The sequence below is a fragment of the Nerophis ophidion genome, linkage group LG03 (genome assembly GCF_033978795.1).
Source record: "Nerophis ophidion isolate RoL-2023_Sa linkage group LG03, RoL_Noph_v1.0, whole genome shotgun sequence".
Lineage (NCBI taxonomy): Eukaryota > Metazoa > Chordata > Actinopteri > Syngnathiformes > Syngnathidae > Nerophis > Nerophis ophidion.
The window spans coordinates 41,066,674-41,138,762 of record NC_084613.1 but is presented as its reverse complement, the minus strand read 5'-3'; the positions used below and the strand labels follow the sequence as shown (position 1 = coordinate 41,138,762).

Below are 72,089 nucleotides of genomic sequence, written 5' to 3'. Positions count from 1 at the left end.
CCCATCTCATGCTGCCTGTCCGCCAGCTGCTGTCTCGCAAGATCCGCATCAAACTTGGCCTCGGCTTGCAGCTGGTCAAAAGAATCCTGCAGAGTCCGATGCTGCTCCAGGAGCTGCTCCCACTCCAACCTGCCACCAAAACATTGCTAACTTCATACCTACCGCACAGCAGGGGTATTCGACTCAAATTCCAATATTTCCATTCAAAGAAAAGTTGGAGGTGGTAAGGTCAGAATGGACAGGCTGGATTTAAGGGTATGTTTAAAAACTGAAATAGCAAAAATAAATAGAAATTAAAACAAAAACAATGAAATAGATTCTAAAATAGACAAAAAAAAGCCTGAATTTCACCCAGGGAATCAATAAAGTATCCATCTATCTGAAAGATCATTAATTAGCAGTTCTTGTACAGTGAATAAATATGTCAGAAGTAAGGTGGATTGTTCCTGTTGGGCTCTAACATTTCTTATTAGCGAGGTGACAAAGGCGAACGAATAGTTATTTAAACTGTCCTTCTAGGTCAGGGGTCGGCAACCCGCGGCTCAGCCGCATACTTGGAGTTCAGTTTCAAGTGAATTCATTTGGCGGAAATTATTTTACTTTGTTTAAAAGTGGTGTTACACAATACAACAGCCTTTGAACATAATGAACCACCTGGTTTCATGCATCCAGAGGGAAGAATGTATATTAATGAGTCTGTCCAGTATTCTCTTTGCTCTCTCTTGACAGTGCTATGTCTATCAATAGATGTATGTTGTCTTTCTGTCCTCTCTTTTATCTTTTTTCTCACATTTGTCACTTTCTCTATGTGTATATCACTTGTTTTTCTGTGTCACTCTTTTCTTTTGATTACAATTACACGAGATGGTTAACTCACCGAATTTCCTGATCCGAGCAACCAGTACCGTAAAGGCTACAATAACTGCCGGTCAAAATAGAAGGGCCCCATTAAAATACTTAAATTATTTATTGACTATATGTCCAGCAATCTACCAGTTTGTGAGTCCTGCAATGCTGCAATGGCCAATGCAGCCACACCTACTGAACTTTGTCGAGCTGGAGCTGTGCGGTCATCAGACTGGAGGAGAGTTGACTTGTTTCCCTCTGCTGCTCACATTGCTTGTCACCCAGCTCTTTTTTCACCATGGCCAGCTCCTTGTCAGATGACTGCAATACCAGACGTAGATCATGGATCTCACTTCTCAGGACTGAATGTGGAAGAAAACATTTTCTTTTTACCACGTCAAATAAGTACGCACAGTGGTAAAATAACATTGAAGCGACGGAAATGGCACCTTCTGCAGCTTCCTGTTCAGACTGAAGGTTCTGTTCCAGATTGTTGATTGTTTCCTGCAATTTGAGCTGCTCTTTGTTCTTGTTAGTGCGCTCAGTTGAAAATTGCTGAAGCAGGTTAAAAATAAAACATTCATCTAATTTCATAAACTTGTTTAATAGTGTTAGAAAACATGAAGAAATAACTCACTTCATCCTTTTGGCCAGATTCCTGAGACATTATAAAGATCTGCTCTTCTAGTTTGGCTATTTGCTGCATCAGCCTGCTGTTCTTTAGCTCCTCCTCTCCTAACTGGGACCGCACATGACTCATTTGCTCCTGAGGAGAAAACCGATACAGTACATTTGATCGTACAGTGGACTACATTACTTATTTGAGAGAATAACTCTGACCTGGACTTGACGCAGCTCTTCAGTCAGCGCCATCTCAGCCATGTCTGAAGGGGGCGACTCGGCCCAAATGTCATCTGTGTTATCGTCAGTGCTGGTTAAGTGCTCTGGGCTCGACAGAGGCACGAGACGAGAACGCAAGTTGTATGCTTTGGTGGGAGTGGAGAGAATCTTAATATTTAAAAGGAAGGAGAGTTATAAGAAAATGCAGTAACGTAAGACACAAACTGACAAATACATAAAAAAATTAAATTATGACCTACAAAGCATCTCCAGGCGATGAGACATCATATAATTTGCATATTGGTTGATAATGCATATATATATATATATATATATATATATATATATATATATATATATATACACACACACACACACACACACACACACATACATACAAACACACGATGGTCTAGTTTGACTTTAGCACTGTGATGCTACCACATCGATGAAAAATTACGCGCCAACTGTCGCCAAGGAAGCTGATTTTAAGCAAAAGTTAAACGCATGCTAACGCATTTAGTCAATACACAAACACAAAATAATATATTTAACCACTTTTTTAATGTTTTAGGGGAAGCTAAACTTTTCGTGCAGTCTTTAGCAATCACCACTGCTGTGTGTCTGGTATCACATGTTACAAGAATGTCGCGGGTAAGAGAAGTCGGCAGGTCAGATCCATGACTTCAGGACAAGGATTGGCTCTCAGGGCTGGGTAGGTCTGGCTGGAGTGCAAAGCGGTACTGTGCACGTCCCACCGTTGGAAAGCCGCTGCACCATTGTCCAACCCGCCAGCCGCCATAGCAAAGGTGCGGTTGCGCCTCGTCTTAGCTTTTACGGTTGACCAAAGTTTTTCAGTGGCTACATTTTCTGCGCATCACCAGTCAGTAGTGCTTAAATAATATAGGTTATATATCCATTCATACAATACATTACTTTAAATTTGACAATAATAAAAAATAATCCAAATTTTTAAAAGGTGTGGTGGCCTTAATTTAGCATGGTGCCGCGCCACGATCAGATCGTAGGGGAAACCCTGATGATCAGAACATTACCTTCAGAGTTTCCACATGAATTCTGTTCAATTCAGAGACTTCTTGTTTTTTGTAGGCATTGGTGGCTTCCAGAATGTTCTCCAAATGCTTGTTGGATTTGTCAAGGTATCTTTTGTCAGACTCCAATTGAGACAATTGCTTCCTGAAAACAAAATATCTTCTTAATCTTTGCAGAACATTTTACATAACAGACATTTGTTAGTGAGCGTGGTTACAAAAACAATTTTTAACACTCGTCCTAATTTCCCAGGGAATAATTGTAAATTTTAATGCACAAGCCAGGTGGCTAGCAAAGTATCTAATATTTCCTTACATACATTTGTTTTTATAACACTCCATGCTTACTTGGTGATGTCCTTGTACTCTTCAAACGCCTGTAGAGCTGCTGTGAGATCAGACTGTTTTTGCAGCAGCTGAACTTTCAGCTTCTCCATTGCGGACGCAGTAAGAGCATCTGCAGCCACAGAGGTCAAGGCACCCACTGGAGCTATAATGCAAAATGAGACTTCTAACATTGCTAGGATTATCAATTTATCTGGTCACTCATCCCTTTTTTTTGGTACTTTTTCTGTTCTGGGTCATGTGGCAAGCTGGAGCCTATCCTATCTTAATGTGGACGCAAGGTAGTGTACATTGTAATGTGGACTGGTAGCAAGTAAAACACTTTTTCACCAAGGGACAAATAAAAATAAAAACATTTCCTGATGAATTCAAAAGCCCAAATCATTTTATAAAAAAAGGATAAAATAATCCCAATGTACAAACAGCACTAATTAAGCTACAAAACAGCATGCATCTCAGCTTTGTATGATTAGCGATATAGTGTTTTATTACCTCTGCCATGTATTCGCTCGGGTTTGCCTGTCTGTATAGCATAGCTCAAAACATTTTTGGGCAGACTAGGATTAAATTGACAGGAAATATCAGAAAAGGCATAAGGAACAAGTTGTTAGGTATTGAATTAAGGACTTTTTTAAAGGATTATTTACAATTGTTTGTGATCCTAAATCTGTTTTCGAGGTCTTTTAGCTGGGTTATTAACAAAATATGTGGTTTTTCTCTTGCTTTTTTCTTCAATAAATAAGAAATAATAAGCCCTCTCAAATCAGCTAACGGCTCTTAGGCCACATTATGGACACTCCTGCAATAAACAGCTATGCGTACCGTACAAATCTTACTACCTGTGACACGCTCTGTTTCAATAGTCCTCTGGAAATCTTCTTCAAGCTCAGTAGCCACTTGTGCTTCAACTGCTTCAGAGTTTGCCACTGACACAATGGCACGAAGTTGACAATTCTCCTCTCTGAGGCTGTAGTTCTCTGCTGCATAGCGAGTCATCTTTGGGTGATTGTCAACCTTAATATAAAAAAATTAAAAACAACGCATTAAAAATGGATGTGAAATATTGAGTATGAATGGCATAAATAAAATGTTCACCTGGTCTTGTAAAATAATGATCTCTTCCTTTAGCTTGTCAATAAAAGCCTGTGACTCCTCGTCGGTTAGTGAAGCACATCCTGCCTTTAGTTTCTTTTCAAGGCGACTGATATGATCCTCACGGAACTTGACAATCAGACGACTCGAGTGAATGAACTTGTCTTTTTGGGCCCAGGCCTCCTCTAGCTGAGACAGCTTTTTAAGCAGCACCTGGACACATCAACGCAAGTACTGTACTTCTGAACAAATACCACTTCCTGCCTGGTTCATGTAGGACAGGCCCAAATGTAATTAGTTGTATTAGAAAAGTTGCAAGGATTTAAATGGACATACAGGATAGTACCATTTTCATTCCAGAGATGAAGGACAAATAGCAGTAAATCAAAAACATCAAATGAAAGGATCTATTAGGGCTAAATGATTATGACAAAAATATTGATCACCATTATTTTGATTAATATTGTTAATAACAATTAATTATTTGACAACTTGAGGATTTATTATACCAACAAAACTCATGTAAACATAGTTGAGAAAAATCTGGACATAAATCAGTAAAGAATAAATCACAACAAGTAAAGTTATTTGGTGTGTAGTTTTTTCCAGCACTTAAGTGTTGTCCAGGTCTGAAATAAACTAAATCTCCCAGTGTGTTCTGCACAGCTCGGGGCGCCAAGATACAGGCGTGAAACACCGTAAGCAGGAAGTGAAGTGTGGTCATAATTGATGAGAGGAATTGTTTATTTGGACATTTCCTGAAAAATGTAATCATAATGTATCTATAACTCTTTGAGCTATCAAACTGACAAACAAACCCTGGTGAAAACATAACCTATTTGGCTGAGGTAAGAAAATCTGCGTTCCGCAAAGATTTAATTAAGTATTTATGTATTTACAAGTTAGATGGTAAGTAGGGCTGGGCGATATATCCATATACTCGATATATCGCGGGTTTGTCTCTGTGCGATATGGAAAATGACTATATTGTGATATTCGAGTATACGTTCTCACGCTGTTGCTTTCAGCTGCTGGCATTACACTACAGGCTCTTCCTACTATTTTTTGTCTCTCCTTCTCACAGACAGCAAGGGCTGTCATACGTCACATACTGTCACCTCATACACCCTCGCAGAGCAGAGAGGTAGCAGCATGGGTAACGTTAGCTGTGAGGCTAGCGCTGCCGTGCGAGTGGTAATACGAGAGAAAGGAGGTGCAAGTCTGGTAACAACTGAAGGAAGAATTAATTCCTAAGAAAAACAGCAGGGGGTACATCGTCTGGCGGTGGTTTGGCATAAAGTGGGAATATGTGGAATAGACAACCGTAATTTGTCAAGTGTGGTGCTAAAGCGTTGCTACAAAAAGTAGCATTACTGCTAATATGTAGCATCATTTGAAAAGTCACCTGCTAGAGCAGGGGCGCTCACACTTTTTCTGCAGGCGAGCTACTTTTCAATTGACCAAGTCGAGGAGATCTACCTCATTCCTATTTATAATTTATATTTATTTATTTATGAAAGAGACATTTTTGTTAACAAGTTAATGGTGTTAAATGATAATACAAGCATGTTTAACACATAGATTCCTTTCTTTCATGAAGACAAGAATATAAGTTGGTGTATTTGATTCTGATGACTTGCATTGATTGGAATTAGACAGTGGTGCTGATAACGTCCGCATTTTCAAATGGAGGGAAAAAAAAAGTCCTCCTTTCTGTCCAATACCACATGAAAGTGGTTGGATTTGGCATCTCATTTTTCCAACTTGCATACTCGTTTTTAAACACTTTGTTATGAGAGTAGCATATGTGAGTGGCCCTTTAATGTCTGGCAGCAGGTGAGTGACGTCAGTGACTGTGCGGGTGGGCAAGCAAGTGAGAAAGCGGTCGCTGAGGGCGGGGGAGAAATACATTGGCATCAAACTCCGTAGCTTGCTAGCTTGTGCACGCTAGCTTTCTGAGACTCTTATTTTGTTAGCACAGGCAGGATGAAACAGGTCTTTTATGGTGAAGACAGGAACTGTGCTGTCGGTCTTTAGAGTTTTGACAGTAGGTACGGAGTCTCTAGAAATAAAATGTGTTTCTCTGCGTCCGCCCTGTTAGTGATTTTTTTCTTAAATATGAGCTTGCAGCAGCCAGCGTCATCTCACAAGATCCCCGGGTGCCGAGAATGTCAAACAACTGACGAAAGTGAAGTCTTGGTATGATTGATGATTGCTCATTTTTATGTTTATTTTTTAATGCCTGGCTTGAGATCGACTGACACACCCTCCGAGATCGACCAGTCGATCGCGATCGACGTAATGGGCACCCCTGTGCTAGAGAATGAAGAGTTACTCCGCATGTCAATATCTCCTTTTGGTGCCACACCACCAAACTCATGCACAAAAAAATGCACTTTATTTGTTTTAAACTATTGTAGTGGCGTTCTGTAAAAAAAAAAGTGCACTTTAATTTAGTGTTGTTTTGATATGTCGTCTTAGTGACATCATGCACAAAAGTGCACTAATAGCTTGTTTTAAAATGTCTCTGACAATCTTGCACTTTCTGTTTTGGAAATGACATGAATGTGGGTGCCACTGCTTAATTACTGTTTAATAAATACAGTTTTGGTCAATTGACTTAGTTGTGATTTCCTTCTCTGCGTGAAAGTTTAAAATGAGCATATATTAGTGCAGTAAGAACAAGAATATTTTAATGTAGACGTATAGAATTATCATACTGGTGTGATTATATGTATCAAGTGTTAATTCAAGGCTAAGGCAAAATATCAAGATATATATAGTGTATCGCGATATAGCCTAAAAATATCAAGATATTTCAAAAAGGCCATATCGCCCAGCCCTAGTGCCACTGCTAAATAACTGTTTAATAAATACAGTTTTGGTCAATTAACTTAGTTGTGATTTCCCTCTCTGTATGAATGTTTAAAATGAGCATATATTAATGCAGTATGAACAAGAATGTTTTAATGCAGACACAAAATCATCATACTGGTGTGATTATATACATCAAGTGTTAATTCAGGGCTAAGACAAAATATCGAGATGTATATTGTGTATCGTGACATGGCCTAAAAATATTGAGATATTAAAAAAAGGCCATATCGCCAAGCTCTAATTGGAAGTTAACTTTTCTGAGAAACAACACATTCCAGACTGATTTAATATGTCAACTTTGGAGGACACTGCTTGTCCGAAAGTAAAAGTTAAGACATTCAAGTGAACATTATCGTTTTACACTGGATGTTTACATTGTCACCTAAAACAAACGTAACTAAGTCTTTAATATATGCTTAAAACAGTGGACGTCACTAAACAATTTCTTGCACTTAAAAATACATATTTTTAAGTAATAAATATGATTAGAGCATTATGTTTGTGTTCAATTTTAGAGAGTGTTTATCCAAAACATTCCTTCCACTTCAATGTACACACCAACATTTTTAACTTTTTTTTTTTCACAAACACCGCAACAATATCATACAGTGGACATAATACTGTGATAATATAGTTCGGTGAGATTTGATACAGTAACATCCCTAGTATCTAGAGGGGTCTTAATATTAGGGATCGACCGATTATCTGCATTGGTATTTAGAATATTCACGTATAGTGATGTCATCCTTCTTACCATATATACACAAATTATACTAATATTGAAGAATTAAAAAAAAATGGTGCTCCTTTCTGCTCAGACTGCCATCAATGTACTTTTCATGTTCGGATAAATTTTAGAGAAAATGCATATCAGCTGCAAATCTCAGTTATCAGCCTCCATCCATCTTCTTCCACTTATCAGAGGTCGGGTCGCGGGGGCAGCAGCCTAAGCATGGAAGCCCAGACTTCCCTCTCCTCAGCCACTTCGTCTAGCTCCTCCTGGGGGATCCCGAGAGGTTCCCAGGCCAGCCAGGAGACATAGTCTTCCCAACGTGTCCTGGGTCTTCCCCGTGGCCTCCTACCGGTTGGACGTGCCCTAAACACCTCCCTGGGGAGGCGTTCGGGTGGCATCCTGACCAGATGCCCGAACCATCTCATCAAGCTCCTCTTGATGTGGGAGAGCAGCGGCTTTACTTTGAGGTCCTCCCGGATGACAGCGCTTCTCACCCTATCTCTAAGGGAGAGCCCCGCCGCCCGGCGGAGGAAACTAATTTCGGCTGCTTGTACCCGTGATCTTATCCTATCGGTCATGACCCAAAGCTCATGACCATAGGTGAGGATGGGAACGTAGATGAACCGGTAAATTGAGAGCTTTGCCTTCCGGCTCAGCTCCTTCCTCACCGCAACGGATCGGTACGACGTCCGCATTACTGAAAACGCCGCACCGATCCACTTGTCGATCTCAGGATCCAATCTTCCCCCACTCGTGAACAAGACTCCTAGGTACTTGAACTCCTCCACTTGGGGCAGGGTCTCCTCCCCAACCCAGACATGGCACTCCACCCTTTTCCAGGAGAGAACCATCGACTCGGACTTCGAGGTGCTGATTCTCATTTCGGTCGCTTCACACTCGGCTGTGAACCAATCCAGTGAGAGCTGAAGATCCCGGCCAGATGAAGCCATCAGGACCACATCATCTGCAAAAAGCAAAGACCTGATCCCACGGCCACTAAACCGAAACCCCTCAACGCCTTGACTGCGCCTACATATTCTGTCCATAAAAGTTATGAACGGAATCGGTGACAAAGGGCAGCCTTGGCGGAGTCCAACCCTCACTGGAAACGTGTCCGACTTACAATGCGGACCAAGCTCTGACACTGATCGTACAGGGAGCGGACCGCCACAAAAAGACAGTCCGATGCCCCATACTCTTTGAGCACTCCCCACAGGACTTCCAGAGGGACACGGTCGAATGCCTTCTCCAAGTCCACAAAGCACATGTAGACTGGTTGGGCAAACTCCCATGCACCCTCAAGAACACTGCTGAGAGTATAAACCTGGTCTACAGTTCCACGACCAGGACGAAAACCACACTGTTCCTCCTGAATCCGAGGTTCGACTATCCGGCGTAGCCTCCTCTCTAGTACACCTGAATAAACCTTACCGGGAAGGCTGAGGAGTGTGATCCCACAATAGTTGGAAAACACCCTCCGGTCCACCTTCTTAAAGAGAGGTACCACCACCCTGGTCTGCCAATCAAGAGGTACCGCCCCCGATGTCCACGCGATGCTGCAGAGTCTTGTCAACCAAGACATCTCCACAGCATCCAGAGCCTTAAGGAACTCCGGGCGGGTCTCATCCACCTCTGGGGCCTTGCCACCAAGGAGCTTTTTAACCACCTCGGCAACCTCAGCCCCAGAAATAGGAGAGCCCACCACAGATTCCCCAGGCACTGCTTCCTCATAGGAAGACGTGTTGGTGGGATTGAGGAGGTCTTCATAGTATTCCTTCCACCTATCCACAACATCCGCAGTTGAGGTCAGCAGAACACCATCCGCACCATACACGGTGTTGACAGTGTACTGCTACCCCTTCCTGAGGTGGCGGATGGTGGTCCAGAATCACTTCGAAGCTGTCCGGAAGTCGTTTTCCATGGCTTCCCCGAACTCCTCCCATGTCCGAGTTTTTGCCTCCGCGACCGCTGAAGCTGCACACGGCTTGGCACGTCGGTACCTGTCCACTGCCTCCGGAGTCCTGTGAGCTAAAAGAACCCGATAGGACTCCTTCTTCAGTTTGACGGCATCCCTCACCGCTGGTGTCCAGCAACGGGTTCTAGGATTACCGCCCCGATAGGCACCAACTACCTTGCGGCTACAGCTCCAATCGGCCGCCTCGACAATAGAGGTGCGGAACATGGTCCACTCGGACTCAATGTCCAGCACCTTCCTCGTGACATGTTCAAAGTTCTTCTGGAGGTGGGAATTGAAACTCTCTCTGACAGGAGACTCTGCCAAACATTCCCAGCAGACCCTCACTCTTCACCCGAGTGTCCAAAACATGAGGCTGCAAATCCGATGACACAACTACAAAGTCGATCAAGGAACTGCGGCCTAGAGTGTCCTGGTGCCAAGTGCACATATGGACACCCTTATGTTTGAACATGGTGTTTGTTATGGACAAACTGTGACGAGCACAAAAGTCCAATAACAAAACACCACTCGGGTTCAGATCCGGGCGGCCATTCTTCCCAATCACGCCTCTCCAGGTTTCATTGTCTTTGCCAACATGAGCGTTGAAGTCTCCCAGTCGGACAAGGGAATCACCCAGGGGAGCACTCTCCAGTACTCCCTCGAGTGTACCCAAAAAGGATGGGTACTCTGAACCGTTGTTTGGTGCGTAAGCACAAACAACAGTTAGGATCCATCCCCCTACCTGAAGGCGGAGGGAGGCTACCCTTTCGTCCACTGGGTTGAACTCCAACGTGCAGGCTTGGAGCCACCCCAGCCCGTCGCCTCTCACTGCCGGCAACGCCAGAGTGGAAGAGAGTCCAGTCCCTCTCGAGAGAACTGGTTCCAGAGCCCTTGCTATGCGTCAAAGTGAGTCCGACTATATCCAGCCGGAATTTCTCTGATTCGCGCACTAGCTCAGGCTCCTTCTCCCCCAGTGAGGTGACGTTCCACGTCCCAAGAGCTAGCTTCTGTAGCCGAGGATCGGACCGCCAAGTGCCCTGCCTTCGGCTTCCGCCCAGCTCACGTTGCACCCGGCTTCTATGGCCCCTGCTATGGGTGGTCAGCCCATTGGAGGGGTGACCCATGTTGCCTCTTCGGGCTGTGCCCGGCCGGGCCCCATGGGGACAGGCCCGCCCACCAGGCGCTCGCCATCGTGCCCCACCTACGGGCCTGGCTCCAGTGAGTGGCCCCAGTGACCCGCGTCCAGGCGAGGGAAATCTGAGTCCTTTATTTGTGTTCATCATAGAGGTCTTCGAGCTGCTCTTTGTCTGGTCCCTCACCTAGGACCAGTTTGCCTTGGGAGACTCTACCAGGGGAAATAAAGCCCCGGGACAACATAGCTCCTAGGATCATTGGGACACGCAAACTCCTCTACCACGGTAAGGTGACAGCTCAGAGAGGAGAGTTATCAGCCTCATTGACTACTAATAATTGGTATCAGTATTGGCCCTGAAAAAAATATATATATATCCATCGACCTCTCGTAACTATAGAAACAAAGTTTCTTCATTTAATAACTCTGAGTCCTCCTGCTCCAATTTGTTATTATAATCCTTACTATAATATGGCAGGCTTAACAAACCAACTACAACAAATCAAAAAAAAAAAAAAAGATGTCCCATACCTTCTTCTCCTCTTCACGTTTCTTCCACAAACGAACAGCGGCTATAAACTTAACTTTATACGATGCAACGTGTTCAATATCTATGCATGGTTCTGGTGAGAGAAAAATATATAGAAAAACATCTGATTTAGTGAATTGCAGTTAGTGTTTGATGTGAGTATTACTGGATATTGGGAGACCTGGTCCTCCTGGTGCTACATCGCTCCCATTATGCAGTGGCTGAGATGAGAGAGCCTGTGCAAGCTGCTCCTTCAGCTTCTTCAACTCAGCCTGTAGCTGCCTCACATTTCCCTGTGTGTCTTCATTGACAATAGCCTGCAAGCAATAACAGAAACAGAACATTCATAATCTGCTCTGTTGAAATAAGATGTAGTGTTTAGTTACCTTGTTCTTGATCAGCTTTGCTCTCTGGGCAAACTGCAGGGTAGACAATGTTTCCCCAAAGCATTTTGATCCAGGATGAACGTTAGCAATGATGCAAGTCTTTGCATTTCCTCCCAGAGAATCCTAAAATGGTTTTAAAGTAATGTCATTACATATTTTGCTTAATCGGATCTAAAAGAGGCTGAAATGTATTCAGCCTCTGTAACCACTGACCCGTAACAGGAATGTGAGTTTAGAGTCTCTATAGCAAATGTGGCGATTCTTCCCATTAGATACATCCACTAAAGCCATTATCACTTGTCCAAGGCACATAAGTGAGCGGTTGATACTACTGGCTTCCTGAAATGAAGACAAGTGCAGACAGCAGCTTTGTACAATCTCACACACACACAAAAACTTAGGAAGCCAATGATCGAGAACCTTTACCTTGAGTCTGGAGCCGTCGGTGTGTGTGTCTTTCTGCCTCTCTGAGCCGGCCAGGTCCACCAGGTTAAGTTGAGAAGTCCTGATATTCACCACTTCATTAATGGAATCCTTGGACTCCAAAATCATGGTGAACACAGCGTGAGACCTCGAAGACTCGCGGTTCATGGAGGTGGAGGCCACTCTGCGATTACGCCAACCACGAGACAACACCTGAACATGTCAAAAGTTGCAGAAGAAATAATTAAGAAAGCATGTTACATTTATGAGCAAAGAGAGAACAGCACCAAGTCAATTTCCATGTGTGTAAACATACTTGGGCAATAAAAATGATTCTGATAACATTGGTAATGCCAACCTGGTAAGCTTCTGCAGCAGAGTTGACATACTTCTCCAATGCCCCCTCCACAAACACCCCCTTCTTGATGTTTTCTCTGACAAACAGGCTAGCAGAGGCTGTGTCCAATAGGTCAAATACTTGTTCATTGTAAATCTCAATGAATGAACATTTACACAGAAAACTTTTGGACTGAGACTGAGAAGGGAAAAAAAACTTAATAGTTTAAACAACTTCTTCATATCACTTGCATAATGATTAACTACCAACCCTTTCTGCTTCTCGGTTGATGAGAAAGAACAGGTACTCAAAACTACGAGGAATAACACCCCGCAGTTCATCTGTAAAGTTCTCCAACTCTGAAGGTCCTGAAAGTGGAAGAAAACATTTCCATTATTGAATGATACCAATTGTACACCAAGGGCCTGATTTACAAAATGTTTGCTTGTACTAAAAACATGTGCAAACTTGATGGCATAAAAAAGCTGATCTACTAAACATGCGCAAAGTGGACTGTGTCTCCTAAGTGAGCAGAATAATGCGTGAAATCCATTTTGCATCTCTGCCTTATCATTATGCAAAATATATGCTGATCATTAAAACGCCCACAATAGTTTAAGAATATGCAAATATATAAAAAAAGCACGAGCAATGTGCTTTATGAACATTGATCATAGTTTTTTTGTTTTTTTATTTATTCACCACGTTTGTAAGGTAGCGCAAACTGAAACTTTTCCACACGGCTGTGAGAGAGGAGTGCTCGCGCAGCAAAGACATGATGGACAGGAGAGAATCCTCCGTCTTATGTGTACATTTCTAAATATTTGTACAGTCAGAAATAATAAATATTAGAAACCTTGTGTATTCAGCACCATCCTTTTATAACTTCAAAGCTGCAAGATGACTTACGGGCTGATTGAAACAAATTCAATTGATGTGTTTTGGTGTCCTCTAATATCTTTCAATGATGATAATGCTTTCTATATAGAATATATATTACTAACATATATCCTATATGATAAAAAAAACTTCTTGAAGTATGCATTTTCATGTCTTGAACACAGTACTGTAGCTTCCCTTCCGTGCAGTATAAAACAAGGAAAGAAAAAAAAAAAGTAGTGTTAATGTGATGCACTGCACGACTGCTTCTAAAATGCCCATACAAAGTGGTAAATGTCTCTTGACTGTTTGAAAACATAGCAAATCACCAAGGCATGAAAAAATTAATGTGCAGTAAATGAGAGTATTTTCATGGTGCAGCGATGTATTTTACATGCAAATCCTCATTTAAATAAGGTGATCTGGACCACTTTTCAAATGCACACACAGTTTGACTAGATTGCACGCAACACGCTCACTAATAGTATGCGCTATTTTATAGATTTTTTCTTTCTTTTCATAGTTTATTTCGAACATGAGCACATTTACAACACAATACATCACACAGTTTAATATCACCTTACATTGCATCATGTCCGAAAAGGAGTTGGAAGAAGCAAAGCTTATTTAATCCTATCCTTTTCCCACGTCAGAGCGCCCACAAATATATACATTCATCTACTGACTCTCCTTACAGCAAAATAGCAGAATGAAATCCGTGAATCAGTAATACAACAGTTCTGTAACATCTAATTAATCAAGTCAGTCATTACCAACATACTGAGATGAAGAATATCTTATTTTCAATAAGGTTGAAAGTGTTTCTCATAATTCTTCTTCTTTGTACTTTGTGAGCACTATTAATTTGAACATCCTCTTAAAGTGGATCATATTCGTACAATGTTTAATTTCTTTACTTAATCCATTCCATAATTTAATTCCACATACTGATATGCCAAAGGTTTTAAGTGTTGTATGTGCATACAAATGTTTTAAATTAGATTTTCCTCTAAGGTTATATTTCTCCTCGTTAGTTGAGAAGAATTGTTGTGCATTCTTTGGTAGCAGGTTATAATTTGCTTTGTACATCATTTTAGCTATTTGCAATTTTATCAAATCATCGAGCTTTAATATTTTTGACTCAATAAATAGAGGCTTTGTATGTTCTCTATATCCAACATTATGTGATATTCTAATTGATCTTTTTGTAACAAAGTTAACGAATGTAGCACACATTTAAATGGTAAATGGGTAATACTTGTATAGCGCTTTTCTACCTTCAAGGTACTCAAAGCATTTGTAGTTGTTTCCCCATATTTCTGCAAAATAACTCAGATATGGTAACACTAGCAAGCAGTGGAGAATATAAAGTTACATTTGGCCCAGGACGTATTTTGCTTTATTCATTATTGAAATGTTTTTTGCCACCTTATGTTGTATGTTTTGTATATGAGATTTCCAGTTCATTTTATCATCTATTAATACTCCCAAAAATGTGGTTTCTTTTACCCTTTCAATATCTACTCCGTCTATTTCTATTCATGTCTGATGGTCTTTTCTACTGTTACCAAATAGCATTATTTTAGTTTTACTGAGATTCAAAGATAGTCTCTTTTTATCAAACCATTTATTTTAATTTGTTCATTTCTTCTGTTATTATTTGTATTATCTTCTGTGTGTTCTCTCCTGAACAGAAAGCAGTTGTGTCGTCTGCAAATAAAACTAACTTCAAGTCCTTTGTAACTTTAAAAATGTCGTTTATATAAAGATTGAACAATCTTGGTCCCAGTATTGATCCCTGGGGTACACTACAAGATATATCCATGAATACTGCGGCTGCACATTTTTTACCGTCTATTGCATTGGTAATTTCCTCTGTTATTTTCATTAATGCTATTGATGTTGAGATATTTGCTCTAAATCCAAATTGGTTCTCCAAAAGCGTCCCACTTTTGTTGATAAATTTATCTTATCTGCAATTGAATAGTTTTTCCATGAGTTTGGAGAATTGTGGAAGTAATGAAACTGGTCTGTAGTTAGTGAACTGGTGTGTCTCCATTCTTGTGAATTGGTAAAACTTTTGCAATTTTCATTTTGTCAGGGAATTTGCCGGTTAGAAATGATACATTACTGATATATGTAAGAGATTCTGAAATATCTTCTATAACCTTTTTTATCGTTACCATATCTTTTCTATGACAGTCGGTTGAGGTCTTAGATTTACAATTGTTTAAAATTTTGATTACTTCTTCTTTTGTCACCTTCTTAAGAAACATGGAATTGGGATTTCTGTCTATGAGCTCACTCAAGTTCTCAACTGACCCATTATCTGCATTTGGAATTCTTTGTTCCAGATTTTTACCGATATTAACAAAGTAATCATTAAAACGTTCAACCATTTGGTTCATACTGTCATTTTTGTATTCCCATCTAGAAAGTACTGGGAGTAATCTTTCTTAGCACCATTTTTGATGATGCTATTTCGGATGCCCCATGTTGCTCTCATGTTGTTTCTATTCCTGTTTAATAATTGACTGTAGTATTCCCTTCTAGATGTTGGTAGTATACCAATTAATTTGTTTTTATATTTCTTATACTTATTTTCTGCATCTATGGACCTCTGTGTTATAGATTAGGTATTTAGTTCTTAGTAAATCAGGCCCTATATTTAAACTGAATTCTCACCTAGCATGGTGAATGTTTTCCCTGAGCCTGTTTGGCCACTGCAAAAGAAATATAACAATTAATTGCTAACAAATACCCATACAATTGTATTGTGTCATATTGAAAAGTAAGTCAACTCACTAGGCAAAAATGGTACCGTTGTATCCATTCATGCACGACTCTACAATACTCTTGGCCACACTGGAGAATACAGAGTCCTGTCGGATAACGACACAAGGTACACATCACATAACGCCTCTCATGAATGTGTGGCAATACCGTACACGATAAATGAACAAAACTTCCTCCAAACCTGTGACGTGTCCATGTCAGCGACATGATCATAGGTGAAAGTTCGCGGCTCGGGTTTTGAGAGGAGATGTATGGTGTTCGGTAAGATGACTTTGAGACACAGACGCTGATCTCCATCTGTGGTCAGTCCAGTGCCCCGAGTCAGAGGTCGTACCCGAATAAAAACTTTTATTGAATCACTGTCACTGCTGCAAGACCAAAATATAACAGACAAATAAAAGAAGAGGCAGATGAGAAAAGCAAATGATGTCTATTGTGAAGATGTAGCTGACTTCTATACAGTGGGAAATGTGGCTAATTGTTGTTGAGATTTTGGTTTACCAACCTGCCAGCAGACTGTTTGGAATCGCTCACTCCTAAAAAAGTATAAGGTTGAAATAAAATAAAAAAAAGTTATATTCACGTACATATTTTGTAGTTTACCAAAAATAGAAGTGACAACTCGCTGCACTCGCGGCTTTTAACACAGTCAAGTCGCGGACTCACCGTGTAACTCTTAGGCATTGTGGCGGTTACATATTACATATTAGACATGAACACTTTGTATATTACCTTTTGCACTACAATTCATTGTTGACCCCAAAAATAATCGTTGTTATATAGAAAAGTGAAAATGTTTCATTGTTTTTCCGCCGAAAATGAGGGAAAGTTTGTTTACAACCAAATTTGGCGGGTTGATTAACTGCACTTCCTGCTCCGCCTCATCCTCTTCTTCGTATTCTTCTATGCTTAGTGGCAGCTTGTACCTATACTGCCATCATCTGGGCTGTGTTTCAATTCGGCGGCTGCATCCTTTGCGGCTTTTTTATATATATATATATATATATATATATATATATATATATATATATATATATATATATATATATATAATAAACAAAATGCAAAGCCGTAGGCTTATTCAGATTCATCAAACAACTTAAATTTGGAACACAGCATCATCGTTTTCACAGCTTTTTTGTTGTTAGAGGTAGAGAGCGTTTTAATGTAAAGTTCCAGATCTTTTTTAAAGGCACAAAAGATAGGACGGGTATTAAGAAACTTACATTTATGAATATAAAACTTAGCCAATAAAATAATGAGGTTGCAAAGGTAGAATTCCTTTTCAAATTTTTGTTCATACAGTGTAAAACCAAAAATCACATCTTTAAAGTAAAGCACAAATTTGTCATAAATATTGTCTAGGATGAAGCGACAGATGCCCTGCCACAGTGATCGGGTGTTTTCACAAGTCCAAAACAACTCTTAGGCATTGTGGCGTTAGGGTAGGGTTTCCCTGCTTAGGCTGTTGCCCCCGCGACCCGACCTCGGATAAGCGGAATAAGATGGATGGATGGATGGCAAAACAAGTGGTTGACAGTCTCCTTTGCGGCTCTGCAGTGCGCTTTTGTGGGGGGCTGACGTCATCGCGGTGCGCGAGAATTGTCCCATTTCAAAAAAGTTCCATGTGTCCGTTTCTCCCATAAGCAGAAGGGTTACATTCGTGTATACTTCGCGTCCTTTCATTTAACGAATTTATTTGCGCGCTCAACTCTGAAAAATATTTTCAACAAGGAGACGCCATGCTGGGCGAAAAAAGCCTCCTTAAAATGTAAGTATAGTTGTATTTATTCATTTAAAACAGCTAAAGGCAGACATGTCAAGTGATATACATTTGTGTCAAAATACAAAACCTCGACTATAATGTTGAGCGACCTCCGTGCTCCGACCCTCTCTTTACCCCGAGGGAGAGACATATAATTTGATTGATTGATTGATACTTTTATTAGTAGATTGCACAATACAGTACATATTCCGTACAATTGACCACTAAATGGTAACACCCGAATAAGTTTTTCAACTTGTTTAAGTCGGGGTCCACGTTAATCAATTCGGCACAACACCGGCCATTGCAGACAGCTTCGTGCCTGGAGCTTTTTTCAACGTTTGAAAGTAAAGCCCAACATCTTCTAATTTACTTTTTTAAACTGCAATAATTTAATTGTGTTCTATTAATGGGGGGCCAGGAAATGAAAGTACTATAAACATGTGCATCAATAAACCAATATTGATTATAGCTGTTTTTTGTATACATTTGCATGTTATTTGAAAATGTTCACTTCTATCAATGATTATTGTGATCTTGTGTTTAACCTTTCTGCTTATTTTCCGTGCAGAATAATCAAGGAGGACTTGGGCAACAACAGAGCAAAAACAAATGACACAAACACGTTTATACCAGTTTGGATGATCATTTAAAAACTAATAACAACCTATATAAATTAATAAACCCGTGTACTGAAACTGTGGTTGTGATTCATTTTCTCTGCATTCATTGTAAATAATTATATGATAATAGTAATATTATACTATTCCAATGTTTGATGTTACTGACTAATGCAAGCACACGCAAGCAATGTGACACGATTAGAAAAGGACATCAATTGTGAATCGAATATTAGTAAAGTAACTGCTTAATAAGAGATTGTGGTATGGATAGACCGTGAGGACACTTTCTGTGACAGATTCTGGATTGTCTGCATGTTTTTAAAGGTACATATCTGATTATGTCCCACTCCCAAAAGCATTTGCAAGCATACAAATCATTAATAATTAGGAATAACAGCTTTAGAACGCTTGTCAACACGTGACACATCTCCATGATCCGGGAAATCGGACTTGGGTGGTGCAGGGAACTCCATACAGCCACTTCCCCTGGAATAAGGTGAAGGACCAGGAGAATATAAAAAAATGATTGGACATTCTTCTCTTCAATTCGTCATTAGTAAACTTCGGGCGACTGAGCAGCAAATACGTGACGTAAATGTAAGGGCGGGGACAACTGACATAACCAGAGAGTGAAGGCTCGGAGTCGACTGTCCCAATTATCACTCCAGCCGCTGCTGGTGCTGGAGGACTCTCGCCATGCTGGACACACACTTTGTCGACCGCATGGGCTGGGTCTTTGGAAGTATGCAGCCCCCGAATTGAGACACAGCTCTGGAGTCTACTTCTTCTTCTTCTTTGTTGTTTTACGGCGGTTGAGTACATTGCAGGCCTACACCCTCCGGATGTGAATGATCTTTTACTAATATCTTATAATCTAAATGTGTACGCCAATGTACATTATTTCAAAAATAAATAACAATTATTATTATACATACGTAACATATGTATATTTTCTGTTTCCAGAAATTTGACACAAACATATAGGTATATTAAAAAACACCTGCAACATAATGCTCCTTTTTTCCCCAAATTTAGCGTCATTCTCCAAACGACTTGCTTTTCACCTCTTGACCACTTGACACACTAATGCTCTTTATTCAAGATTGTTATATCGCCTTCTTGCCCTCTTCGGTTAGGGATTTTTGTCGTATATGCTAAAAGGTGATGCCTTTTACATCCAAATATCAGCTTCACTTTTCACCACAATTGCTGTTTTCGCAGCCTAATATGCTTAGCTTGATATGTACAGTTGATCACTACAACCATGAATTTTACAAAGTTTTCTTTTTAGAACAATTACCAAATCCTCCTGGATTATTCATGCAATTTTTAACTGCCTCTGCATGATATTTTGTCCCATGCTTACAAACCCCGTTTCCATACGAGTTGGGAAATCGTGTTGGAAACGGAATACAATGATTTGCAAATCCTTTTCAACCCATATTCAATTGAATGCACTACAAAGAGAAGACATTTGATGTTCAAACTCATAAACTTTATTATTTTTTTGCAAATAATAATTAACTTAACATTTCATGGCTGCAACACATGCCAAAGTAGTTGGCAAAGGGCATGTTCACCACTGTGTTACATCACCTTTTCTCTTAACAACACTCAATAAACGTTTTAGAACTGAGGAAACTAATTGTTGAAGCTTTGAAAGTGGAATTCTTACCCATTCTTGTTTTATGTAGCGCTTCAGTCGTTCAACAGTCCGGGGTTTTCACTGTCGTATTTTGCACTTCATAATGCGCCACACATTTTAGATGGGAGACAGGTCTGGACTGCAGGCGGGCCAGGAAAGTACCCGCACTCTTTTTTTACGAAGCCACGCTGTTGTAACACATGCTGAATGTGGCTTGGCATTGTCTTGCTGAAAATAAGCAGGGGCGTCCATGAAAAAGACGGCGCTTAGATGGCAGCATATGTTGTTCCAAAACCTGTATGTACCTTTCAGGTACATTCACAGATGTGTAAGTTACCCATGCCTTGGGCACTAATGCACCCCCATACCATCACAGATGCTGGCTTTTAAACTTTGCGTTGATAACAGTCTGGATGTTTTGCTTCGCCTTTGGTCCGGATGACACGATGTCGAATATTTCCAAATCAATTTGAAATGTGGACTCGTCAGACCACAGAACACTTTTCCACTTTGCATCAGTCCATCTTAGATGATCTCGGGCCCAGAGAAGCCGGCGGTGTTTCTGGATGTTGTTGATAAATGGCGTTCGCTTTGCATAGTAGAGCTTTCACTTGCACTTACAGACGTAGCGACGAACTGTATTTAGTGACAGCGGTTTTCTGAAGTGTTCCTGAGCCCATGTGGTGATATCCTTTAGAGATTGATGCCGGTTTTTGATACAGTGCCGTCTGAGGGATCGAAGGTCACGGTCATTCAATGTTGGTTTCCAGCCATGCCGCTTACGTGGAGTGATTTCTCACGATTCTCTGAACCTTTTGATGATATTATGAACCAACTGTAGATGTTGAAATCCATAAATTTATTGTAATTGCACTTTGAGAAACGTTGTTCTTAAACCGTTTGACTATTTGCTCACGCAGTTGTGGACAAAGGCATGTACTTCGCCCCATCCTTTCTTGTGAAAGAATGAGCATTTTTTGGGAAGCTGTTTTTATACCCAATCATGGCACCCACCTGTTCCCAATTAGCCTGCACACCTGTGGGATTTTCCAAATAAGTTTTTGATGAGCATTCCTCAACTGTATCAGTATTTATTGCCACCTTTCCCAACTTCTTTGTCATGTGTTACTGGCATCAAATTCTAAAGTTAATCATTGTTTGCAAAAAAAAAAAAAATATCATATTGAACATCAAATATGTTGTCTTTGTAGCATATTCAACTGAATATAGGTTGAAAATTATTTTCAAATCATTGTATTCCATTTATATTTACATGTAACACAATTTCCCAACTCATATGGAAACAGGGTTTGTAGTTAAAACAGGCACTGAGTGAGCACAATATGTCCATCATGTCCTCATGTGTAATGTTTAATATTTTTTTCAATTTTTTGGGGGGCTACAATGTGCAATAATGTTATATGTATGTGTGTGTATATATATTCATATGCATACAGATATGCATCTGTTTGGATATATATACATATACATAGATACATCTGTCATCTCTATCTTTTTTTTTACTATTTATACTACCATATTGTATATGCACCTTAGGGAGATCTGCTCCAATTTCGTTGTTCTTTGAACCTGTTCATTGCAATAATGACAATAAAAACTCCATTCTAGTTCTGTATATCAGCTGCTTTTTTTCTTGCCTCACAGTCTCTGTGTCGTCCGCCACAATGTACACACTTTTCCTGTAACCCTGCTACACACTTGCCATATCATGGCCTTCCCCTGCATCTTCCACAAATGTTTTTCCCCTTGCAATAAGCCGCTGTTTGTCCATACTTCTGGCATTTGGTATACTGCAAGGGGGGTCGTACAAAAAAATGTGTATTTACTTCATACTTCATGTAGCCTATATACCGGTATGCAAATTTAGGAATAATAATTCCACTTGTATTGACACTTTTTCGCCTCCTCTCCATGCTTTTAATCTCCTAATGTTGAATACTTTCCCCCCTTTAATTTTGTCCTTCATTTTGTCCAAATCCTCACTCAATGAAATACCATATATTACTCCTTTTGTTTGGCCCTGCGATGAGGTGACGACTTGTCCAGGGTGTACCCCGCCTTCCGCCCGATTGTAGCTGAGATAGGCGCCAGCGCCCCCCGCGACCCCGAAAGGGAATAAGCGGTAGAAAATGGATGGATGGATGGATACTCCTTTTGTTGGACTCCTAGCCTACCTTTCTCTCCTCTGCAACTTATTTTTCCAAATACTTTTAAGTTTAAATGCCTTTTCTTTTGGCCCCTCTCTCTTACACACTATCATTAGTTCCAATCGTAATGTCCATTTTCCCAGCAGGCACAAGACATTAAAACAACATTTAGAACTTGTTGAATTAGGTCCTGAGGTTGAGCAATTTCAACAGAATGTTGAAACTACATGCTTTTTGACAATGTTTAATCAATGTTGTGTTCTGACGTTGATTTGACCATTTAATTTTGGTCATTTCCCAAACAATATTCTGCAACACAAATTGAACATTGGGACAACATGCTTTTTGACGACAGTTATTCAAAGTCATTTTGTGACGTTGATTTGACATTTGAAATTTGGTCATTTCCCAACATACAGTTAAAGTTCAAAGTAAAAGTATCAAATTATTGTCACACACACTTGGTGTGGTGAAATTTGTTCTCTGCATTTGACCCATCTCCTAGCTTGTTCACCCCCTGAGGGGTGAGGGGAGCAGTAGCAATGGCTGTGCCCAGGACATTTTTTTGGGTGATTTAACCCCCAATTCCAACCCTTGATGCTGAGTATCAAGCAGGGAGGAATTGGGTCCCATTTTTATATTCTTTCATATGACTTGGACAGGGTTTGAACTCACAACCTACCAATCTCAGGGTAGACACTCTAACCACTAGGCCACTCAGTAGGGACTATGTTTAGACATCAATGTTGTCTCAATTTACAAATACAACCATTTTGCAAAACCTTTTACAAATCAGTTTAAAAGGCATGTATGTATAATTAACATTGCATTGATTTCTTGCGCCTGCTGGGTGCCCTCTTTATGTCGCCTATGTTTTTACAGAGGATCCAAGTAATTGCACTTGGTCCTACTTTTTAATAACCTACACTTCCTTGAATTTTAGTATTACTTTGAATTCCTTCTCCCCACCGGTCTTCTTTTGCAAAACTATCTCTTTCCGACTGCTACTTAATGAGGTACTCCAAAACCTATTCCTGCAAAATTGTTCTTCATCAAAGTTACCGCTTTGCTTTGTATACTTTTCCTCGACTGAACAATCCCACTCAAAATTCCCTGACTCTGTCCATAAAATGTGCGCTTCTAGGGATTACCTTTTCGCACAAGGAACTCTGATATCAAAGAAAGAAACAATAATGTAATACAACATTATGTGTGTTTGTAAATAGATAAATACAAATCATACACAGTAGCTGTAAGATTAAACAAAAGTTTACATTTGAGTTACTTCTCAAATATAATTTCACAGTGATTACTGAATGATTAGTGAATTTTTTGGTCATTGAATTTCTTTTCATGAATGGGACTCCAACACCCCTAGCTGCAACCACAAAAAGGGACTAGCGGTCGAAATGGATGGATGGATGGATGGATGGATGGATTTTAAAAACACAAAACGATTGGTCTTTTTGAATTTCATTTTGAATTACTCCTGGAAAAAACTTTTTTTTCATGTCAAAAGGCAGTAATAACATTTAAATAAATAATGTTTTTAATTTCATTATCCATCCATCCATCCATTTACTACCGCTTATTCCCTTTGGGGTCGCGGGGGGCGCTGGTGCCTATCTCAGCTACAATCGGGCGGAACGCGGGTACAAGTCACTACCTCATCGCAGGGCCAACACAGATAGGCAGACAACATTCACAATCACATTCACACACTAGGGCCAATTTAGTGTTGCCAATCAACCTATCCCCAGGTGCATGTATTTTGAAGTGGGAGGAAGCCGGAGTACACGGAGGGAACCCACGCATTCACGGGGAGGACATGCAAATTCCACACAGAAAGATCCGGAGCCCGGGATTGAACCCAGGACTACTCAGGACCTCCGTATTGTGAGGCAGACGCACTAGCCCCTCCTCCACCGTGCTGCCCTAATTTCGTTATATATTTAATAAATCATGTCTAAAAAAAAATATTCAAGCCAGTCCATAGACTTAATTGTCCTTTAAAAAAGTAGCAACTTCCGGTTCCGGTGTTGGAAATTATAAGTTTTTGGACGGTTTTTTCGTTTCTGCTGACTGTTTTTTGTTGTATGAAATATAAAATACCAATAAAACCGATTTTCTTTAGGTAATTATTATTTTTGGACCTAAAAAGAACGCTGTATTTTTCAATTAAAATGTTTTTGTTTAAAAATGAAATTCAGATAAACTTATCGTTTTCGTTCTTAAATTCCCATTCATAAAACAAAAATTAAATGACCAAAACATACAATGACCCGAAATGATCTTGAATGACGTCTTGTTATGACTTAGGTCCTCAATGCGCAGTCGTCAAAGTGTCATTTCCGGTCGTCACGCAATTGGCTACTTCGAATTTCGAAGAATGTTATTGGTGCGTTACAAGGTATTTAAAATACAAACGGTCTTCTTCAAACAGGAGGGCAGGTTTTTTTTTTTTCCCCCGAAGTCATTCAATGTATCAACGCTGGAGTTGTATGTGACGAAAAGAAGATTCTATCCAGTCAGCTTTTTCGGTTAATTTGAGGTACGTGGTGCAAATTTGTATACTACTTCAATTTAATAACACGTTTGTGAGCTGTTTTGTTATCAACCAGTTGACGTTAGCCACCTTTATTTGGGAATGTTAATTAAAGTCTGGAAATGTAACTGAACGAAAACATTGGAATGATTGGAGATGCTAACTTTAATATGAAACGTCATCGTTAACACGGTTAACGTGAGCATCTCTAAGTTAGCTGTTTGAAGTTCGAAACTATTTTTTATGAACAATGTAATGCAGTGATATGAATAGCGATGACAGATTTACACATTAACCATGTTTTCTTACATGACAAAGACGAATATTTCGCTCACTAATTGATGTAGCACTGACGTAATTTGGCGTTATGTTTTGTATAAAAAATTTGACGGGCTTCAACTCGTGAGACAATCACGTGACCTGCTGTTCCCTGGGTTAATGCATAATAAATTTGGCCACAATGGCGCTGTACTACAAATTACAGTATTATAGTTGCTGCATTTATGTAAAATGATCGTTGACAAAATGGTAATTGTATTTCCAGAAGTTTTTTTTCACAATTTTTCCATTTAGGGTTATTTCAAGCCTTTTGTCAATAATTAGTCCTATATAGTGACATTACATGCTTCCAGTCTGCTTGCAGTGAATCGATTCACTGCAAGCAGACTCCTGTTGCAAACTTTGTAATCAGTTAGGAAACTGTCTTATCATCTAGGTGCAGCTTAATATTTTTCCAGTGACCCCTTCCCCTCAGATTGTTTTGAGGCGTTTCTGTGAGTTGTAAGTACAGTACTTCTATTTAACAGGATGAGCGTTGTTGAAATAAATGATGAGAATTGTGGCGTTTGCCCTGGAGGAGGAAAGCACAGCGGTACAAGCGATGACATTTTCGCTCTAGATCAGCCGACTGGGAGGCCGTCCATCTTGCGTCAGACAGAAAACCTCCCCAGCAAGACTGTGCCAAAGGGAATCAAGGTACACCATATTCAGTCAAATCACTTTCTTTTTTGATTTGTGTATTCACCGATATTCTGTGTCTAGGTTTGTTTCCAGACTCCAAGAAGAGACCCAGTGACCAAAAGGATTGTGTCCCCTACAAAGTTGGTCAACAATGCATGTTTGAATGAGTGCACAAAAGCAATGGAGTCTTTGAATTTGGACATGACCAAGTATGTACTATATCCAAGTGAAACATTGTACCATTTTAGACAAAAAAATGTGTTCTTTTTCTAGTACGATGCCACCAAATACATCTGAGCTACCTGATGGTCCCAAAAAAGGTAATAGATCTGACTTTTCCTTGCATTACACTTTAAAGCATACATTGGAATTTCCAAAGTCAAACACATTCTATTCTGTGATGCCAGTTAACATCTGAATTTACAGAAAACAGTCAACTATAGTTGAAATAATCAAATCAATGGTAAAACTGTCACCACTATGAAACACAACTGCAATGCTTTGACTTGAGTAGAATGCTCAGGCTCTTATTGTCATACAAGTGTGAAAATAGTCAGAATTACTCTTTGAAGACACTTTATACAGTATACTAGAGTTGCAGAATTGAGAAGAGGTGGACTTGCTGAGGCATACTTAACTTTATGCATTTTCATGCTTTTTTTTACATTAACTGCCATACAAGTCTAAAGAGGAGTGAACCGCTGGATAATAAAAGTAAAATAAAATTGAGCTACTTACCTTTTTAATCGACCGACAGGAGTTTGAAGAGAAGTCAGCTAAACTTCCTGTAGTATACCTCCAACATTAACTGTCATACAAGTGTAAAATAGGAGAACCTCTGTTTTTTAAAATAAAAAACAAACAAACTGCATGTGTACTCATACTTAAAGGCCTACTGAAACCCACAACTACCCACCACGCAGTCTGATAGTTTATATATCGATGATGAAATATTAACATTGCAACACATGCCAATACAGCCTTTTTAGTTTACTAAATTACAATTTTAAATTTCCCGGGAGTTTCGTCTTGGAAACGTCGTGTAATGATGATGTGTACGCAAGACGTCACAGGTTTTTAGGAAGTATGAGCGCTGCACACACACAGCTAAATGTCGTCTGCTTTAACGGCATAATTACACAGTATTTTGGAGATCTTTGTTGCTGAATCTTTTGCAATTTGTTCAATTAATATTGGAGAAGTCAAAGTAGAAAGACGGAGTTGGGAAGCTTTAGCCTTTAGCCACACAAACACACGGTAATTCCTTGTTTAGAATTCACGGAGGTGAAACTTTCCTATGGATCAGAGTTGACATGGATCTCGACCACATGTCAACCAGCAGGTTTCGGTGAGAAAATTGTGGTTAAAAAGTCGCTTCTTACCGGATATCAGCTGAGCTTCTGCCTCCCGTACAGCTGCCGTCGACTCCCCCGAGACACTGCGCGTGGACGTACACTTCCGACTATCAGGTACTGTTAAACTCACTAAAACACTAGTAACACAATAGAAAGATAAGGGATTTCCCTGAATTATCCTAGTAAATGTCTCTAAAAACATATGCATCCGTCTCAATGAAACGCGATTGCAATCGCGTTTTTTTTTTAACTTGTTTTTTTGGGGGTTTTTTTTTCTATTCCGCCGCTATCAATATCGTCAAACACGAATCTTTCATCCTCGCTCAAATTAATGGGGAAATTGTTGTTTTCTCGGTCGGAATAGCTGTTTTTGTTGGAGGCTCCCATTAAAATCAATGTGAATATATGAGGAGCCATCAATATGTGACGTCATCGTCTGCGACTTCCGGTAGAGGCAGGGCTTTTCTCCAGTTGCGAACTTTATCGTGGATGTTCTCTACTAAATCCTTTCAGCAAAAATATGGCAATATCGCGAAATGATCAAGTATGACACATAGAATGGACCTGAAATATCATTTCAGTAGGCCTTAAACTACAATGTGTGTGGACATTAAGGTTCCGCAATATAAACAATCTAACTTTGGTTGAGGACAGAAGTTTTATTGTTATTGTTGTAATTCTCATCTATTGATACATTCAAAATGTGTCCTGCAAATCTGACAAGAGAAAAAATTTGTCCACGCACAGTAGCGTCCTCACTGGTGAGTTTGTGGCTTACAACCCTTTAAAGGGGAAATCCACTTGTAAGTCAGCAATCCTCAACTCCATGGTGGCAAAAAATACTATGGGCCCGATTTACTAAGATCCAGTTAGCAGGCGCAAAATATTTTGTTTATACAAAATTGCGTGTACTGTTAGTGGGTGTGTTGCGTGTGATTGACGAACACTCCATTTGCTATTCGTGACTGGTGCAGATTGCCTTTTTTAATGATTTTGCATGCACTCATGGTACCTTTTACTAGGGAGACACTTAATCAATTACTGCACATTTATTTTATTGTGCGTGTTTTGCCGGGTTTTCGAAGAAGCAGCAGACATGTATCACTTTTAATGGACATTTCAGAAACCAGCTGTCCTGAGATCTGCAGTGCATATGCAAAGGAACACTTTTTTTTTTCAGTGCGCTCTTGGCTGCGTCATTGACTGTGAATGGGAAGAGACTGCATATTGCAAGCAGGTTTTTTTTCACATTGGAAAAATGTTAATATAGTATATCTCGTATAAAAAAAAAAAAAAAACATAATTGTAATAAGTCTGAATAGATTATTATGTCCATTTATTTCTAACAGTCAAAATATGACATTGAGGCTAGCTCTAACCGCTTTAATAAAAACCTAAGTGAAAGCTCAGCTAATATTACAAAAATGGGGAAAATTCAAATATAAGAAACATCTTACCTGCATAGACAATGATATAAGGAAACTCATGAAGGAAAGAGACAACACATTAAAAATATCTTTAAAATCAGAATTTGACAGCGATCGCCAGATTTCTTTAATCACTTACAAATAAAGTTGTAAAACGCGTCCGTAAAGCTAAGGTTAACTTTTTTTAATTGAAAAAATAGAAGGGGTGGGGTAAGAAATGGAAAAAATAATTTGGGAAAACTTAAACAAGCTACTAGGGCAGTGGTTCTTAACCTTGTCTGAGGTACCGAACCCTTCTATAGTGAAACATAAAATTATTATTTTTTCAAATTCAAGACAAAGTTAAGTTATGTTTTTTTTTTTTTTTACTGGTTCACAAAATGAACCGTGCATGAACATCACCTTGTTCAAAGAACAAAACCAACACAGCACATGAACTCACAACAAATGACTGATGGAAAATTGGAGGGAACATTGTTTGGCGTATCCGTGATATGCCAATATAGAGAAGTTTTTATTTACAAACCCCGTTTACAAATAAGTTGTGAAATTGTGTTAGATGTAAATAAAACGGAATACAATGATTAGCAAATAATTTTCAACCCATATTCAGTTTAATATGCTACAAAGACAACATATTTGATTTTCAAACTGATAAACATTTTTTTTTTGCAAATAATCATTAACTTTAGAATTTGATGCCAGCAACACGTGACAAAGAAGTTAGGAAAGGTGGCAATCAATACTGATAATGTTGAGGAATGCTCATCAAACATTTATTTGGAACATCCCACAGGTGTGCAGGCTAATTGGGAACAGGTGGGTGCAATGATTGGGTATAAGAACAGCTTCCCAAGGTTTTGGAACAACATATGCTGCCATGTAAGCGCTGTCTTTTTCATGGACGCCCCTGCTTATTTCAGCAAGACAATGCCCATCCACATTCAGCATAAGTTACAACAGCGTGGCTTCGTAAAAAAAGAATGTGGGTACTTTCTTGGCCTGCCTGCAGTCCAGACCTGTCTCCCATCGAAATTGTGTGGCTCATTATGAAGCGTAAAATACGACAGCGGATACCCCGGACTGTTGAACGACTGAAGCTCTACATAAAACCAGAATGGGAAAGAATTTCACTTTCAAAGCTTCAACAATTAGTTTCCTCAGTTCCCAAACGTTTGAGTGTTGTTAAAAGAAATGGTGATGTAACACAGTGGTGAACATGCCCTTTCCCAAACAATTAGGCATCTGTTGCAGCCATGAAATTCTAAGTTAATTATTATTTGCAAAAAAAAAAAAAAGTTTATGAGTTTGAGCATCAAATATGTTGTCAGGTCGTCTCCAAGGTTCTCATAGTCATCATTGTCACCGACGTCCCTCTGAGTGTGAGTTTTCCTTGCCCTTATGTGGGTTTTTCCGAGGATGTCGTAGTGGTTTGTGCAGTCCTTTTGAGACATTTGTGATTTAGGGCTATATATATATAAACATTGATTGATTGACTAAATCATATTCACATACATCACATAGCCATTGTCTGCCCTAAATGTCAAAAGTATTTTTTGTTTATGTACCCATCATACCACCACCACCCCAAAAGAAAAAGAAACAAACAGAGAAAACAAAGTAGTATCTACACATACATCAATTAAAAAAGCAAAAAATAAATACATTGATAATAATAATAATAAACAGAAATAAAATAGAATAAATATATACAGATACTTATATGTATATATATACATATAGGGAGTAATTTTTTTTTTTTTTTTTTTTTTTTTTTTTAAACAGTACACTAATTCGAGAGATTTAAGTCAGGCTTATGGGGCACGACATAATTGACCCAGTTTTCCCAGTATGAAGTAAATTTCTCCAATTTATGAATAATAAAGGCAGTTACTTTCTCCATTTTATACATGTCCATTGTGGTTTCCATCCATTGCTTCAAAGTTGGGCTCTCCTGGGATATCCATTTCCTAGTGATGGTCTTTTTAGAAGCCACCAACCAGTAGGATATTCATTCAAGGCCTACTGAAATTAGATTTTTTTATTTAAATGGGAATAGCAGGTCCATTATATGTGTCATACTTGATCATTTCGCGATATTGCCATATTTTTGCTGAAAGGATTTAGGAGAGAAAATCGATGATAAAGGTGGCCACTTTTGGTACTTCCTGAAAAAGCCTCGCCTTTACTGGAAGTCACAGACGATGACGTCACATGTTGATGGCTCCTCATATATTCACATTAATTTTAATGGGCGTCTCCAACAAAAACAGTTATTCGGACCGAGAAAACGACAATTTCCCCATTAATTTGAGCGAGGATGAAAGATTTGTGTTTGAGGATATTGATAGCGACGGACTAGGAAAAAAACAACAAAACGCGATAGCATTGGGACATATTCTGATGTTTTCAAACACATTTACTAGGATAATTCTGGGAAATCCCTTATCTTTCTATTGTGTTGCTAGTGTTTTAGTGAGTTTAATATTACCTGATAGTTGGAGGGGTGTGTCCACGGCCGGGTGTTGACGCCAATGGGGAGTCGACGGCAGCTATGGACGGCACAAGCTCAGCTTTTATCCGGTAAGAACTGACTTTTTAACCACAATTTTCTCACCGAAACATGCTGGTTGACATTTGGTATGGATTCATGTTCGCTTGACTGCGCTGTGATCCATAGTAAATTTTCACCTCCGGGAATTTTAAACAAGGAAACACCATGTGTTTGTGTGGCTAAAGGCTAAACCTTCCCAACTCCATCTTTCTACTGTGACTTCTCCAATATTAATTGAACAAATTGCAAAAGATTCAGCAACACAGATGTCCAAAATACTGTGTAATTATGCCGTTAAAGCAGACGACTTTTACCTGTGTGTGTGCGTAGCGCTCATACTTCCTTAAAGCCCGTGACGTCACGCATACACGTCATCATTACACGACGTTTTCAAGACGAAACTCCCGGGAAATTTAAAATTGTAATTTAGTAAACTAAAAAAGCCGTATTGGCACGTGTTGCAATGCTATTATTTCATCATTGATGTATAAACTATCAGACTGCATGGTGGGTAGTAGTGGATTTCAGTAGGCCTTTAAGTATTTATCTATCTTCAGCCAATCTTGAGGTGCAAGTTCAAAAAACAAAGTTTTACTTTCAAGGGGTATTTCTCGTTTGAAAATATCCTGTATAACTTGGTGTATCTCTTTCCAGTAGTCTTTTATGGTGGAGCATTCCCAGAAAACATGGTAGTGGTTTGCGTATGAATTCCCACAATTTCTCCAGCAGACAGGAGAGTTATCATAGTGAGACTTCTGAGAAGGTGTGATAAAAAATCTGATCAAACTTTTCCAGCCAAACTCCCTCCACTTGGGTGAGCTGGTACAAGTCCATTGATATTTCCATATTATTGTCCATTCTTCCTCCGATATTGTTATCCCTCCTTCCTTCTCCCATTTTGTTTTAATATATGAAGTTGAGTACGATTTCATATTCGACAGACCCTTATACAAGCATGAAACAGTTTTATCAATTTCTGAATTGTAGGCTTTTGTAATCAATTCAATCAAACATATACTCGTCTTTGTAACTCTTTTCACCTTCATATTAACAAAATGTCGCAACTGCAGATACCGATAGAAATCTTGGTTTTCTAATATATGTGTCCTTTTAATAGTTTCAAAACTAAGCATTTTTTTATTTTCCATTACACTACATAGAGCTGTTATACCATTAGATCAGTGGTTCTTAACCTTGTTGGAGGTACCAAACCCCGTTAGTTTCATATGCACATTCACCGAAAAACTTCTTAGTGGAAAAAAAAAAAAAAGTATTTTTTTTTTTTTTTCAAATTCAAGACAAAGTTGTGCGTTTTTGGTAACACTTTAGTATGGAGAACATATTCTAAGTAACAAAGACTTAATTTGGAGTTATTTGGTTAGGGTTAGAGTGTTAGGGTTATCATGAGGCCATGCCGAATAAGGCATTAGTAAGTACTTAATAATAATAATATTAATAATAATAACTTAGATTTATATCGCGCTTTTCTAAACACTCAAAGCGCTAACAGAGAAGTGGGACTCATCATTCATTCACACCTGGTGGTGGTAAGCTACATCAGTAGCCACAGCTGCCCTGGGGTAGACTGACGGAAGCGTGGCTGCCAGTTTGCGCCTACGGCCCATCCGACCCCCACCTGTCATTCATTCACCAGTGTGAGCGGCACCGGGGGCAAAGGGTGAAGTGTCCTGCCCAAGGACACAACGGCAGCGATTTTTGGATGTCAATAGGTGGGAAGCGAACCTGCAACCCTCCAGGGTTCTGGCCGGCCGCTCTACCCACTACGCCAGGGGTCGGGAACCTTTTTGGCTGAGAGAGCAATACAAGCCAAATATTTTTAAAAGTATTTCCGTGAGAGCCATATAATTTATTTATTTTTAACACTGAATACAATTATATGCGTGCATTTTTAAGAAAGACCAACATTTTTAGAGTATATTACGTTTCTTATTCTTTTTAATAACATTGTTATTTTGATGTTAACCAACAATAAATAAAACACTTCTTACCATTAATGGGACTTCTTGAACAGGTGCGGTAGAAACCGGGTGGATGGATGAAAATGTATGAGAATGTTTTATAATTTGAACGTTATTTTTGACACTGTGATTACCAGCAGAATTATTCTTTACATATCGTGTTAAGCAATGTCAGCTAAGATTTATCTGAGAGCCAGGTGCAGTCATCAAGAGCCACATCTGGCTCTAGAGCCATAGGTTCCCTACCCCTGCACTACGCCATGCCGCCCAATAATGACTAGTTAAGAGCTAATATATTACTAATTAGCATGTTAATGAGCAAATATTTAATGGTGAATATCTCCCCCATACTAAAGTGTTACCATGTTTTTTTACTGGTCACAAAATGAACCTTGCAAGAACATCACCTTGTTCAAAGAACAAAGCAGACACTAAACTCGCACTAGACTGCATAAACTCGCAACAAATTACAGACCTGCAAATCAGTGTGACTTCTGCTGTTGCTGTATCCGTAATATGACGAAAGGGAGAAGTTTTTATTAAGACGATGAGTCGGGTGTGTTTTGACCTATGCCGAACCCCTGAGGCCGACTCACCGAACCCCTAGGGTTCGATCGAAAACAGGTTAAGAACCACTGTTTTAGAGGTCACAAGGGTGACTCACATTACCTGCATCTTTAAAGGGCAACTGCACTTTTTTTCGGAATTCTGCCGATAGTCATTATGAGACAAGAAGACAGATGTATTTCTTTTTTAATGCTTTCTAAAAATTAAATACATTTGATCAAAAGTCCGCTTACAAAGGAGCCTGTGGCAGCCGTTCGGTTCTGCCTGTAGAGCGCCTTAAAACATCCAAATGCCTCCATTAGAGTTTTGTATACAGTACAGGCCAAAAGTTTGTACACACCTTCTCATTCAATGTATTTTCTTTATTTCCATGACTATTTACATTGTAGATTGTCATTGAAGGCATCAAAACGGAATGAACACTTGTGGAGTTATGTAATTTACAAAAAAGGTGAAAGAACTGAAAACATATTTTTATATTCTAGTTTCTTCAAAATAGCCACACTTTGTTGTTTATTTCAAGTTTTGAGAAACACACATACAGTGCTTCTGGAAAGTAGTCACGGCGCTTACACTTTTTCCACATTTTGTTATGTTACTGCCTCATTCCACAATGGAATAAATTCCTTTTTATTCACCAAATTCCACAGACAATACTCGATAATGACAATGTGAAAAGGTTTTGTTTTTTTAAATTTAGCAAATGTATTAAAATAAAAATGTAAAGAATTCACATGTACATAAGTAGGGATGATATTTGATAAGAAATTATCGAGTTTGAGCCTATTATCAAATCCTCTTATCGAGTCCAGATAGGTTGTTGTACATGGAAAAAAAACATTTGGTTTAACAAAAGCTCACTTTTATTATATAAGAAAAAAAATTAAATCTAGTAAATATTGACTTTTACCCCCCCCCCCCCCCCCCAAAAAAAAATAAAATAAAATAAGTAAATATTGACTGTTGTTACCCAAAGTATATTAAGTTGGATTTTTTTAGAAAAACAAATATACTGTATACAGTAACACAAAAACAACCTGTCTCTGTGATCACTATAGGTGTATAAATAATAATATAGTGTTAAATAAAATCAGTCCCTTGGGCACAAAACTGAAAATAATACAGCTCTCCAAAACGTGCACTTCTGCTACTATTTGACATAACTGTTTGTTATGATGCTTTGACATTTTTGCACTTTGTCTTTATTGAAAGAAAATTCTATGAAGAGAAAAGTTGTTTACAAATGTGGTTACAATGCTAAAATATGAAAAGTTAAAGCTAAAAAAAGAAATACACTTTATTGAGTTACCATTATTTCTTTATGAGCTAGGGAATATAATGTCTACACTACCCAGCATGCAACGGGAGTGACGAGCATGCGCGGTAGCCCCGAAAAGTGTTGTTGCATGTTGTCACCCGGCAGTAAAAGTCTAGACTCAGCCAACACGCCTCGTCTGCACTATTTATAATTAGACTGACAACACATATACAGTGTGATTTTGCTTTGTTTACAAAGAAAGAAAAATAAAAGTTAAAAAAGGGGGATATGTTGTATATATATGCATGTGCTGCGGTTGCTTTATGAACGTTGCGACAGCTGCCGTAAAGGAGGTGCGTTGCTAGCCTGGTTGCTATGTTTCCGGTTTGTCGTAAAAGTGTTGGTCATGTGTTTGTACCCTGCACAAATCTCTCAGTAAAGTTATTCATCGGATTATGTCTTGTTTTGAACTTTATTACACCTTTGAGCGCTTTTTCCCGTCCGTTGTTTTCCTGCTTTCGCTATCTGCGCCTAATGACTGATCTTATGTGACGTTGTTTCTTGTGATGTTTCACGGAGCATTTCTGGTCGGGACAGATTCGAATAAAGAACCAACTCTTTTTCTTTACTGTAGTGGTCTCGATAACGGGTACCGGTTATCAAAAAGGGGTTCGAGTCAGAGGACTCGGTTCTTTTCTTATCGAACAACCGGGAAAACCGGTTTCGAGTATCATCCCTACATAAGTATCCAAAGCCTTTGCTCAGTACTTAGTTGATGCACCTTTTGGCAGCAACTACAGTCTCAAATCTTTTTCAATATAATGCCGGAAGCTGGGCACACCCATCTTTGTGTAGTTTTGCCCATTCCTCTTTGCAGCACTTCTCAAGCTTTATCAGGTTGGATTAGAAGTCTTGGTTTTTATCCAGGATGTCCCTGTGCAATGCTGCATTCATCTTTCCCTTTATTCTGAGTAGTCTCCACGTTCCTGCTACTGAAAAGCATCCTCACAGCATGATGTTGCAACCACCATGCATAACTGTAGTGTTATTAGCCTGGTAATGAGCGGTGCCTGGTTTACTCCAAACATGACGCCTGGCATTCATGCAAAATAAATCAATCTTTGTCTCATAAGACTAGATACTTTTTTTTGTCATGGTCTGAGGGTATTTCAGGTGCATGTTAGCAATTTTTTTTACTAAGAAATTGCTTGCATCTGGCCACTCGACCATACAGGCCTGATTGGTGGATTGCTGCAGAGTTGGTTATCCTTGTGGAAGTTTTTCCTTCTCTCCAGGGGAATGCTGTAGCTCTGACAGAGTGACTATCCAGGTCTTAGTCACCTCTCTGACTAGACTAAGATGAATGCAGCAATGTACAGAGACATCATGGGTGAAAACCAACACGTCTCGCTCAGTCTTAAGGAGCTTGGCAGGTGCTGCAAAAAGTAATGGGCAAAACTGCCCAAAGATAGGTGTGCCAAGCTTGTGGCATCGTATTCAAAGATCCGACCAGCTCCGTTTTTATTTCAGAGTACCTATGTTCCAGTTTTGCACACATTTCCTTTCATTTATTAAATGTGGGAATTAATTTAACGGTTTCTTATTACTGCGATGAGGTGGCGACTTGTCCAGGGTGTACATGCCTTCCGCCCGATTGTAGCTGAGATAGGCACCAGCGCCCCCCGTGACACCAAAGGGAATAAGTGGTAGAAAATGGATGGATGGATTTCTAATTACAAATGCATTTTTTTTTATTTTTTTTAAGTTGCAAGTGATAAATAACCTGACTCTCGCCAGATCCTTGTAGTTCGCTGAGCTCCACACAAGGATATGGGAGTTCTCAAAAGATGTATTACAGAAAGCGGGACCTTGTAAAAAAAACAAACATTGTATGCGATTGGATAAGCCACTTGTCCGTTATCTTGAATGACATGCCAGTTCAACCACTCACATCAAAATCAACCCTTGACGTTGACGAGAGCGACGCTGGGAAATCCAAAACGGAACAGCCGAAATTATTGGATAACGACAGAGCGAAAAGTTAGAGAACTTTTACTGAAACAACGCAGCAATGTCAGACGATCAATGTCGCAAAACAGTTGCAATAGCAGAATCGATGTCAGCACACGACTCCTCGGTGTGTGCCGCCATTGTTTGAATCAAACCATCGCTTCGGCGCCATGTCACATCTATGAAATCCCGCCCGGCGCCCCTAATTGGTTCATTATTTTTTGCTATCTTGAAGGAGTTAGCGTTGCCCTCGAGCCCAAACCCTTATGTGGAGCTCAGCGAACTACAAGGATCTGATGAGTCAAGTTAAGTGATAAATACTTACTTAGTGAAACAAAAATAAATGTAAAACTGGATCAATATACATAAACATGTATCGGTAATCGATTTTTAACCGAACCGTAGCTCCTGAATTGTAATTGAATTATGAGATGCCCAAAGATTCCCACTTCTAATGGTTATCATCAAAATGCGCAACCCGAGGGTCACTGGTTCAAATCCCACCTAGAACCAACCTCGTCACGTCCGTTGTGTCCTGAGCAAGACACTTCACCCTTGCTCCTGATGGGTGCTGGTTGGCGCCTTGCATGGCAGCTCCCTCCATCAGTGTGTGAATATGTGTGTGAATGGGTAAATGTGGAAGTAGTGTCAAAGCGCTTTGAGTACCTTGAAGGTAGAAAAGCGCTATACAAGTACAACTCTTCTTCTTCTTCTTCTTCTTCTTCTTCTCCTGCCATTATATAAATAGGTAAAGGAAAAAGCAAAGCACACCAGAGGAGTTGATCCTTTCCTCCACTTCTCTCACACTGCCATTGACAGGGGTGTCAAAATCTTGGGCCACATCGCAGCGATAGCTAACCGCAGATATACAATTGCACAATTGGCTAAGCATTTGATTATTTTAACGGATTGATTGAGAACTTGCTTTAAAATCATAAGTCATACATTTATTTTTGGAAACAAAATAATTGTCGGAATATATTTTACATAATTAGATCAGATCCCCTGTGCCTTGAGTTTGACACAAATGCATTAGAGATGTCTCTGTTTATGCCATTTAAGAGTGCTGAAGTCTTATTGAATTTGTTCGGATTTTACAGCGGAATTATCCTATCCAGATGATGACATGCCGATACAAAGCAAAGGAGGTTACCAGTTGGATTTTGACAACCTGGACAACATGAACCCTTTCCAGAGTTCTAATAAGATGGTCCTCTCACCTCCAAGCTCTCTACTTGAGAACTCTCCTGCCAAACAACCAGAAAATATCTGGAGTGAGCCCACCAGAAAGTCAGATTCTGCATTGGACGAGACCCTTCCCTTTGCCCCCACTGTAGAGAATTCCCTGGGTTCCAGCGAGCTCAGCTCTGCAAACAGCAGTGTGGTTATTATGACTCTTCCTGCCACGGAGCAAGAATCACACAGCGCCACACCCGATGTCCCCGCCAAGACATACCCAAACGGCAACCTGAATGAACCCCTGGAAAGTCTTGTTGAAGATGCTCCGCTGCCTTCAAAAGGATCGTACAACTTTGATGAAGACAACATTGATTTAATCGATCCTTTCAAAACAGAAGGCTCCAAAATTCAGAACTCTCCTGTCCTGGAGAGGAAGTCAACAGATGATCAGGAGATTAAGCAGATCCATCCTGTCGATTTAGAGGTGCCTGAGGTGTTCCAGGAAATGCCTGTTCATGTTTGTGTGAAGCCTATCGCCACTGTGGCCCCCATTCCATCTGATGGCCAAGGTGCTGAATCCAAGGCCCAGCCAACTGCTGCATCTGCCAATCAAGGCCCGATCAAGCTGGACTTTAACTTTGATGATGGCGGTGAGGTGAAACCAAAGGTGCCACCGAAGAGGTTTGGCAAAAAACCATCAAGCCTCAAACCCAATGATAACAACTCGGATTTGAAGGCACAAGGAGAACTTGTAGAAAAGTCTATGGCCGGTGGCGATGCAGATGTGGGGGCTCCCAAAGCTGTTTACTCTTTAGACTTTGAAAAGCTTGATGACCCCAATTTTAAGCCTTTTGGAACAAAGTCTAAAATCACCAACTCTCCCAAGAGCAGCCTCCATACAAGTTCCCTACCCGCCCAGGAGGATCAAACACCTGTTTGGTATGGAGTCTGATCTAGTCTGGATTTACTTTTTGCTTATGGTATTTCACTTAACTAATTTACCTTTTTCCCCCGTCTTTGCAGTGCCAATGAGAACATTTTCATCCAAGTCAACCAACAAGCAGTACCAGACGTAATCCAGGTTGAGTTCTCTAAAACAATCTAAGAAATATTGTCACTGTCCAATGAAAATCATGCATCTCCATTTTTTTTTAATGGGTGATTAATTGAATACACACAAAAAAAACAACTAAATGTTTTGGTATATTAAAAATATGGAGCTATAGAGCATGTTTTTTAATTATAAAATTGGAAATTTTTCATCTCTAAATTGTTCAGTTTTTTTTTGTTTTTTTTGACAGAAAGCTGAGCAGACAGTCACTGATCTAGATAAAGGTGTGCTGCCAAAAGTGGAATTATTTGCACAACAACCTGAAACCTGTGTGTCAGAATTCAATCAAGAGTTTGTTCCGGGGACTGAATGTGAGTAAAAACATTTTTTAAACAAATCATGACTTTTCAGTCCGCACTTACTGTATCTTAATGGTGTGTTCTTATGTTCTTAATAATATTAATCCATATTATATCACTTTTCTGCAAAACAACTTTTGGTTTAAATCTGTTTCCGTCTAACATCCGCCCACTGCGCTGCTTGCCTTGTTTGTTTGGAGTTTCTCTGATGTACCGTATTTTTCGGACTATAAGTCACAGTTTTTTTCATAGTTTGGCTGGGGGTGCGACTTACACTCAAAGGTGACTTATTTGTGAAATGATCAACAAATTACCGTAAAATATCCAAAAATATTATTCAGCTCATTCAGGTAAGAGACTAGACTCATAAGATTTCATCGATTTAACGAGTAGGAGTGACAAATTGTTTGGTAAAGGTATAGCATGTTCTATATGTTATAGTTATTTGAATGACTCTTACCGTAATATGTTATATTAACATAACAGGCACGTTCTCAGTTGGTTATTTATGCGTCATATAACGTACACTTATTCAGCCTGTTGTTCACTATTCTTTATTTATTTTAAATTGCCTTTCAAATGTCTATTCTTGGTGTTTGGTTTTATCAAATACATTTCCCCAAAAAATGCGACTTATACTCCAGTGCGACTTACGTTTTTTTCCTTCTTTATTATGCATTTTCGGCAGGTGCGACTTAAACTCCGAAAAATACGGTATATTACCATAACATATATCATTCAAAAACACATATTGCAACCATTGACCAAGTCTTTAGGTCTTTAGTTTAAGACTTACGGTAATTTGAAAAAAAAAAAAAAGCTCTCTATGTAGTATTGGCAGCTCCAGTTTTGATGTTATAGGTATAAAAAAAAAGATATTCGGAGATGTTTGGCGGTCCGAATTGAAAAGATTTACGTGCCGCAAACAGCCCTCGGGCCCTAATTTGCCCATGTTTGCCATACATGGTAGAGAATTACCCGAAGAGCTTGGCGCAAGTCCGATGCTGTAGTCAAGCTCCTTTTTTTTTCTCTATCTTCTTGCTGTGCGGCAGACAGGCTCGTACATGCACATGCATCTTTTGCTGTTGCTATTACAAATAAAAAGTAACATATAGTAATGGCAGAGGGGTTAGTGCGTCTGCCTCACAATACGAAGTTCCTGCAGTCCTGGGTTCAAATCCAGGCTCGGGATCTTTCTGTGTGGAGTTTGCATGTTCTCCCCGTGAATGCGTGGGTTCCCTCCGGGTACTCCGGCTTCCTCCCACTTCCAAAGACATGCACCTGGGGATAGGTTGATTGGCAACACTAAATTGGCCCTAGTGTGTGAGTGTGAATGTTGTCTGTCTATCTGTGTTGGCCCTGCGATGAGGTGGCGACTTGTCCAGGGTGTACCCTGCCTTCCGCCCGATTGTAGCTGAGATAGGCGCCAGCGCCCCCCGCGACCCCGAAAGGGAATAAGCGGTAGAAAATGGATGGATGGATGGATATAGTAATAACTAATAACTGTCAGACTCGCTATGGAAACGATAAAAACTACAAAATGGCCACGGTGGGGAGAAGACTCGGTCAAAGTGGAGGCATGTAAATTAGACCGCCCACAAAACGGCACATGCTGAAGGGACTAGAGATGGGGGAAATAATCACTCTTTAGAATATTCGCAATTCGGACATGGACAATTATAAAATCGATTTTTAAACATCAATCGATTAATTTATTGTAAATGTAATGCAGACTTTTTTTTTTTTTTTTTTAAGATTTGTCTAACTGCAGTGAGCAACCTCACTGAGAGATCTGACCTACTCTTTCCATTAAAGGGCACTTACAGTATGTTCCGTTTTTGCTTCCATTTAATATAACATAATAAATGTGATGGGAATTAATTTAACTTTTTCTTATTACATATGCACTGTTTTGAAATGTTGTAAATGATAAACGCTTGAGTGAACGAAAAAAATTTAAAACTACATCTATTTACATAAATTTATGATTCATCAATAATCTATTTTTAATTGAATCGTAGCTCCTGAATCGTAATTGAATCATGAGGTGGCCAAAGATTCCCACCTCTTGAAGATGGTCTTTTAAAGATTAGCAGTGACCACTAGAGCAGTGGTTCTCAACCTTTTTTCAGTGATGTACCCCCTGTGAACATTTTTTTAACTCAAGCACCCCTTAATCAGAGCAAAGCATTTTTGGTTGAAACAAAGAGATAAAGAAGAAAAATACAGCACTATGTCATCAGTTTCTGATTTATTAAATTGTATAACAGTGCAAAATATTGCTCACTTGTAGTGGTCTTTCTTGAACTATTCGGAAAAAAATATATAAAAATAACTAAAAACATTTTGAAAAATAAACAGTGATTAAATTTTAAATAAAGATTTCTACACATAGACAGAGGTGGGTAGAGTAGCCAGAAATTGTACTCAAGTAAGATTACTGTTACTTTAGATATTTATTACTCAAGTAAAAGTAAGGAGTAGTCACCCAAATATTTACTTGAGTAAAAGTAAAAAGTACGTTGTGAAAAAACTACTCAAGTACTGAGTAACTGATGAGTAACCTGATTACGGCAACAAATAATGCACAAAAACATAAAAATTGCAACGAGCAAATTCAGAGCCAGGAATATCTCTTAAGCAACTAAAACAGTAATATATATTAGATAATAGTACATTAAAATAAAAATAAAAAAATGGCACATTGAGCCACAATAACTTAACAGCACTATAGGCTCAGTAGGCATTCATTGATTTGATTGATTGATTGATTGATTGAGTGATTGAAACTTGTATTAGTAGATTGTACAGTACAGTACATATTCCGTACAATTGACCACTAAATGGTAACACCCCAATAGGTTTTTCAACGTTTATCAATTACTTTATAAATTACCAAGTCGAGGTGATCTACCTCATATATACATATACATACATACATACACATATCATTTATACACACACATATCATATATATATATATATATATATATATATATATATATATATATATATATCACACACACACACACACAGTATATAATTTATATTTATTTATTTTGCCGTTTTTGTTGACATGTTAAAGGTGTTTTAATGTATATACATGCATGTTTAACACATAGATTCCTATATTTCATGAAGACAAGACTATAAGTTGGTGTATTACCTGATTCTGATGACTTTCATTGATTGGAATCAGACGTCTACGTTTTCAAATGGAGAAAAAAAGTTCCTCTTTTCTGTCTAATACCACATGAAAGTTGTTGGTTTTTGGCATCTTATTTGTCCAGCTTCCATATTCGTTTTTATAAACTTTACAAGAAATACATTGGCGGCAAACTCCGTAGCTTGCTAGTTTGTTTGCTCTGGCTTTCGGAGACTCTTATTTTGTTAACGCAGGCGCGATGCAGCGGCACTTTTATTGTGAAGACAGGAACTGTGCGATCAGTCTTTAGGCTTTTGACGGGAAGTACGCTTGAAATAAAAAAAATATTTTTTCCTTTACACTTTTGATTGATTGATTGAAACTTTTATTACTAGATTGCACAGTACAGTACATATTCCGTACAATTGACCATTAAATGGTAACACCCCAATGAGTTTTTCAACTTGTTTAAGTCGGGTCATGTGACCGCCTGGCTCTGTTTGATTGGTCCAACGTCACCAGTGAGTGCATGTGATTGGTGAAACGCAGGCATGCGTAGATCCTACTTTGAAGTTCTGTCATTAACCAAAACAAACATTAACAGATCGATTAAAAAAAAGTAGCGAGTAGTGAGCTGAATGTAGATAAATGGAACGGAGTAAAAGTAGCGTTTCTTCTCTGTAAATATACTCAAGTAAAAGTATGTTACATAAAAACTACTCATAGAAGTACAATTTATTCCAAAAGTTACTCAAGTAAATGTAACGGAGTAAATGTAGCGCGTTACTACCCACCTCTGCACATAGAACTAATCATCAACTTAAAGTGCCCTCCTTGGAGATTGTAATAGAGATCCATCTGGATTCATGTACTTAATTCTAAACATTTCTTCACACAAAAATAAATCTTCAACATTTATGGAACATGTCCAAAAAAAAATTAGCTGTCTACACAGAATATTGCATTGTTGCATTTCTTTTCACAGTTTATGAATTTAAATTCATATTTTTTTTTAAGTATTACTCAATAAATATATTTATAAAGGATTTTTGAATCGTTGTTATTTTTAGAATTATAAAAAAAAAATCTCACGTACCCCTTGGCATACCTTCAAGTACCCCCAGGGGTGCGCGTACCCCCATTTGAGATCGACTGCACTAGAGATTGGGGAAATAATATATGTTTAGATGCATCGCAATTCAGACATGGACGATTATAAAATTGATTAGTAAACATCAATTGATTTATTTATTGTACATAAAATAATGCAGACAATTCTATAATTTGGACGACTGCAGCGAGCCAACTCGCCAAGAAATTCGATGAGCTCCTTTTTATTAAAGTGCACTTATGTTCCAGTTTTGCACATATCTCCATTAATTTAATAAAATTGATTGGAATTATTTAAACTGTTTATTACAAATGCACTGTTTTTAAAAGCTCTAATTGACAAACGCTTATTTAGTAAAACTTAAAGAAATGTAAAACTGCATCAATACGCATGAATTAAAGATGCATCAATAATTGATTTTTAATCGAATCGTAACTCCTGAATTGTAATCGAATCGTGAGCGTGCCCAAACATTCCCACCTCCAGTAACCTCTTTGTCATTGTCTGTATATGAACTTCAAATAAACTATAAAAGACGTTACTGTAGGTTAAAGATTTTTTTATGGACCCATCCATATGTCATTAATATACTGTATCTCAGGGATGTCAAACTTGTGGGCCTCTTGACCGTGATGGCTGCTCTCAGAGGGCTGCTTGTAACAGGGAATATTGTGCAAATATAAATTGCCTCATGATTTTGTTACACAATTATTTCATCGTGTGTGTGTGTATATATTTCCGTACGCTGTAAAAAAAAGAATCTGATTTTACAGTAAAAAAAAAACTCATAGCTTGATTGCCAAAATTTTACCGTACAATGTTTTTTTTACATCATATAAATTAAAATGTAAAAACAGTACCAATGTTTTATGGTAAAATAAATCGTTTTTACGGTGTCAAAGTGTCCATCCATATATCAATTTTCTACCGCTTGTCCCTTTCAGGGTCGTGAGGGGTGCTGGAGCCTAGTTACTGTCAATACTGTAGAATTCTGGCGACTGAGCTACCATTTTGTACCTTAAAATATTTTTACTGTAGGCAATATGATGGATAACTTGCGTGCTTTAAAATCATGCCTCAGGCAGATATTAAGTACTTATTTTTGACAAAAAAGTTTTCGAATTTATATATGTTGCAATATTAGATAAAGTTTAAAAGATAGAAAATTGCATGCAGTACATGTTTTTTTGTTTTTATGGGGGTAAAATAGAACGTTGAATACATTTAGTAAGAAGAGATGCATATTAGTTCCAGGCTTTTGCGGGACACATAAAATGAGGTCAGATATGGCTTCTGAGCCTGAGTTTGACAACTGTGCTAAATCCGCTTTATAGAAAGTCACATATTTAATGTATCAGAAATAAAATTAAAAAAACACTCCAAACATTGCCTTTTTTAAAATGTGGCATTGTCTTTGTTGTCATAACCTCCTACTTAAAGAAGTGGTTCTTAAACTATTTCCACCAAGTACCACCTCAGAAAAGACTTTCCTTACCAACTGCCACCAGAATAACGACAATAAAATACAGTAGCATAGTAGGCCAAAGTATTCATTTAAAAACAAGGCAGACGTTATATTTAACTAGTGAATTTTATATTTTTGGCTAATGTAACATTACACACAGTTTTAACAGTAAAACTGTTTGAATATTTAAGGGATTATTTTGCGTACCACTAGATGGAGCTCGCATACCATTAGTGCTACTCATACAACAGTTTGAAAATCACTGACTTAGTCTTGAAATAATCAGGTTGTTGTTTTTTTTCTTTCCATAGTCATGGCCAACAACTTTGAAGGACAAATTGACTACCTCGAACAGTTTGGCTCCTGCAGCGTGAGTGTTGCTACTTCACTGATGTTTGTGGAATGCATGAACTAAACATTTGTTCTTTTTGTGACAAGTTCAAGGAGTCAGCGCTGCGCAAACAGTCTTTGTACCTAAAATTTGACCCCTTACTGAGGGAGAGCCCAAAGAAGTGTGGAGGAGGCCTGGTTGTTCCAGCACAAGCTACTCAGCCTGCTGCACTTTTTTCACGGTAATCTCTGCAAAAGCGTGTCCGGGTGAAATCGAAACTGGAAACTGAAATTTTGTCTAATTTTAGGTTTGAAATTCCACCAGTGGCTGAAAAAGAAGCTGCAAATTTGCCTCAGAAGCTGAGCTGCAAAATGACTGATGACATTACAGCTCCAGTAAGTCACTTCTAGAAATCACCTTATTGATTGATTGGTGAAGTAATTAAAGGGCCCTTCTAAAATAAAGTGATCAGTTTCAGCACATTTTAGAACACCTACTTTTAGATCCAAAATGTGGTTGAGCCTGCATCAGCCTGATGACATCTCCAACAGAAGAAATTTCATATAGCAGAGTATGTGATTTGGTAGCATATTTATCCCGAATCATGTTCTTTTCATTCAGAACTTTAAGAAATTAATAAAATACCCTCGACAGGAGAAAGGCAGAGTCACAACCTCCAGGAACATTTTCTGTATATTACATGTTATACACGTTTTTGCCAAAGACTTTGCGGTTCCTGTTTAAAGCAGATAAACCAGTGGCTCGGGATTGGCACTGAATCTGGTACTTTTTTTGGGACAAACAAAATCACACCGATCCTAATCCAACGGTGCTACGTTACAGTAGCAATAAACCGTATTAATGATAACCCCAGTAAAACTCCTGACAGTTTGTGTTACCGTTTTAAATTCAAATGATTGTAAAACCGTTTTTGATAACTGCACCTTGATGAACTTACAGACTGACGCGAGCCAGCTTAAAAGTTAACATTAAAACAAGAAACCTTTACAATCATGAAAGACAAGACAGAAATGTTTTTCTTTTTTAATGCATTTTAACTTGTAAATAAAATTTAGCTTACAATGGAATCAGTAGGAGGTCCTCTTTTAAATCCCTCTAAATAAACATCAAAAACAGCCATCCGCACTCTATTTGCGTTTTTAGACTTGAATAGTAACCAAATATTAGTGATATTGGTGTGCTAAGCACTAACGCGGACAAACTATTTATAGCGGCGCCATTATCAGATAGAGCTAACTAATTTGTGTGGCTGTGTTGACATCGGCTAGTGAGCTGCTTTCTCGCCTCAATGCTTGTGGAAGTTTATTGTATATCATAAAAAATGTCTCACTTTGATAGAAGGATGTGGACATAATCCAACGAGTTGTAAAACTTTGGCATCCAATTTATACTTCGGAATGGCGAGAAAGACACGAAAACTCGCTTGGTCTGTGCTTGGTTTCACACACTTTGCTTTATGAGGGTTATGAGTCATTCTTCATCTAAATAGGAAGGGCTGCACAATAATGGCCAAAACATGAATCACAACTATTTTCAGCAATATTGAAATCACGATTATTTACCGTTAATACATATTTTATTGCACTTATTTTAAACAAACAGTATGTAAACTTGGCTTTTATTTTAAATTCAAAAGCAATTCAATAATTAAATAAAATGTACAAAAAACAAAGGGGTAACTAAAATATGCCATTGTAGAGTGTGATCATAAAGTGCAATTAAGTGAAAAAAATAAGATAATGCAAATACAAAGGAACACATTCATGCTACTGCACAAAGTTTATGTAGGGCATATGTCTTTGGCCAAATAAAAGTTTATTACTTCTGTTATTTTGGCGTGTTGAAAGGTGGGTGGATACGGGGACCCTCTGTGCACGGTCCTCTGTATTTTGGGCACCTCTGCTTTTGTAGCTATTGTAAGGGGCTCTGTGGCGGTTGCTGGCTAGCAACCAGCTTCACAGCGCGGGCAAACGAGGACTATTGAGCAAAGAAGGGAAGTGTTGTTAATGCTTAACGTGTTTCCATAACTCGATAATTTTTTTTAGATGTACCTAACGTAGCTTAGTGCGGTCATCTTTCAGGGTTAAAATGCGTGCCTGTCTGTACCGTGTGAGTAGCTCTGCGGCACCGATGCAATAATGCATTTATTTGTCCTAATGTTTTCGGGAGCTACTGGCCAATATTCAGTCAACCTCCGTTGTCCCTCAGTCTTACTTGCTCTCACATGAGTCCATTGTCTATCGGTCGCTCCCTGGTGGTTGGCTGACTGTTGGTTGTGAACGTGCTTCGTTTGAAATGCAGCACAGCTTGTTTTTAAAATGTTAATGTCCCCGACGATCACCGTCATTTAATCGTAGCGGCCAAAATCGTGATCTCAATTTAAAATGCAATTAAATGTGCAGCCCTAAAAACTTTGAGCAGTTGGCATCTTAGTGAGGGCAGACATTATACAGTAAGTGATTTTATTTTGTTTGCCTTTAGTGATATCTGCAGTGAGTAATAATCAGTGATGTTTTTGAAGAAAAAAGCCAATGTCGTAATACATTTTTGAAATTATCGCGCCGCCTAAAAATTAGTAAAATACGTAAATAGTACCTGTTATTATGAATGTGCCTGTTACTACATTACATATATACTTACAGCGTGTGTATAAAACCTTGATGGAGGTGATTGGATGTTTTTTAAAACCCTTTATGGGCGAAATAGAGCGACGCTCATCGGCTTCATTCTAAGTGGACTTTTGACTAGTTTAGGATTAGTTTAATGGCAATCATATCGTAAACACATATGTTGGGTTGTACGGTATACCGGTTTTAATCAAGTACTGTGTTACCAATGAATAAAAATGGTACTATACTGCTTCAGAAAAAAAAAAAGCTTTTTTTTTTTTTTCCAAACATGACGCACCGTGATGGTAAAACAAGCAGGAGTGCATGTTAAACAACGCACAAAGTTCTTACAAGTGGAAACAGTGTGGGGATAGAAAAGGAAGATTGGATGCATTTTGACTTAAAAACTAACCATGTGAAGCTATAAACCAGGGGTGTCAAACTCATGTTAGATCGGGGGCCACATGGAGAAAAATCTACTCCCAAGTGGGCCGGACTGGTAAAATCCCTGTAGGATAACTTAAAAAGAAAGACACCTTCAAATTGTTTTCTGTGTTTAGAAATAGAAGAAGCACATTCTGAAAATGTACATATCATAATGTTGTTTTTACACTTACATGTTGCGGTTAATAGTATTCTATCTTTATTTGTCGTTATTTATATTTTCTGAATGAATGATGTGATAATGTTCATCAGTCAACTCAATGGTGTTCATTTTCAATCAATCAAGATAAAAAAATATCAAAATCAAATTACAGTATGCCATGTATGTAGTTTGATCATTTTCCTCGATTGATGTACCAACATCATATGGTTTATTTTGTACATATTAGGGCTGCGAATCTTTGGGTGTCCCACGATTCGATTCAATATCGATTCTTGGGGTCACGATTCGATAATATATCAATTTTTTTTAATTCAATGCGATTCTCGATTCAAAAACGATTCTGTATTCATTCAATACATAGGATTTCAGCAGGATCTACCACACACAGTCTGCTGACATGCTAGCAGAGTAGTAGATTTAAAAAAAAAAAAAGCTTTTATAATTGTAAAGGACAATGTTTTATCAACTGATTGCAATAATGTAAATTTGTTTTAACTATTAAACGAACCAAAAATATGACTTATTTTATCTTTGTGAAAACATTGGACACAGTGTGTTGTCAAGCTTATGCGATGCAAGTGTAAGGAACTGTGACACTATTTTTGATTTTTTTTATAAATGTCTAATGATAATGTAAATGAGGGATTTTTAATCACTGCTATGCTGAAATTATAACTAATATTGATACTGTTGTTGATAATATTCATTTTTGTTTCACTACTTTTGTTTTTTTCTTTGTCGTGTTTGTGTCTCCTCTCAATTAATCTGTTTATTGCAGTTCTGAGTGTTGCTGGGTCAGGTTTGGTTTTGGAATTGGATTGCATTCTTATGGTATTGCTGTGTATTGGTTTGTTGGATTGATCAAAAACAAATGTTTAAAAAAAAAAAAAGACAATCGATTCTGAATCGCACAACGTATTTGATTCGATTCGTATTTAAATCGATTGTTCCCACACCCCTAGTACATATGTACCATCATACAGCAGGGGTTGGCAACCTTTACCATTCAAAGAGCCATTTTGACCCGTTTCACAAAATAAAGGAAACTATGGGAGCCACAAGACTAATTTGAAATGAAATAACACAGCGTACAAAGTTTTTGTTTTACTTTGTGCTATGTATTAACCAGGGGTCTCAGACACGCGGCGTGTACCTTTTTAATATGAAAATATTTAATATTAGTGCTGCCAGCAAGTTTTATTTGAATGCCGCTTGACAACATCACTTTTGCCAACCATCTCAATTTTTCAAGGAGACTACCGAGTTTCAGAGCAACCATTCTCTCGACTGTCTGCTGTTTTTCACCCAAACAACAACAATAATAAGGGCGTGCTATGATGACAATGCGTTTAGCGCCCTCTACAACCGTAACAAAAAACTTACCAGCCCGTTCTCATGTTGTATGAGGCTTCTGCAGACACACATAAGCGACTGCAAGGCATTCTTGGTCAACAGCCATACAGGTTATACTGAGGGTTGTGATATAAACAACTTTAGCACTCTTACTAATATGCGCCACACTGTGAAACCACACCAAACAAGAATGACAAACGCATTTTGGGAGAACATCCGCACTGTAACACAACATAAACACAACAGAACAAATACCCAGAATCCCATGTATCCTGAACTATTCCGGGTTACATTATACACCCTCGCTACCACCAAAGCCCGCCCCCCCCCAACCCTGCCCACCTCAACCGACGCATGGAGGGGGGGGTGTATAATGTAGCCCGGAAGAGTTAGGGATGCATGGTATTCTGGGTATTTGTTCTGTTGTGTTACAGTGCGGTTGTTCTCCTAAAATGTGTTTGTCATTCTTGTTTGGTGTGGGTTCACAGTGTGGCGCGTATTAGTAAGAGTGTTAAAGTTGTTTATATCACAACCCTCAGTGTAACCTGTATGGCTGTTGAACAACTATGCCTTGCAGTCGCTTGCGCGCTGAGTCAGCAGCCGCACACTAAATGTGGCTGGCCGGCACTCAGCATAGTATTAAAGCGGACGCGACGACATGGTCTAGAGGACGTTTAAGGCATTGCCATCAAGGCACGCCCTCAATATTGTTGGCCGGGTGAAAATCTGAGAATGTTATCCTGGGGAGATTTCTGGGAGAGGCACTGAAATCCGGAAAACCTCCCGGTAAAATGGGAGGATCGGCAAGTATGCAGCTGAGCCACATCAGAGTGACCCAAGAGCCGCATGCGGCTCCGGAGCCGTCGGGTGCCGACCCCTGATCTACAGAGATACAAAGAATTGCTATTGCAACATCCAGTAGACTCATGTAGAAGAGTTGTTTCTTTCATTCAAAAATTTCAGGTTAATTTTTATACTTAGCAAACTCATCCCGCGGGCCGGATAAAACCTGTTCGCGGGCCTGATCCGGGCCGCAGGCCGTACGTTTGACACCCCTGCTGTAAACACTGAAACGCCACTTTGAAATGGGTGCTTAGCTCTTGCTTTTGTTAGCTATTAGCTCGCTAGTGACTAATGTTTTTGATTTTAGAACCCACACCAATGCCAAACCCACCACATTCATAAAAGCTCAGCCTGTAGACTGTGTGGACAGCTACAAGTACCTTTGCATGGTCATAGACTCAAAGCTGACCTTCGAGACGAACTGCGAAGCAGTGTGTAAAAAGGGACACCAACGTCTTCATTGCCTGTTGTCACTCTTTTATCGGGCATATATTGAATCGATTCTCTTTCTCCCTGGTGTCATGGTTTGGTGGTTTGTCCTTGAGAAACAAGTCTGCACTAGTAAGCTTATAGGTGAACTGCAACTCAACCTATTTGACATCCATGCCACACAGCTGCAGCTCAAGGCAAGCTCTATCATTCACCCCTGCACCTATCATCCTTAACGCAGTGAATTCCAGCTCCTTCGCTCTGGTCGGCGGTTCATTGATCCTCTTTGTAGCGTGCCATCACACGCTTAAAGGCCTACTGAAATGAGATGTTCTTATTTAAACGGGGATAGCAGGTCCATTCTATGTGTCATACTTGATCATTTCGCGATATTGCCATATTTTTGCTGAAAGGATTGAGTAGAGAACATCGACGATAAAGTTTGGTACTTTTGGGTCGCTAATAAAAAAGCCTTGCCTGTACCGGAAGTAGCAGACGATGTGCACGTGACGTCACTGGTTGTAGGACTCCTCACATCCTCACATTGTTTATAATGTGAGCCTCCAGCAGCAGGAGCAATTCAGACCGAGGAAGCGAAAATTTCCCCATTAATTTGAGCGAGGATGAAAGATTCGTAGATGAGGAAATTTAGAGTGACTGACTAGAAAAAATAAAATAAATAAAGTTTAAAAAAAAAAAAGGCAATTGCATTGGGAGCGATACAGATGTTTTTAGACACATTTACTAGGATAATTCTGGGAAATCCCTTATCTTTCTATTGTGTTGCTAGTGTTTTAGTGAGTTAAATAGTACCTGATAGTCGAAGGGGTGTGTCCACGGGTGTGTTGAGGCCAGTCTCTGAGAGAAGTCACGGCAGCTAAGCACGACAGAAGCTCCGCTGATCTCCGGTAAGAGGCGACTTATTTCCACAATTTTCTCACCGAAAACTGCCGGTCGACATGTAGTCGGATCCATGTTCGCTTGACCGCTCTGATCCATAGTAAAGCTTCACCTCTGGGAATTTTAAACAAGAAAACACTGTGTTTGTGTGGCTAAAGGCTAAAAGCTTCCCACCTCCACCTTTCTACTTTGACTTCTCCATTATTATTTGAACAAATTGCAAAAGATTCAGCAACAAAGATGTCCAAAATACTGTGTAATTGCTCGATGAAAAGAGACGACTTTTAGCCGTGAGTGGTGCGGCGCTAATATGACCCCTCCAACCAATAACGTCACAAACACGCGTCATCATTCCGCGACGTTTTCAACAGGAAACTCCACGGGAAATTTAAAATTGTAATTTAGTAAACTAAACCGACCGTATTGGCATGTGTTGCAATGTTAATATTTCATCATTGATGTATAAACTATCAGACTGCATGGTCGGTAGTAGTGGGTTTCAGTAGGCCTTTAAATAAGTCTATCACATTGTGATTTAGTTTTTTAAATGTATTTATTAAGCCATAGCGCTTTAATCACAACGATTCTATTGATTTATTAGGTATTATATTTTATTGTTCTACAGTATGCCTGTATACAGGTGATCGTTTGTGGATTTTTAAAATGTTTTTATATTTTATATGATTTGTGTTTGCTTGCTGCATTACAAATGCCTGCACAACTATTTTACCTCCGGGTACCATTAAAGGAACCTTGTCTATCCGCAGTCTGTAGGGTTTTAGCTACTTCTAGTCCTTGCTGCCATGGGGGACAAACTACGTGTCTTACAAGTATCATTCCTGCAGGACGACGAATAGCTAAACATGCTTCAGTACACACCGTAGCCAGCGCTCCCGAATGTAAGCAAATGCAATGGGCAGGTCCACACAAATTTTTACTGTAATATTACCAAGTACAAGAACCGTACATAGTCGACATTACAATGATTATATTGACTTTTTTTTTTCACAAAATCTTGTCTTTTTTTATTGTTTAACCCAAAAAGTTGTAAGAAGAAGAATAACTAAGTTGACCATAGTGTGACCCTGGAAATACTCTATTGGATTGATACCAACATTTAGAGTATCATGCAAATTAATAGTATCAAACAGATGAATGTGATTATTACATTTTAACAGAAGTCAAGATATAACATGTAAAAACAATGTCACAGATATGAACAAGTAGATTAATAATCCATTTTCTAATGCTTGTCCGTTATTTTGACAAAATAATAGAATAAGAAATGACACAATCTGTTAGTGCATACGTCATCAGCCAAATTAGGACCCTCTGTTTGCTTAATTACTACTAAAGAAGACAATTTGATTGCAACAAGAAATATATGTTTGATGTATCATAAGATGTTATGTTCCAATGAAGCCAATATTTTTTTTTTGTGGTCACCTATGTTATGAAAAGTATTGAAATACATTTTGGTAACTGTACCAAAATATTGGTATCGGGACAACCTTACACAGTAGTGCAGGTTCGCTTCACGGTCACGGCAGGGGACACAAGGTCCACCGTGGAGAAGAGAAACTGAAGGCAAGCCCCTCAAATTCCTTTTTTGCGTCCTTCTACGGTTTTTTTATTGCTGAATTTTGCTTCCCCACATCTGCGGTCCCTTCCAAGGTTTCTTGTTGTTCCCATTGGGTTGAGTTTTTTTTTTTTTTTTTTCCTGATGTGGGATCTGAGCCAAGAATGTTGTTTTGGCTTGTGCAGCCCTTTGAGACATTTTTGCTTAACTAAACTTTGATTAATTTATTATGTTTGAGAGCATTTTACTTTCATCTTGTTAATTAGAAATTAATTTTTTTTTTTAAAAAGGCTCATCCCTGGTCACTCTTTACTTGCCATTCAGTGCTTTTCTTTAGTTTCAACATCATCCAACAAGTATGTCTTTCTGTCATTCAGACGCCACAGACACTGGCAAACCTGGGCTCTTCTTTCTCACCGTCTGCAAACATTGAGGACATCATTGAAGTGCTCAAGTACAGTCAGAAGGACATGGACGCCGCCATTGCCAAGGTCCAGGCTGAGGTACATCCCGCCCAAGTAGACAGACTTATGTTTAATTGATCTTGTTACTGGTGACTTTATTTAGTCAAATATATGCCCCCTCAGGAAAAAATAATCTAGAACAGAGGTGCCAGGGATGGGAATTTTTCCGCGGAATTCCGCCGATTTTGGCGCCGCCAGGGTCATTTATATAATATAATGCCAATGTGTGAAGGCACCAGATTGGCTAGCTCTACAATCAGCTGACGACATCAACCAGTGACATTGCCCGTTATAGGCGTCTGCACGCGTCGTTTGTCGACAATATCTAGTTTCTGATTCTCAATTATTGTGAGTGTTTCTGAACTCGTATTCTTATAATATTTTAAATTCCTGCGATGAGGTGGCGACTTGTCCAGGGTGTACAGCGCCTTCCGCCCGATTGTAGCTGAGACAGGCGCCTGCGCCCCCCGCAACTCCAAAAGGGAATAAGCGGTAGAAAATGGATGCATTATTAATTCGTTACAATAGAAGAGAACAAGATGGCGCCGGTGTGTCTGGTTCGCCGCTTGCCTCTGAGCACTACTGTCCGTTTTGTGGTTATTTTGACGTGTGTTTTGAGGACCATCGACTCACTTCTAGTGTATGAACGCCAGGAGTTGTTTAGGATAGGGGGAGTCAGTACGGTCATGTGAACTTTACAATGCAAGAGACTCTGATTAATTTTTCCGTGCTAATGCTAACCTACCCGAGTGCTTCCGTCGGGTGAACACGCCGCTGCCCAGGAAGCGGAAACGCCAAGGATTGCGATCCGGCCGACTGGTTAAAGTGAAAGCTCGGTTGGCACATCCTGATGCGGTGAAGAGCTTTGCACTTCCCATGGAGTACAGCGACTGTTTTGGTCGCTATTTGTCGGGGCGGGCGCTTCGACTGATCAGGTCTTGGTTGGTGCCAATCATCGGACAGCGGGAGGATCCCTGCGCGCTGCGCCCTCTTTGCTCATCTCACCGGGGCTCAGGTGGCGTGTCCCTGGCTAATCTTCGGCCTCAGTGCTTATATTGCAAGGACATTGTGAACTATGGATCTCGGGGAAAGGTGGCACTCTTTGACCACGCGAAATCGGCAAGGCATCTAAGTAATGTGACTTTACGGAGAAGTAATTTTTCACTGGGATCTGCCTTCAAGCTGAAGTCAAACATCGTCACAAATGCAGCCTCAAATCAACTATCGAAGCCTCCCACCTCCGACTCTGCTCCTCTCACACCAATCTACGACAGACGAGTCCATTCAGAGGTACAATACACGATATTATGTATTTCAAAATTTTTATATTTTGAATTCTAGTTAATCCATTTCTAGGCCTATTTTTGTTTATAATCCAAAAGTGTGCAAGAATTTGATCTGTGTAAACTTGTATACATAAATTTCATCACATGATACATTTTTATGAAAATATTTGCTAATAAATGTGAAATTTTGGTCAGGAGAATATTGTTAGATTTTGACTCAAAAGTGTAGTGGACCATGCTTAGCTATTCCTCATTCTCCTGGGATGCTACGTAAAATAATTGTAGTTTATTTACCGCCATCGAGGCGAAGATTGCTGACTTCGAAGTGGCTTTAAATTGTGAAGGGGCATTAGCTGCTAGCTACAATGCTATTTTGCGTTCAGAACTTGGTCGTTTGTTTGTCACTGTCAAATTTGCAGGACACAGCTAGTTTGTGTGAATAATTGTATTAATTTCTCTATAGTCAACCACATTTTTATTGTCTACATCAGGGGTGCCCATTACGTCGATCACGATCGACTTGTCGATCTCGGAGGGTGTGTCAGTCGATCTCAAGCCAGGCATTAAAAAATAAACATAAAAATGAGCAATCATCAATCATACCAAGACTTCACTTTCGTCAGTTGTTTGACATTCTCGGCACCCGAGGATCTTGTGATATGACGCTGGCTGCTGCGAGCTCATATTTAAGAAAAAAATCACTAACAGGGCGGACGCAGAGAAACACATTTTATTTCTAGAGACTCCGTACCTACTGTCAAAACTCTAAAGACCGACTGCACAGTTCCTGTCTTCACCATAAAAGACCTGTTTCATCCTGCCTGTGCTAACAAAATAAGAGTCTCAGAAAGCTAGCGAGCTACGGAGTTTGATGCCAATGTATTTCTCCCCCGCCCTCAGCGACTGCTTTCTCACTTGCTTGCCCACCCGCACAGTCACTGACGTCACTCACTTGCTGCCAGACATTAAAGGGCCACACACATATGCTACTCTCATAACAAAGTGTTCAAAAACGAGTATGCAAGTTGGACAAATGAGATGCCAAATCCAACCACTTTCATGTGGTATTGGACAGAAAGGAGGACTTTTTTTTCTCCTCCATTTGAAAATGCGGACGTTATCAGCACCACTGTCTAATTCCAATCAATGCAAGTCATCAGAATCAAATACACCAACTTATATTCTTGTCTTCATGAAATAAAGGAATCTATGTGTGTTAAACATGCTTGTATTATCATTAAACACCATTAACTTGTTAACAAAAATGTCTCTTTCATAAATAAATAAATATAATTTATAAATAGGAATGAGGTAGATCTCCTCGACTTGGTCAATTGAAAAGTAGCTCGCTTGCAGAAAAAGTGTGAGCGCCCCTGGTCTACATTGTGCAACCCCAGTACCAAGCATGCCTTGTAGGCACTTTGCTCTCCTTTGCAAGTGTTGAAAAGCAGCTTTTTGAGCAAGTGATATTAGTGTTGTGTCGTTCGCGAATTATTCGTTCGAAAGAACGAATCTTTTGAGTGAACGTACTGAACCGAATCACTTCATGAACTGATTTGTTCCTTTCTCACTTCACTTAAGCTCCGCCGCGACCATGCCGCTATGAGTTTAACTGGCGCATTCTGTGACTCACTGAACCCTCGACGCAGCCAGCTACTCATCATGGGGGCGGGACTGAGCGAACAATTCGTTCACTGCGGATTAACGATATGAATCACTCAATGAACGACAACGCTCTCGCTCTCAGGACTCACGAACCTACTGACACAGAGAACTGACTGTGTCGCGGAGGAGGACGTCACATTGAGGCTCTCGTTCAGTCACTGTGCGCGTCGTTCATTGGGTGCTGAGGGCTTGTGTCGTTCGCGAACTGACACACCGAGATCTGCCGCTGGGGAAGCTGTTACTGACTGACTCATGATTCGCCGACCTGCACACATTTTTGGGGGGGAGGGGGAGACAAATTTTTTGAACGAATCAATTTAAGGAACTGATTCTAGTGCTTCAGTACAGTCAAAAGAACTGCCGATCCCATCACTAAGTGATATGCCTCTGACCATGCAGGTTAACACTGCCACCTGCTGTCCGGAATTGTAATTTAGACTTATCATAATGTGAGGGCCAGCAGATTGTGTAAATTTTTTTCTTTAGAAAAATAGAGAGCATAATCTTTTTCTGGCTTTTATGCGCCACAACTATAGCATGAAATAGTGAGGAAGAATAATTGATATGTTTAAATGCATTTTTTAGGAGTTTTAGTTTAAGAAAAGTGTGAAATCATGCATATCTACTTTTCATAAAATTGAAAAAATGGCACACAGTCTGATTTTGTTTACTATGTTTCTACTTTCCAAATGTTCTTTTGCAATGCAAGGTTTCCCCCTAATGTAATGGATCATGGCAATGCGCCATGGCAAAATAAATGCCGCCACACCATGAGTTTTTTTCTGTACGTGAAAACAAAGTACTATGTATTGTAGCCTTCAGAAGAAGTCGAACAAAGTTTGATGCTCTTAATAACTTTTATTGCCAATCATATGCTGACAACCGGCACAATTCCAGCACATTTTTCTTTCCGGCTTGAACACATGTCCATTTTCATAAATCTTTCAGGCACAAATGGCTGAAATGACACTGTCATGGGATCAATATACATTAGAGCTGCGCGGATAGGCAATTATATCATCCGCATCTCCAAAGTCGTCATCCACCCGCCGTCCACCCGAACCAACATTTTATCAGGACCGTACCCGCCCGCCAACCGCCCGCTGAAATACATCAGAGGTTGTCCGCCTTTACCACTCACAGAGCTATTGAATCCTGTTACAGAGTAATGAAGACAATTGGCGCCGCTAACGTTCCCGCGGCTATCCAATAGCGTTCATCCTGAATACAAGAAATGGGCGTGTTGTGAAGCTATTGCCTTAGACACATTCAACAACATGTACAAACTGATTGTTGGGCCGGCGACATGTTGTGTACAGCTTCCTTAAACACACGTTCAAGATCGAAAGGCATACTGTGTGATACAGAGTACACTGATGGTTGCGATATAAACAACTTTAACACTTACTAATATGCGCCACGCTGTGAAGCCACACCCAACAAGATTGACAAACACATATCCGGGAGAACATCCTCACAGTAACACAACATAAACGCAACACAACAAATACCCATAATCCTTTGGGGGGGGGGTTGCTGCTAGGGGTGTATAAAATAGTCAGGAAGTGTCATGAATACAAAGGATTATGGGTATTTGTTGTGTTGCGTTTATGTTGTGTTACTGTGAGGATGTTCTCCCGAAATGTTTGTCGTTCTTAATTGGTTTGGCTTCACAGCGTGGCGCATATTACTAAGAGTGTTAAAATTGTTTATATTACAACCATTAGTGTACTCTGTGTCACCCAGTATGCCTTGCAGTTGTGTGCTTGTTGCTGCGGAAGCCACACACATGATGCTGGACTGACAAGCAGATCGTACATGTTGTGGTAGGCGACAAAGCCAATGGCTTCATAGCACGCCCTAATACTTATTATCTGGGTGACTACCGTCAGTCATTCAGGAGAATAATAGCGTCTCTTATTGTCCTCTTCGCTTTATGATACGGGTCTTAAATGGCACTTTGGATGGCAAAGGATACCGATCACAGAACCATGCATATCAAACATTCTGGATGGTTAAATAGCACCCGCCCGAATCTAATTAAAATCTATATTTTCGTCATGTCAACCGCCCGACCCGCGGACTCCGCGAATGAGACCGCAAACCGTGCATCTCTAATATACATCAACTTTAATGCCAGCATTACAGTATGAATAGTTATACCCTAAATTCCAGATTAAAAGCTTTTTCTTTTTTTCCTAGGCTTTGAACTCTGCAGCTTATAGAACATTGCGGCTAATTAGCGGGTTATTTTTTTGCTCAAGGTCTTAATGCAAATAGTTTAAAAAGACAAAACAAAGCAAATACACTGAAAGGGTGTGTTTGTGCAAAGGCGCTATCTTTTGGACAAGTTCGCTCAATGCAGTTGCTGCTGTTTTGCAGTGCCCTTCTGTTTAGACTGAACCTTAAATCGAAAGTAGAAGTCCTTTTTTGTCTTTTGTCCATTGCATTTCTACTCGTATTTATTCTTCATTCATCATTCCAAGCAACGTTTATAAGTTTTATAGTAGAATTGGAACAATGTTTACTTCCTAAACCGTCCCATGTGTGATGTCTGTAGTGTTTTTCATGCATATTTGTGTGTGCTCGTCATGTAATCAAGCTAACTATGTTAGCCTTAGCTAATATGCTAAAACATTTACAAGTGTCTGTGTTAGTATTAGTAACTTACAATGGCATTCTTTTTGTATTGTTTCAGTTTTGTTAATTCACCGAAATGTCATTGGAGTCATTGAGTCTGTTTAGTTATTTGAAGAGCTAGTTTCTGCAGCTAGTGGGTCTATCATGATGACTTCTATTTTGTTTGATCTGCCGTGGAACAGACACCATTTGGAAACAATTAGGTATGTAAATAAACGTTTGTGTAACTAACTCATTTCACAACGTATTTATATTCGCGACGTCTACAACAGTGCCCTCTATAGTGCAGAAAATACAGTGTGTGTGTGTATAGCCTATTTGCGCACTACTGACTAATGCTAGGGCAGCACGGTGGAACAAGGGTTGGTGCGTATGCCTCACAAGACGAAGGTCCTGGGTTTGATCCTGCGCTCAGGATCTTTCTGTGTGGAGTTTGCATGTTCTCCATGTGACTGCGTGGGTTCCCTCTGGGTAATCAGGCTTCCTTCTACCTCCAAAGACATGCACCTGGGGATAGGTTGATTGGCAACACTAAATTGGCCCTAGTGTGTGAGTTTGAATGTTGTCTGTCTATCTGTGTTGGCCCTGCGATGAGGTGGCGACTTGTCCATGGTGTACTCTGCCTTCCGCCCGATTGTAGCTGAGATTGGCACCAGCACCCTCTGCGACCCCGAAAGGGATAAGCGGTAGAAAATGGATCTATGACTAGTGATGCACCGAAAAAAGACTGAAACTGCCAGGTGTTGTGCTGATGTAAGCAATGCGCATGAGGTTGTCCGTAGCAGAGGCAGCATGTCTGAGGTACTTTAATATATCCGAGAAATATTTGCGGACCACGAGCTACCTAATGTAAAAGACGACAGCGGCGCCTTTAATGGAGAGAGGCTCTAGCAGCGTGAAACACATGTGACGTCAGGCTCGCTGCTGCTGCTGCTCACACTGTTCATCGAGCATCAGTCTCTAAACACGAATAGAGTCTATTATTTTGTAACACCAGAAAAAGATGCCAGATTTTTTTTTTTTTTTCGCTAGTCGTTTTTTATTAAAGGAATTGTTTGCAATCTAAGGGAAATCCTGAAATGTATCATTTTTTAAGAGAAAATGTTGTGATTTTTGCTGCAGGCAAAAAAAAGAGAGGAAGAAATGTGTGCAAAGTTTAAGACACTTCATGACGAAGGTCAGGAAATGCGGTGAGACTTGAATCCAAACATTTTTTGATGGAATATGTTTTTTATACAGTATGTTACATTGCATACTCGCTGATCTTTTCATTTTAAGCGTGTTCCGTTGCATACTTGTTCTTTCATTTTATGTATGTTACATACTAGCTGATCTTTTCATGTTATGTATATTTTGCGTACGAGCTGACGTCTTTTCTTTCCAACAGGAAAATCATTGCAGAATTTGAGCTAATTATTGCAAAAATGATAGGTAAGTTTATGATGGTGAGTGGGGGGGAATATATATATATAAAGTGTTCCTGAAGGAGTGTACTGTGTGTTGTTGAAGCTGACCAAGAGAAGGAGCGTGACGTTTCCCAGGGTAAACTTAACGAGGCCCACCTGGAGAAGAAGCAGCTCGCCAATGACCTCAACAACTTAGAAAGGTCATTCTCTGAGCTTTTTAAACGACTGGAGAAGTACAAGGAGGTCATTGATGGATATAAAAAGGTCAGATCTAGGATACGTGACATTTAAAATAAAAAGTCATCATGGCACCATTTTCTTTTTCTGTTTCTGCAGAACGAAGAGACGTTGAAAGCTTGTGCTCAGGATTATTTGGTAAGAATCAAAAAGGAGGAGCAGCGTTACCACACCCTCAAAGCTCACGCTGAGGAGAAAATCAGCCAGTAAGAAATGCCAAACTTTCTGATGTCAGCGTTCTCATTCATAATCATTCATTTATCCTCACCGACTTTATTTGCTGCCAGTGCCAATGAGGAAATAGCTGAGGTTCGCTCTAAATACAAAGCCGAAGTGTCAGCCCTACAAGTGCAAATGCGGTGGGATCAGCTGAAGGCGCAGTCACTTGAGAAGAACCTAGACCAGAAGGTCAGCATTAACTTTTTATTATTATTATTATTATGACTATAATCAATAACAAGATATTTGTTTTTAATGTGACAGACGAAGGAGGTTGAAGAGCTCACTAAAATTTGTGACGAACTCATCAGCCAGGTCCAGAAGGGTTGACAGTACTTCACTTATTGTTCTACATTTTTTGTACATACTTCATTGTTGCTCTCATCATCTTCTTGTTTGTCTTTTGTCCATGTTCTTATAGTACTGTAATATTAAAATAAAGACGATACAGGTTGATTAATTTGATAAATTGTTTAATTGTTTTTAATACCATTTAAAATTGTTTTGTTTTCTTTTCCAAATATTTTTATTGAATTTTGCAGACAGTACAGCATGATGAATCATGGCAACAGCAAGTTGAGGTATCTGCACATTTTATAATATGAAACATACTAAACCCAACCCTTACAATACCCACCCACTCAATTCCCAAGGTCATTGTAACCTAGTGCCCATAACAGATACAGACACATGAATATATGCAAAAATAAATTCAATTGAACAAAATATACTAAAGATAAATACAAGAATAGATAAGGTAAAATAAATAAATAATACATAAGATAAACAATAAGATATAACGTAAAAGTAAATAAACAAGGAAAGGGTGCGGGGGGCTTCAGCGGTGAGCTCTGTCTATTTTGTGTTACCCGAATCGCTTGGGGGGATGTCAAGCTTGTCCCTAATAAGGTCTAAGAGAAGGCCCTAAGTTTTATGGAAAGATGACACAGATCCTTTTTGTGAGAACCGAAGCTTCTCTAGACACCGCAAGACATCTTGTATCCAACTGTTATGGCTCGGCGGAGACGCAAGCTTCCATTCAAAAAGAATTGTTCGCCTAGTCAGCAGAGTCGTTAACGCAATGACATGACGAGCGGTAGCAGGTAAACTGTCCACCTGCGGAACGCCAAAAGAGATCAGTCAGCAGGCTGGGTGTTATTGTCCGATCGAGAGCCAGTGTCAAAAATAGCAGACCAAAAACTTGAGTTTTTGGCACTTCCATAACATATCCAAATGGTCAGCTAGGAATTGTCTACAGTGGTTACAATCGTCTCTATAGTTGGGGTATATTTTAGCCAGTCTAGCGTTGGTGAAATGTGCTTTATGCAGTACCTTACTCTGTATTAGACCATGCCTGGCACATATTGACGATGAATGTACCAGCCTCACAGCCTCTCTCCACTGCCCGTCAGGTATAGCTGCCCCAAGGTCATTCTCCCAGGATTCTCTGGCAAGTGATTCAGTGGATTCAGAAGGCCATTTTCATTATATATGACAGATATCAAACGTCGTTGGTCAGAGTCAAAGGAGAGAAACCAATAGATTTTTGCTTCTGGGGGCTGGATGGGAAAATAAGGGAAATAGTTTTTTAATAAAATACCTTGTTTGGAGGTATCGAAAGAAATTAGTATTAGGCAGATTGTATCTTGTTGACAGAGAGGCGAAGGAAGAGAACACTCCATCGTGGTACAGGTTATTGAGAATTTTAAGGCTGTTAGTCGACCAAACGTGGAATCAGAGCAGGCAGGGGAAAAGGCGGGATTGTTCAAAATCAGAGCACCCCTGGAAGCCCTGTGTAAGCCGTGATGTTTCCTAAATTGAGTCCAAATTTTAATGGTGCTTTTAACAATTGGGTTTAGAGAGGTCTCCAATAAACATAAGGGTAGCTGTGAGCAAATCACCGCGTGCAGGGAACCATTAGACGATGCCACCTCTATGTGAGCCCAAGGTGGACACGCGGCTGCGGAACCAGTACAGAACTTTATTAATATTGCAGGCCCAGAAATAATTTCTAAAGTTCTGAAGTGCTAGACCACTCCCGCCCTAAGGAGCTGTAGAATGGCTTTCCTTAGGTGGGCTGGTCTGTTTTAATAATAAATAAATAAATGGGTTGTACTTGTATAGCGCTTTTCTACCTTCTAGGTACTCAAAGCGCTTTGACACTACTTCCACATTTACCCATTCACACACTGATGGAGGGAGCTGCCATGCAAGGCGCTAACCACCACCCATCAGGAGCAAGGGTGAAGTGTCTTGCTCAGGACACAACGGACGTGACGAGGTTGGTACTAGGTTGGGATTGAATCAGGGACCCTCGGGTTGCGTAAGGCCCCTCTCCCACTGCGCCACGCTCTCCCAAATGAAAGCAAAAAGTTGTTGATCAAGGCACAACAAAAACGATTTGAGACATATACAGTAGGGATGTGCTGAAAGAGATATAAACATTTCGGAAGTAAAAGTGAAGTGAATTATACTTATATAGCGCTTTTTCTCTAATGACTCAAAGCGCTTTACATAGTGAAACCCAATATCTAATTTTTACATTTAATCTAGTGTGGGTAGCACTGGGAGCAGGTGGGTAAAGTGTCTTGCCCAAGGACGCAACGACAGTGACTAGGATGGCGGAAGCGGGGATTGAACCGGCAACCCTGAAGTTGCTGGCACGGCTGCTTTACCAACCGAGCAATACCGCCCCAAAAAATAATTTTTATGAGATTAATGCGGCCAACCAGAGATAGGGGGAGGTAGACCCACCTGGACAAAGTTCTTATTGGACAGCTCTGTGGAAGAATTTGAGACAAACACACCCAATTATTTAAATCCTTCCTCTGAAATCTTAATGGAGAATTGTGAGCGCAGGAGTCACCTTGCCAAATTGTTCACAAAAAAAAGTTTGCTTTTCTGAATATTCAGTTTGTTCCCTGACAAACGACCGAACTGATCCAGAATCGACAGTATATGGGGAAGCGAGGACGAGGGGCCCCAAACGAACAACAGAAGCTCATCGGCATAAAGGGAGAGTTTATGGGCTGACCAAAACGAGTGATAACCTTAAATTCCTCCCGACTCTTAAGCCAAATAGCTAGCAGTTCATTGGCTATATTAAACAACAAGGGCAAAAGCGGAAATCCCTGCTGGGTTCCATGCTGGAAAGGGAAGGAAGCTGATGGGATGCCGTTAGTATGTACGGAGGCAAGTGGAGTCTCGTACAGGACTCTAACCCAAGAAACATAATTAGGATCAAATACAAATGTATCCAAAATAAAAAATACGTAGCCCCACTCCACCCTATCGAACGCCTTCTTCACATTCAGCGCCACCACAACCTCCGGAGTATCAGATGGTGGAAAGAGATCGATATTCAACAATCTTTTGGTATTAAAGGATGCCTCCCCAGCGTGAAACCTGTCTGATCAGCTGAAATTATTGAGGGCATTCACGGCTTGGAGACATATAGAGAGAACTTTCGCCAGAATCTTGCAGTCCATGTTCAAAAGTGAGATCCGTCTGTTGCTACCACAAGAGGTAGCATCCCTGTCTTTCTTAAGTAATGAAATGTAAGCATCCGACAGAGTCCTTGGTAAGCGGCCGGCGTTAGAGGATTCATTGAACATCCTTGCTAAAATGGGGGATAACAGTAATGAGTAAGCCTTGTATAATTCAACTGTAAAGCCATCAGGGCCGGGCGACTTTCCATTTTAAAATTGTTTTTTAAATTCATTAATCAAATATACAGATATTGCCAATTGTTTTAAGATCAACAATAATTTGTGCTGAAATAACTGAATCAAGTACAAACCCCAAAATCACTGAAGTTGGCTTGTTGTGTAAATTGTAATTAAAAACAGAATACAATGATTTTCAAATACTTTTCAACTTTTATTCAATTGAATACACTGCAAAGACAAGATACCTAACGTTCAAACTGGTAAATTGTGTTATTTTTTGCAAATATTAGCTCATTTGGAATTGGATGCCTGCAACATGTTTCAAAAAGCTGACACAAGTGGCAAAAAAGACTGAGAAAGTTGAGGAATACTCATCAAACACTTATTTGGAACATCCCACAGGTGAACAGGCTGATTGGAGACGGGTGGGTGCCATGATTGGGTATAAAAGCAGCTTCCTTGAAATGCTCAATCATTCACAAACAAGAATGGGGCGAGGGTCCCCACTTTATGAACAAATGCTTGAGCAAATTGTCGAACAGTTTAAGAAAAATTGTCAACCAGTTATTGTAAGAAATTTAGGGATTTCACCATCTATAGTCCGAAATATCAAAAGGTTCAGAGAATCTGGAAAAATCACTCCACGTAAGCGGCGTGGCCGGAAACTAACATCGAATGCATGTGACTTTCGATCCATCAGGCGGTACTGCATCAAAAAGCAACATCAGTCTACAAAGGATATCACCACATGGGCTCAGGAACATTACAGAAAACCACTTTAACTACAGTTCATCGCGACATCTGTAAGTGCAAGTTAAAACTGAACTATGCAAAGCGAAAGCCATTTATCCACAACACCCAGAAACGCCGCCTGCTTCGCTGGGCCCAAGGTCATCATAGATGGACTGATGCAAAGTTCAGTTCAGTTCAGTTTATTTCGGACATGCATACGATACAATGTAATACATCACATATTTCCAGTCGTTTCATTACAGCTCGTCCGAAAAGGAGTGGGACAAAAGAGAGCTTATTTAATCCGACCCCCTTTTCATACCATAACTATTTTATCCAATTTCCTTGTTCTCTGTAACAGAACAGTAAACGGATAAATAATAATGTACCATAATAAACAAACAAATATTAAAAACATAAATATTCTTTGTTTAAATTAAAAAAAAGGGGTGGGGGGGTTCAAGATGTTCATCATAATTATTGTTCTGTGTACTTTGTGAACACTTGTAGTTTGAACAGTCTCTTAAACTGAATCATATTGGTGCTTTGTTTGATTTCTTTGGTTAATCCATTCCATAATTTAATTTTGCATACTGATATACTTTGTACTAAAACCTTTAAGGGATGTACGCGCATACAAATGTTTTAAATTAGATTTTCCTCTAAGGTTATATTCCTCCTCTTGTTGAAAATAATTGTTGTACATTCTTGGGTGACAGGTTATAGTTTTCGCTATACATCATTTTCGCTGTTTGCAAATGCGAGAAATCATTGAATTTCAATAATAGTAATTTAACAAATAAAGGGTTAGTACGTTCTCTATATCCAACATTATTTATTCTTCTAATTAATTATTTTTGTAACATAGTTAGTGAATGAAGCGCGTATTAGTAGTTGTTTCTCCATATTTCTGCACAATAACTCAGAGTTGAAAAGTGTTCTGTGGTCTGACAAGTCCATATTTCAAATTGTTTTTGGAAACTGGACGTCGTAGTAAAAGAGTGTGGGTACTAGACTGGCCTGCCTGTAGTCCAGACCTGTCTCCCATTGAAAATTTGTGGCACAATATGAAGCCTAAAATACCACAGCCTGTTGAACAACTTAAGTTCATCAAACAAGAATGGGAAAGAATTCCAACTGAAAAGCTTTTAAAAATGGTCTCTTCAGTCCCCAAACGTTTACTGAGTGTTGTTCAAAGGAAATGCCCCTGTGCCAACTTTTTTGCAATGTGCTGCTGCCATTAAATTAAATAAAGTTGATGATTATTCGCAAAAAAAAAAGTTTTTCAGTTCCAACATTAAATGTTCAATTGAATATAGTATTCCGTTTTTATTTATGATTTACACAACGTGGCATCTAACATTATCAATAATTAGTGCCAAATTAATAAACGCACTTGGCTGTTTCATTTAACTGCAGTGATGTTAAATTTAAAATAAATTATAGTTAACACAATTGTATTTTGTTTAATAAAAAAAAGCAAGTTGCCCTGACACTAACATGAAAGCGCACACAGAGAATTAACAATGTTGCTCTAACATTTTTATTAATACTTAATGATTTTCAATACACTGGAACATAAATCAATTTAAAATATGGACAAGAATTTTACTTTTGTTAAACAATTTTATTTTCTCATTTCCTTGAAATACAAATTCAGATACACTAATAATGGGTATAGATGCACATTAAAGTACTTCAATACAACCGTATTAGATTGGCCAGTATATCGTTTACATGATGAAAATTTGACCAATTTGAATAAACTGGAACTTGTAAATTTATCCAATACCCCATTTTATTCAAGTTTAAGGGGAACTGCACTTTTTTTTTAAATTTTGCCTATCGTTCACAATCATGAAAAACATGAAGGATGTTTAAAAAAAAAAAAAGCATTCCAAACATTAAATACATTTGATCTAAAGTCTGCTTACAATTTTGCCTTTAGAGCGCCTTAAAAAACATCCAAACACCTTATTTAGGGTTTTATATACTTGATGTAAGTATATATGCAATGTAGTAACAAGCACATTTATAATATTTAATATGTATGTATTTTGGTCATTTTAAGCATACGCGGTGCATTAGTTTAAAAAAAAACACATCACGTTTGCTTTTGCTTACTCACTGCAGACTTCATGAGAGCCAACAAACATAATAAAACATCACTTACTGTACAATGTCTGCTGTCGTTAGGATGCTGACTGCTAGGATTTTCCTATATTCCTGTTTTGAAGAAAAATGTTTTATAATCCTCATAAAGCACTATAATCTTCGTTTTCGCCAGTTCCACGTCTAATTGGTCCGTCAAAGTGTCCCAACATGTCAGAGTACGTCTGCAGCCTTCTTCTGTCCAGGTGAGATGCATGATTTATGATCTAAAATAAACTTCCAGGGAATAAGGTAGCGAGGAAGCAGTAGACCACACAATGATGTAAACATCAGCACAAACGTAGTGATCACAGGGCTGCTATAAATACTTTGTCTGTGTTTGCGTTTATAGTAACAATATTGCTAATAATTGGTTGATATTCAAGTCATGAAATATGAATGGAGTATTGTCGGTTTTGGATGGTTATTTCTGGGTTTCATGGGTGGAATAGAGGAACTCCCAATGACTCCACTATGAGCTGACGTGTATTTAATATATAGAATACATTTTTTTTTTAAATTCCATCCGTCATGTCTTTCATGGTGATTGTGAACAATAGGCAAAATTCCCCCATTAAAAAAACTCTAACACTGACACAAACATGCATTTATACACACAAGACAACAAAATGAATTCTACAAAGTAGTTCATAGACTAAAAATATATTCAACAAAAATGTTAACTTAATAGTCATTCAAACATCACTTTTATTTTTTCACTTTTATTAAATTGCACAAAATTAACTTTAACTTTTTTGTTTAATGTTGCTATCACAATTTTGGACAATTTATCCATTACGTCCATTTTCTACCGTTTTTATTTTATATTTGTGTTAATAATTTTTTCAGTGTACCCGCAGTTAATTAAGAAACCGCTAGAGGGCAGCATTTATTTCCATTGTGTTATGTTTAGGTTTTTCCATCTAAAAGATTGGCAGCCAGATATTAAAACTTTTTTTCTTAGGTTTCTTGTTTGATTAGTTTGTTGTGTCTATGGCTACGTTAAAGACAAAAAGTTTGTAGGTATTTACCGTGTGGTGACGGTTTTCTGAAAAAAAAAGTGCTTCTCATAAAAAAGAAAATGCAATCATTTGCATAATCCGACGGATTTTGATGGCATTTTCAGAAAATATCCGAAATAGGTCCTGGAACAAGAGCTTTTGTAGTTATAGTTATTATTATTATTTATATATTAGCTTGTCAAAATACTTCTTGTTTATATTCTGTCGCCATACAAGGGTTCTTAACCACTTTGACCTCTGGGCCCAACTTTTTCACTACAGAGGGGCCCTTGGCCCCCTCAAATATTAACACTGATTGAGTAACATTGATAGCAATATCTATATATTACAATCTTGTGAAATGATTTGAGAGCAAGTGTTAATCACAAAGATTATTATTCAGGATTAGGTTAGGCTGATAACAAAAATGAATACTAATCTAATATATTTTTTAAAATGAGGCACCGATTAAAACTAAAGAAAATAAATGTACGTACAATTATGCAGTGCTAAAATAAGTTCATTCTAACTAAATTGATAATAACAAATATATATATTGTTAATAAACTCAATATTAAAGTCCAAATGAAAATATAGCTGCACCACCTTAGTCATATTTTTTGCACTTGGGAAATTTTTCTATGACTTTGACGCCAGTCTTCTGTTTGTTTGATGGTTTCATTACTGCCACAAGTGGTGTAAAAGTGTATTATAATTGAGTACCGCTGCGGTCTATATGGACCACAGCTGAGAAATAGGTATGAATGGGGCAGCGTTGGTAGAGCGGTCGTGCTAGCAACCTGAGGGTTCTAGGTTCGATCCCTGCTTCTGCCATCTTAGTCACAGCAGTTGTGTACTTGTACAAAACACTTCACCCACTTGCTTCCAGTGCCACCCACACTGGTTTAAAAATATAACTAATAGATAATGGGTTTCACTATGTAAAGCACTTTGAGTCACTAGAGAAAAGTGCTATACAAATCTAGTTCAATTCAATATTTTTGCCGGCCCTCTAGGGCAGTGGTTCTCAACCTTTTTTCAGAGATGTACCCCCTGTGAACATTTTTTTAATTCAAGTACCCCCTAATCAGAGCAAAGCATTTTGGTTGGAAAAAAGAGATAAAGAAGTAAAACACAGCACTATGTCATCACTTTCTGATTTATTAAATCGTATAAAAGTGCAAAATATTGCTCATTTGTAGTGGTCTTTCTTGAACTATTTGGAAAAAAAGATATAAAAATAACTGAAAACTTGTTGAAAAATAAACAAGTGATTCAATTACAAATAAAGATTTCTACACATAGAAGTAATCATCAACTAAAAGTGCCCTCTTTGGGGATTGTAATAGAGATCCATCTGGATTCATGAACTTGATTATAAACATTTCTTCACAAAAAAATAAATCTTTAACATAATATTTATGGAACATGTCCACAAAAAGATGTAGCTGTCAACACTGAATATTGCATTGTTGCATTTCTTTTCAGTTTATGAACTTACATTCATATTTTGTTGAAGTATTATTCAATGAATATATTAATAAAGGATTTTGAATTACAGCTATTTTTAGAACATTTAAAAAAAATCTCACGTACCCCTTGGCATACCTTCAAGTAACCCCAGGGGTACGCGTACCCCCATTTGAGAACCACTGTTCTAGGGTACGCTCACGGCCCAACAATGGTTAAGAAACACTGGTACAATTCATCCATCCATCCTTTTTTTACTGCTTGTCCCTTTCACAGTGGATGCTGGAGCCTATCCCGGCTGCATTCGGGGTACACTCTGGACAAGTCGCCACCTAATCGCAGGGCCAACACAGATAGACAGACAACATTCACACTCATGTTCACACACTAGGGCCAATTTAGTGTTGCCAATCAACCTATCCCCAGGTGCATGTCTTTGGAAGTGGGAGGAAGCCGGAGTACCCGGGGGAACCCACGCAGTCGCGGGGAGGGAGGACATGCAAACCCCACACAGAAAGACTATGAGTTCGGAAATCGAGCCTATATTAAATATACCTGTTAAATAAAACCATGCCTTGTTTAATGAATACGTAGGCCTACTACGCTACTGTCTTCTAATGTGGTCATTATGGTGGTACTTGGAGAGCCAAAGGTTTTCTGAGGTGGTACTTAGTGAAAAAAAATATATACTGTTTTTTGTTTTGGTTTGTTTCCTGGTTTGTAAACAAATGCTAAAATCAACCAAAATATATCAAATGTTTTTTATCTTCATTGCTTTTGTTATTTTGTATGAGGAAACTTTTAGCATTGGTGCACATGCTCAGTAGCGTTGGGCAGCATATTTTTTTCACCGGGACTCATCATCATGATCGTCGTTGTGGTCGTCACGTGATTGTCAGACAAAACCAAAGCTGAGCCGATGGACAGACAATGCAGTCCTTCTTCCTGAGCAATGATGGGGTCTCCCAGCAGAACAATGAGCTTCCTAAAGAGTGAAAGGAAATCCTTCCTAGGATGGAAAGGATTGGAAAGGAAACATCAGATTGACATGAGGGAGAAAAAACGTCCTGCAGAGCAGTGGTCCCCAA

The 72,089-nt window shown here is 39.1% G+C and overlaps 2 protein-coding genes across 5 annotated transcripts in view; one reads left to right on the top strand and one right to left on the bottom strand.

Moving 5' to 3' along the window:
• kif15 (kinesin family member 15) overlaps positions 1 to 17,141 on the bottom strand; it is a 28,991-nt gene extending 11,850 nt beyond the window's left edge. Inside the window, exons 1-21 of one of the 2 annotated variants that reach the window (XM_061895203.1) lie at positions 16,957 to 17,141; positions 16,730 to 16,760; positions 16,406 to 16,592; positions 16,234 to 16,310; positions 16,114 to 16,151; positions 12,820 to 12,917; positions 12,571 to 12,747; positions 12,216 to 12,425; positions 12,003 to 12,128; positions 11,790 to 11,912; positions 11,585 to 11,720; positions 11,406 to 11,497; positions 4,179 to 4,388; positions 3,923 to 4,097; positions 3,087 to 3,228; positions 2,742 to 2,883; positions 1,687 to 1,854; positions 1,484 to 1,612; positions 1,296 to 1,401; positions 1,043 to 1,208; positions 1 to 129 (exon numbers count right to left, since the gene is read on the bottom strand). The exon at positions 1 to 129 is cut by the window's left edge and continues 22 nt beyond it. In XM_061895203.1, the coding sequence (XP_061751187.1) occupies positions 1 to 129; positions 1,043 to 1,208; positions 1,296 to 1,401; positions 1,484 to 1,612; positions 1,687 to 1,854; positions 2,742 to 2,883; positions 3,087 to 3,228; positions 3,923 to 4,097; positions 4,179 to 4,388; positions 11,406 to 11,497; positions 11,585 to 11,720; positions 11,790 to 11,912; positions 12,003 to 12,128; positions 12,216 to 12,425; positions 12,571 to 12,747; positions 12,820 to 12,917; positions 16,114 to 16,151; positions 16,234 to 16,310; positions 16,406 to 16,592; positions 16,730 to 16,760; positions 16,957 to 16,975 (2,681 nt within the window). In that variant the 5' untranslated portion in view covers positions 16,976 to 17,141. The remainder of the gene's footprint in view (positions 130 to 1,042; positions 1,209 to 1,295; positions 1,402 to 1,483; positions 1,613 to 1,686; positions 1,855 to 2,741; positions 2,884 to 3,086; positions 3,229 to 3,922; positions 4,098 to 4,178; positions 4,389 to 11,405; positions 11,498 to 11,584; positions 11,721 to 11,789; positions 11,913 to 12,002; positions 12,129 to 12,215; positions 12,426 to 12,570; positions 12,748 to 12,819; positions 12,918 to 16,113; positions 16,152 to 16,233; positions 16,311 to 16,405; positions 16,593 to 16,729; positions 16,761 to 16,956) is intronic. The other variant, XM_061895202.1, reaches the window with a different exon arrangement.
• A 7,684-nt stretch (positions 17,142 to 24,825) lies between these two features.
• tacc3 (transforming, acidic coiled-coil containing protein 3) lies at positions 24,826 to 62,448 on the top strand. Of its 3 annotated transcripts, none has more exons than XM_061895230.1 (17): positions 24,826 to 24,976; positions 25,777 to 25,945; positions 26,012 to 26,139; positions 26,204 to 26,250; positions 38,181 to 39,198; positions 39,283 to 39,340; positions 39,561 to 39,681; positions 45,702 to 45,760; positions 45,829 to 45,962; positions 46,029 to 46,116; positions 54,440 to 54,565; positions 61,240 to 61,307; positions 61,505 to 61,548; positions 61,627 to 61,787; positions 61,860 to 61,966; positions 62,048 to 62,168; positions 62,244 to 62,448. In XM_061895230.1, the coding sequence occupies exons 2-17, from the start codon at positions 25,778 to 25,780 to the stop codon at positions 62,307 to 62,309; spliced, it is 2,514 nt and encodes an 837-aa protein (XP_061751214.1). In that variant the 5' UTR covers positions 24,826 to 24,976; position 25,777; the 3' UTR covers positions 62,310 to 62,448. The 3 variants fall into 3 exon arrangements, with proteins under 3 accessions (XP_061751214.1, XP_061751215.1, XP_061751216.1); XM_061895231.1 differs by having other exon boundaries at positions 24,876 to 24,976; positions 25,686 to 25,945; XM_061895232.1 differs by lacking the exons at positions 24,826 to 24,976; positions 25,777 to 25,945 and having other exon boundaries at positions 26,204 to 26,249; positions 38,179 to 39,198.
• The last annotated feature ends 9,641 nt before the right edge of the window (positions 62,449 to 72,089 follow it).

What these genes read in the sequence shown, in the direction of transcription:
- tacc3 (XM_061895230.1), top strand. Translation starts at nt 25,778, where the DNA reads ATGAGCGTTGTTGAAATAAATGATGAGAATTGTGGCGTTTGCCCTGGA. An exon ending in AACAGTTTGGCTCCTGCAGC is followed by an intron (nt 45,761 to 45,828) that starts GTGAGTGTTGCT and finishes TTTTGTGACAAG; the next exon opens with TTCAAGGAGTCAGCGCTGCG. An exon ending in CTGATGACATTACAGCTCCA is followed by an intron (nt 46,117 to 54,439) that starts GTAAGTCACTTC and finishes TCTGTCATTCAG; the next exon opens with ACGCCACAGACACTGGCAAA.